This window comes from Ranitomeya variabilis, chromosome 1 (assembly GCF_051348905.1).
Source record: "Ranitomeya variabilis isolate aRanVar5 chromosome 1, aRanVar5.hap1, whole genome shotgun sequence".
Taxonomy (NCBI): domain Eukaryota; kingdom Metazoa; phylum Chordata; class Amphibia; order Anura; family Dendrobatidae; genus Ranitomeya; species Ranitomeya variabilis.
In genome coordinates, this window is record NC_135232.1 from 128,599,857 (window position 1) to 128,671,945 (window position 72,089).

The window sequence follows — 72,089 nt, forward strand, 5'->3', positions numbered from 1 at the left end:
TAACATGTCTATCCATCCTATGATTTCCATAATTTCTTATGTAATGTTATGCAATTTCATTGTTGAGGAATGTAGTTATTTAAATGAATCCAGGAATGGGGGCGGCAAGAAATGCCAAGAACTTTACAAAGAAGTGATAAGTGCCTGTGTATTTCAAGAATTTGCCTTGATTCACACAAAACATTATATTGGGCTTTTTGTGGCATTTTAAGGGTATGTGCACACGTTGCGGATTTGGCTGCGGATCTGCAGCAGTTTTCCATGCGGTGTACAGTACCATGTAAACCTATGGAAAACAAAATCCGCAGTGAACATGCTGCTGGAAATTCCACGCAGAAACGCTGCGGTTTATTTTCCGCAGCATGTCAATTTTTTGTGTGGATTCCGCAGCGTTTTACACCTATTCCTTTATAGGAATCCGCAGGTGTAAAAACGCAGGTGAAATCTGCACAAAATCTGCACTAAATCTGCGGTAAATCCGTGGTGAATCCGTAGGTAAAACGCAGGGCGTTTTACCTGTGGATTCTGCAGAATCCGCGTGGAAAAATCCGCAATGGAATCTGCAACGTGTGCACATAGCCTAAATATTTAGCAAAAAAAAAATTAGCTATGGTGTTTTTGAGGTTTGTGAGATATTTATTTTTTTTAATGCAAAATGCTACAAATGTAACAAAATAAATTTCCTCATCAAAAAAGTTTGCAAGCAGTGTTATTCCATTTTAAATGTATGCCTTTTTTTGCAAAAGCATGTAAGAAACTGTAGATCATTTTTGTTAAAGAGTTTCTACAACATTGTTACAAATATGAATAATTCAATTTTAAGAGTATTTCTATTCTTTTGACATATCTTTAATATTTTTTTCTGGTTATTATTTTTTATTTTTCCTTATGCATTGAAAGTTTGGTTTGTACTATTTATAATAGAACAGTACAGTTGCAAAATGGATTCTAAATTTACTTTTGTTTTTATTTTGCCTTTTATTTCTTTACACACTGACAGTGAAAGGATAATGTGGCTACTAAACAAGACTAATAATGCCCTACAAAATCTGAACAATATACACTATTTTTCAATAATAATGCACTTCTTCATCTGGCCACAAGAGGGCATTCACTACTTGTTCTTGCCAGACCTGAAATCCATCAGCATTGACATGTAACAAATTTTGCAGTCTTAGCATAATTTCATGATATTTTTGTAGTGTTGCTGGAGGAGAAAAATGAACAGTCTAACAAATACTGATGATATCTTTACAGTTATTAAGATTTCCAATACATGGTATACTAGATGAATGAGCATATCACCAATATCCGAGTAGCCATATAATTATATCTGCTATTTTGCATACCATTATTTACAAGTGAAAAATGCAACAACTGCGTTATGTATTTTGTGATTTCTCTGTTACAGCTGATTCTGTCATTTATATAGTAGCTAGTGATCATTAGGATGTTTGGTCGGGTTTTGTTTGCACTAATTTAAACAAAATTTAAGTATAAAAATTTGAAATCCAATATTCTTTGCGTAGGAGACATGGCCGTGCTTATATACACACTAGATGGTGGCCTGATTCTAACGCATCGGGTATTCTAGCATATGTATGTGTGTATGTATATAGCAGCCACATAGTATATAGCACAGGCCACGTAGTATATAGGAGCCATGTAGTATATAGCAGACACGCAATCTATAACACAGCCACGTAGTATATAACACAGCCCACATAATATACAACACAGCCACGTAGTATATAACACAGCCCACGTAATATATAACGCAGCCCACGCAGTATATAACACAGCCACGTAGTATATAACTCAGCCCACGTAATATATAAGACAGCCACGTAGTATATAACACAGCCCACGTAATATATAGCACAGCCACATAGCATATAACACAGCCCACGTAATATATAACACAGCCCACGCAGTATATAACACTGCCCACGTAGTATGTAACACTGCCCACGTAGTATATAGCAGCCACGCAGTATATAACACAGCCCATGTAGTATATAGCACAGTCACATAGTATATAACACTGCCCACGTAATATATAACACAGCCACGTAGCATATAACACAGCCCACGTAATATATAACACAGCCCACGCAGTATATAACACTGCCCACGTAGTATGTAACACTGGCACGTAGTATGTAGCAGCCACGCAGTATATAACACAGCCCATGTAGTATATAGCAGTGTGGCCACCATATCCCTGTTAAAAAAATAATTAAAATAAAAAAAAATAGTTATATACTCACCCACCGGTGTCCAGCGAAGCTGTCCCAATGCGCGCGATGCTGCCGCCAGCTTCTGTTCCCAGCGATGCATTGCGAAATTTTGCAATGCATCTCTGGGAATGGAAGCTGGAGGCAGCCGCGCACGCATCGGCGGATGACAGAAGGTGAGAATAGCAGGTTTTTTAATTACTTTTAACATTAGATCTTTTTACTATTGATGCTGCATAGGCAGCATCAATAGTAAAAGGTTGGTCACACAGGGTTAATGGCAGCGTTAACGGAGTGCGTTACCTGCAGCATAACGCGGTCTGTTAACGCTGCCATTAACCCTGTGTCAGCGCTGACTGGAGGGGATTATGGAGCGGGCGCCGGGCACTGACTGGATGGAAGTAGGGAGGGACTAATTCTCAGCCGGACTGTGCCCGTCGCTGATTGGTCACGGCCTGGTGGCCACGACCAATCAGCAACGCGGGATTTCCATTACTGACTGAAAGACAGAAAGACAGACAGACAGAAAGACAGACGGAAGTACCCCTTAGACAATTATATAGTAGATTGTGCTAAGTTCATGTTTCCTTTGCAAAATGGATCCGGGGCCATACTGATGCAAAACGGAGTCCCATTGATTATGCAGGACATGATGCATAGAGAACTTTTCTAGAAGAGAAAAAAAGAAGTATGCAAAGAACAAAGGATCATCTTTGAGATTAAATAAAGAAATATTTATTGACAAATAAGCAAAAAAGGCAAAAATAACAATAGCAATAGTCGACTAGATGTAATGAAGTACTGGTGTACTATCCCCTGGATATACAAGACAGGCACAGCAAAACACAACATTAAATAAATTGCCTAGCTCAAAGTTAGCAAGATAAATGGGCACAGATAAAATAAATAACCGACTTCAATAGTAAATCTTCTAAGAACAAGAACACGCGTTCTTGTCAATGAAGGTCTTCTCCAAAACGCGCATCGGGGTTTTGGCGCCACACAGCACCCCACATCACCCGCCCTGTTATGTTGAACATTAAGTGATCTTTATATGTGCATGATGATCAATATAGATTAATAGCCTTCTATGCAGCGCAGTTTTTTTTCTTTTTTTTTTCTGTGGGTTCCTTCATTGTTTGGATTGTTGCAATAGCTGCATGGCCACAATTGTATAATTCTTATTTTTTATTGACCTGCACCATCAATATCCCTGAATCTACTCTAGTTTTCTATCAATACACATACTATATATGCTGCTCATTAACAGTTTTTTGTCCCCATACACTCATGGTTACAATGTATGAATGTACCTTAATTTGATAGACTATATGAAATAGATTATATAACATGATTTTCTCACAATATAGATTTGGCATGTACATACATGCTAAATTATTTGGGCTCAATAACTATAGACATTCTAAGCTATTGAGTCTGCCTAATATTAATGTGGGACTTACAGATGCTTTTCCCAAAATTAGAATATCATCAAAAAGTTACCGTAATTTATTTTAGTTCTTCAATGCAAAAAGTGAATCTCATATATTATATAGTGTTATTACAGAGTGATCTATTTCAATGTTTATTTCTATTTCTGTTAATGTTAATGATTATGGCTTACAGCCAATGAAAACCCCAAAGTTATTATCTCATTAGTAAATTAGAATACTTTAGAACACCAGCTTGAAAATATGATTTTAACATCTGAAATGTTGGCCTATTGAAATGTTTGTTCAGTAAATGCACTCAATACTTGGTTAGGGATCCTTTTGCATCAATTACTGCCTCAATGCGGCGTGGCATGGAGGCGATCAGCATGTGGCACTGCTGAGGTGTTATGGAAGCCCAGGTGGCTTTGATAGCAGCCTTCAGCTCATCTGCATTGTTGGGTCTGGTGTCTCTCATCTTCCTCATGACAATACCCCATAGATTCTCTATGGGGTTAAGGTCAGGTGAGTTTTCTGACCAATCAAGCACAGTGATACTGTTGTTTTTAAACCAGGTATTGGCACTTTTGGCAGTGTGGACAGGTGTCAAGTCCTGCTGGAGAATATTTCCATCTCCATAAAGCTTGTCGGCAGAGGGAATCATGAACTGCTCTAAAATTTCCTGGTAGACAGCTGCGCTGACTTTGATCTTGATAAAACACAGTGGACTTACACCAGCAGATGACATAGCTCCCCAAACCATCACTGATTGTGGAAACTTCACACTATTCCTTGGAAATCAATGTCCCATAGTCTGGAGGAAGAGTGGGGAGGCACACGATCCAAGCTGCTTGGGGTCTAGTGTGAAGTTTCCACAATCAGTGATGGTTTGAGGAGCCATGTCATCTGCTGGTGTAAGTCCACTGTGTTTTATCAAGACCAAAGTCAGTGCAGCCATCTACCAGGAAATTTTAGAACACTTCATGCTTCCCTCTGTTGAAAGGTCCTTTTTAACATATAGAAATGTAATAGAAAAAAATGTTATTTCTCATTTATCAGATCAATTCCAACATGACTGCTACAGTGCCTTGTGAATGGTTAAAATTGGTGGGAAGATGGATGGAGCCAAATACAGGACCATTCTTGAAGAAAACCTGTTGGAGTCTGCAAAAGACCTGACACTGGGACCGAGATTTGTCTTCCAACAAGACAATGATCCCAAACATAAAGCAAAATCTACGATGAAATAATTCACAAATAAATGCTTTGTGCAAAAAGAAAAAAACTGAAAACCTCATGTTCAGTATATAAATTTTTGCCTAGCGGCTTTAGATCAACGTATGATTTTGGGATGTGCGGTTCATGCTCTTTTTTTTCTTTTTCCACAAAGCATGTACTTGTCTTTTTTTGGACCAGCACTCCTCCCATTTGGCACAGGTGATTTTAATTAGCAGGAGACTGCAAAGTAAGGGGTCTAGCCCATTTTGGCTCTCACTGAAGAGCTGGAGGAAGGTAAGTTTAAATGCTCCTTTTCATTTTGGTGCTGGTGCTGTGTGGCGGCCATTGTTGCTGTGGCTTTGTGCTGGTGGGGCGGCGCGGTCTGGAGTCATGGGGGCTCAGTCTCGCAGCATGGGTGCTGTGGGGCAACAGGCTGTCCACACTGCTGGTGCATGGCTGCTGTGGCGGTGGTCGCCGCATGGCTCCGCTCCGTTAGGGCGGTAGGACCCACTACGAGGTTTGCAGTGAAGTGGCAGTGGGCTTCATACAGTCTGATCAGAATGTTAAACTGAAAACCTCATGTTCAGTATATAAATTTTTGCCTAGTGGCTTTAGATCAACGTATGATTTTGGGATGTGCGGTTCATGCTTTTTTTCTTTTTGTACAAAGCATTCACAAATAAATGTATCCAGGTGTTAGAATGGCCAAGTAAAAGTCCAGACCTCAATCCAATCGAGAATCTGTGGAAAGAGCTGAAAACTGCTGTTCACAAACAATCTCCATCAAACCTCACTGAGCTCGAGCTGTTTGCCAAGGAAGAATGGGCAAGAATTTCAGTCTCTCGATGTACAAAACTGATAGAGACATACCCCAAGTGACTTGCAGCTGTAATTGCAGCAAAAGGTGGCGCAACAAAGTATTAAGTTAAAGGGGCCGAATAATATTGCTCGCCCCACTATTCAGTTTTTGAATTTCCACAAAAATTTAAAATAGCCAATGAATTTCGTTCAACTTCAGAATTGTGTTCCACTTGTTGTTGATTCTTCACCAAAAATTTACATTTGGTATCTTTATGTTTGAAGCATGACATGTGGGAAAATGTTGAAAAGTTCCAGGGCAGAAGCAAAACATTAGAATCTTGGACCAGGAGGAACAGGTCCAAGTGGAGGAGCAGTTGGACGTGGTGTCAGTGGCGGACACTGACAGCTTTGGGCCCCTGTGCAAGAAATGTGTCTGGGCCCCCCTCCCTGCCCAGCATCATACCTCCCAAGTTTTAAAGATGAGAAAGAGGGAAAAAGTGTGCTGCTCTGGCCACACCCATTCATAACTAGTCACACCCATATCCACATCCCAACCACATAATTATAAACAAAAAAATATGGCCACACAGTGCTCCATACTGTATATTGGCTGCACATGATGCTCCATACTGTATATTGACCGCACATGATGCTCTATACTTATGATAAATTAGAACAGAGCCACATATATGTCCAATCACGGACAGAACAAACTCCCATACAATATGGGGGCTGGCGTCCTCCACACATACACCACGGCTATTATGGGTAAGGTGCAGTCATGGACTTTGTGTTTATATTTATCTTGAATGGGTCCCCTAGACGGTATCCAGTGTTCTTCCACTGATCACTAATACTAATAGTGCCTGTACTAAAAGAGTGAACCTGCATCCTTGAGCTGGATTATATTGGTGGTGTGTGGGGTATCTTTTTACCCGTATCCATGTTAGACCTAGGTTTTATTATCTGCTGAATATGTACTGATAGTTTAATACAATTGTTGTCATTTAATAAATATCTACCTTTTATTAACTATAAGTGACAGCTGTTTGACTCCTTTCTTCGCATATTTAAATGATGCTCCATACTGTATAATGACAGCACATGATGCTTCATACTGTATATTGACCGCACATGATGCTCCATACTGTATAATTGCCGCACATGATGCTCCATACTGTATAATGGCCGCACATGATGCTCCATAGTGTTTAAAAGTTTAAAATGGGGCCCCAAATGCTAGCATATTGCACATCATACAGAAGCATTTCGGTTGTATTTACCTGCGCTGATCTCAGGCCGCTAAACGAGTGTGATCGACAATACTGAAGTCATGGACGCTTGTTTCCCTGCCTCTTTCCACCATCTGAGAAAGAATGAAGGGGACAGAACGATCACTAATAGATCACTACAGATCACCATACAGCATCATGTTATCAGCAGCATATCTACAGTTTACACCGGCGATGTGCTGCTGAGAACAAGGATTTTTATTCCAGCATAAACAATCCAATCACCCAATGAATATGCAGCATTTTGCTTGTTTAGTATAATACACCCCATAGTCCTCCATATAGTATTATACACTTCCCATAGTCCTCCATATAGTATTATACACTTCCCATAGTCCTCCATATAGTATACAGCACTGACTACAGTAGTATACAGCACTGACCACAGTAGTGTACAGCAGAGCCCACAGTAGTGTACAGCAGAGCCCACAGTAGTGTACAGCACAGGCCACAGTAGTGTACAGCAGAGCCCACAGTAGTGTACAGCACAGGCCACAGTAGTGCACAGCAGAGCCCATAGTAGTGTACAGCAGAGCCCACAGTAGTGTACAGCAGAGCCCACAGTAGTGTACAGCACAGGCCACAGTAGTGCACAGCAGAACCCACAGTAGTGTACAGCAGAGCCCACAGTAGTGTACAGCAGAGCCCACAGTAGTGTACAGCACAGGCCACAGTAGTGTACAGCAGAGCCCACAGTAGTATACAGCAGAGCCCACAGTAGTATACAGCAGAGCCCACAGTAGTATACAGCAGAGCCCACAGTAACAGCACAGGGCTCAGTAGTATACAGCAGAGCCCACAGTAGTATACAGCAGAGCCCACAGTAGTATACAGCAGAGCCCACAGTAACAGCACAGGGCTCAGTAGTATACAGTACTGCCCACAGTAGTATACAGCAGAGCCCACAGTAGTATACAGCAGAGCCCACAGTAGTATACAGCAGAGCCCACAGTAACAGCAGAGGGCTCAGTAGTATACAGCACTGCCCACAGTAGTATACAGCAGAGCCCACAGTAGTATAAAGCACAGCCCACAGTAACAGCACAGGGCTCAGTAGTATACAGCACTGCCCACAGTAGTATACAGCAGAACCCACAATAGTATACAGCATGCTCATCCCCCCTTCCCTCCCCTCCCCACCTCTTCTCTCCTCTCCTCTCCTCTCCTCTCCTGAGAATGGCCCCACAGTCCAGTAAAAGAAAACAAAAAAACACAAGCTCCTCACCTCTCCACACGTGCCCGCGCTGCTCCCTGCTCCTGTGTCAGTGGCTGCCGCTGCTCTGCCTGGGACACAGTGAGTGCGCGCGCACCCGCTGTGTCAGAGGCAGAGCGGGGAATGATGGGAGAGGGGGCGTCGTCAGGTGACGCTCTCTCCTCCATCATTGCATTGAACTGTACCGGCAGACGCCGGTATAGTTCAATGCGGCGGGGGAGTCGGCGCTGGCGGCAGGCGGGCCCCCCTGCCTCACAGGGGCACCATAGCAGCTGCGTGACTTGCCGCTAGCTGGGGGCCCCTGGGGGCCCCAGGCAGCTGCCTGGTCTGCCTGCCCCTAACGCCGGCCCTGCCTGCTAGGGCCCCCCTCCACCTCCGGGCCCCGGTGCGGCTGCACCGGTTGAACCGGCGGTAGGTCCGCCCCTGCGTGGTGTTATAGGGTGAAAAGGCAGGGCAGCATGGTGGTTGAGTGCTGGGTTCAAATCAAATCAAACCAAGGACAAATTTGCGAGGAGTTTGTATGTTCTCCCCTTACTTGCATGTGTTTCCTTCCACACTCCAAACACATACTGATGGGGAAATCAGATTGTGAGTACCAATAGGAACAGTGCCGATAATGTCTGTAAAGCTCTGTTGAATTAATGGTGCTATAAAACTGAGTAAAATAAAGAGTCAAGGGTGGAGTAATCTAACACTTTTTGTGTTTTTGCATTTATTCATTTTTTTTAATTTTTTAATTGTTTTTTTATTTTTTTTTATGGAACTGACTTTAAAGAATCTAGAATTGACAAAGCTAAAACTAGTAATCTATAACCAGGAGGCATAGGTCCAAGTGGAGGAAGAGTTGGACATGGTGGTATAGGTGGAAGAGTCAAGGAAGGAGTAATCCAGCACTGTTTTTTTTATTGTATTTTTTTTTCTTTTCTTTTTTTTTTTTTTTTCTTTGGTTATGGAACTGGCTTAAAACAATCTATAATTTACAAAAGTTAAACTAGCCATCTAAAATCACAAAGTGAAGAGGCAAAGGAAGAGTAATCCAAAATTAATTATAAAGGTTTTTTTGTGTGTATTTTTTTAATGCAACTGACTTAAAACAACCTAATAATAATAATCTTTATATAGCACTATCATATTCAGCAGCGCTTTACAGTTTGCACACATTATCATCACTGTCCCTGTTGGGGCTCACAATCTAAACTCCCTATCAGTATGTCTTTGCAGTGTGGGAGGAAACCCACACAAACACGGGGAGAACATACAAACTCCTTGCAGATGTTGTTCTTGGTGGGATTTGAACCAAGGACTCCAGCGTTGCAAGGTTGCAGTGCTATCCACTGAGCCACCGTGCAACCTAGACTTAATATTTTGTTTTCTTTTTTGTCCAAGCGGAGGAAGAGGTGAACATTGTGGTATAGGTGGAAGAGGCGGAGAAGGAGGTAGCCAACACAGTTGTTTGAGTTTGTATTTGGGAAGGAGGCACCCAAATGAGACAAATGGCAAATAGAGTTGAATATTAGCTATGCACGGATGGTATAATTGTCTAGTCATCCAAAGGTATAGACAAGTTCTGTGGGATCCACGCCTGGTTCATTTTAAGGAATTTTAGGTTCTCCAAGTTGGATATGGACAGATATACCTGTCTGTGATCACATCACCTGCCTTGCTAAACAAGCATTCCAACATGACACTATGACACTTGCCACAGGGCAGGGCAGCACCTCCAAGGCATAAAGGGAAAGCTCAAGCCATGTGTCTGACCCAGATGTAAAATGGGGCAACCCATCTGTTAGTACGTGGAGATGTGTGGACCCGTACTCTTCTACCATGTCGTTGTAATGCTGGTTCCTGTTAATACTGACCCTATTACATAGTAGTGCTGTATGTTGTGGTGTGCTCATAAAGTCTTGCCACATTTTGGTAATGCTAACCCTAAATTCTGAGGTGCTGGCAGTATCGCAACTGTGTGGGTGACTTCCGCCTCTACCTTGTTCTTCCACTGAGCCCCCATTTATGCATTTTGTGCTCCTGTACAAGTGATGGAAGTATTGATGGTAATGCAGCGCCCCAGAGTCCTGGTCGTTGCAGTACTGATGCTCCACCGCTAAGGGGGGCTATGGTACGTCTGATGGCACTGAAGGAGTTCACCTGACCAGGTATCACAGACACCAATACACTTCACAGTCTGGCCTCCAGGTGGAGCTAAGGGTGCTATGTATTAGGCCACTCCTCACAATCTGGTAAAACTGGGGGTTAGATAGGAAGTTAGTCAGAAGCTGACTGGGTTGGAATCAGGCAACATCCTGTGGCAGAGGGTGTTGCACGGGAAGATTCCGGGGGGTCCCTGTCAGGGGTGGGATCCTGACAGAGGCCTAGGGAACAGAAAGAACGTTATGGGACCGCGCCTGCACTTCATTGCGGCGGTACCCCAAGAAAGGACAAGAAGCGAGGTTTATTGTGCTGGGTGAGAAACGAGATCAACGCAACAAGGAGAAATACCAGTAGGAGTCGTGCTGTAAGATGAGGCAACATCCTACTGAGGCGCGTAGCCGCTGGCCGGAAACGCCGAGGAAGTATTGAGCTCCAGGCCTTACTTCAAACCTACGGCAGGACAGTCAGTTCTAGGCAGGCTGTCTCACCCAAAATCACCTAAGCAGACACAGGGGGCAACATTTGGAGAGGGGCGACTCTAGGGTCCCAGAAGAGCTCCGAGCCAACCCGTCATACGGGTGCGTCCTAGCCATATCATCTGGGGGACGGAGAAGAACATCATAATCGAGTTGTGAGGGAACTTCAGAAACAGACACAACAGTTGTGAGGACTATCCCGTAAGCACAGCAGGGAAGGACTACAACACACAAGCGCTAGAAGGTAGGCACAGATTTCCACCTGCAAAGGGAACTCTGGAGGTGCCATCGGACCGACCGGACTCAGGTAGCCCGGTTAACCGTATTCCGGACTGAGGATCCTGAAGCCTTCAGTAAAGAGGTAAAGAGACTGCAACCTGGTGTCCTCATTATTCACCGCGACCTACACCTCACCACAACATCATCACATTCTCAACTTTCACTGGACGCCCCTCAGCAGGGTCACGGACCGGGCCTAGCCACTGTGACAACCCCAGGACTGAGAAGCAGAGTCCCGGTACCGGGTGCTCCTTGGCCCTGCGGCAGTGGGGGCGCTCCAGTAACTCTTCCTTGTATTGGTGATCCAGCAGGGTAGTCACCCAGTAATCTACACTGGTAGCAAAACGGGCAACTTGGCGGTCATTGTGCAGGCACTGCAGCATGTATTGGCTCATGTGTGCCAGGCTGCCCAGAGGCAATGACAAGCTGTCCTCGATGGGAGGTGTATTTTTGGGGTACTCTGTATCCCCACATGCACACTCCATTAGTGCCCATGAGCTGATATGAGTGCCACCCTGCTCTGAACATGATTGTTTCTACTTCACCTCATCATCATCATCCAAACTAGAAGAGTTTATCCAGCGAGCGTTGGAGGAACAGTAGTAGACCTTTTTGCAAAAAACTTTTAATAAATCAAAACGTTACATATAAAGACAAATAATTCACCCCTCATCCCCCTAAAACTACGCGTTTCACCGGATGCCTTTATCAAGTCATCATCATCCTCCCAAACTGTCCCCTGGCAGTTGGGTACTTGGCCACTGCCAGGACAGTAACCATCCTCCAAGCCATGGTGGACGACAGACCTTATAACAGATTGAATTAGCCCTGCTCCTCCTACTCCTCTTCCTCCATTTCCACCACCTCATCCATCATGGACTGAATTATTCTATTCAGTGGGAATATTAGTGGTATAGTAACGCTGATGATGGTGTTATCAGCCCTGGCCATATGGGTGAAATATTCAAAGCAGCGCATGGTGGCACACAAGTCCCCCATAAAGGCCCACTCATTGGTGGTTATGTAGTGTTGTTCTGCAGAGTAACTCAGCCGTGCGTGGTGCAGCTGAAACTCCACTATTGCATGTTGCTGCTCGCATATTCTCTCCAGCATATGCGAGGTGGAGATCCACTTTGTTGGTACGTCGCAAATCAGCCAGTAAGCAGGAAGGCACAAGTGACGATGCAACGAGACAGGCAAGCAGCAGTAGGGTTAGAATACTGAAAGTGCGCACACACTGCCCGCACATTCAGCAGCAGCTCCGACATGTGTGGGTAGCTTTTCAGGAAGCTCTCCACCACCAACTTGAGCACTTGCGCTTGGCAAGGGATGTGCATTTTCTATCGGAGCACCTAGCATCTCTGGCATAGCCAGGTTCCTATTGGAACTCCTGATGAACCTTATGGACGGGGAAACGCGTCGAGGTGAGATCTCCTACATGGGATAAGTTCCCCCCTCGTCTTTTATTCCTTCCATTTGTGGTGTATACCTTATTTGTGGTTATCTTGTACACTAGGTTACACTTCCTATTGTTGGGCTTTGCATTTATTGCCCTTCAATGTGCTTTTGTTCTCTTGGACAATATACCTGTGGTTCCTTTAAATAGGGGGACATACTATCTGTAAAATATATTCTAAGTGTATCATTTTTCAGTATACCTTTGGGTTGCATTCCTGGTTATATATAAAAACATTTAAGACTAATTTCTTCATATGGCTTCATTACTCTGAATCTATCTATAATTCATCTCTTTCAAAGGCTATATGTTTTCCCACCTGTTTTAGTACAGGGCTTGTTAAGGAAAGATTGGGACAGTCGTCGCTAAGTGGGGGGCGTCAAATTATTGTTCTTTTTAGGGTGCCAACCTCCACAGTCAGGTAGTGGTCATATAGGGTATAACCAGGGACCCTTAGGTTACTTGTTTGTGAGTATTAGTCTATGTATTTATACTTATCTTGTTTTTTAACACATTTTTGTCTAGCACATTGGGTGGTGTTTTTTTAATGAATATTCATGCTACATATGTTACACAAATATTATTTTTCCCTAGTCTTAAGATGCTTTCTTTTTGTATCGTGCATCAAACCAGCTAGGCTCACCACTGCTACGATATTTCGCCCATTATTGCACACTACCAGGCCGGGTTTGAGGTTCACCGGCACCAACCTTCTGTCTGCTGTTTGATCCCATTCCACAGCGCCTGCGCAATTTAGGATTTGTCCCCCAAACACATGAGTTTCTGAATAGCCTGCTTTCATTTCCTCTTGGATGTGCTGAAGTTGGGGTCAAGGTCTTACTGTTACCGGATGAGAAGGCAGTGGAGGAGGCATGGCAGGATAAGGAGGCAACCTGAACATCCAGCAATCCTCCATGGTGGTAGGACATGGGCTACAATGCCTTCTGCCTCTGTTCCAGCTACCACTATATTTACCCAATGGGCAATTAGGGAGATATAACATCCCTGGCCGCGCTTACTGGTCCACATATAGTTGGTTTTGTAGACCTTGCTACTGATTGCATTGAACAGTGCACCCTTGATTTGATCAACAACATGTTTGTGTAGGACAGGGATGACCCACTTGGAAACATAGTGGCAGCTATAAACAATGTACTAACGGACAGACACTGCCATCAGTTTTTTAAAACTGTCCATCTCCATCAGCCACAAGGGCAGCATTTCAAAGGCCAGAAATTTTAAAATGCTGTCATTCAGGACCATGGATTTTGGATGGCTAGAGGGGTATTTCTTCTTTCTCTCGAGAGTTTGAGGTATGGAAAGCTAAACACTTCTATGGGATGGTGGAGATGCTAGGTGACACTAGTGGTGGTTGTGATGCTGTCACATCCTCTCCTTGCAAGAAGGCAGTTGGCCCTGTTGATTGTGAGTGGGAGGAAGAGGCTGAGATCACAAAAGAAGAGAGATCAGGAGGAGGCTTAGATCTGTCATGATTTTTAAGGTGTGTACTCCACTGCACCTCGTGCTTAGAATTCAGATACTTCTCCTTATTCAAGTTATGTTCAGGTTCAAAACACTTATTTCTCGCTTCAGGGTCTGATGGCACAGCGTGCAAACTTCCTGTATCTTGTCGGCAGCACATTCCCTGAAGAAATACCATGCCAGGAGCTTTTTTAAGCTGTCTATGATGTGCTAATTTAAGAAGTGCAGTGGGTAGCAGCAGCTGATGTACTGGCTAGGGGCCGCCCGCTATGCCTTTGCACCCTGCTTCCTCTTTTGCTGTGCTGCTGTGGCAGTGTGGCCATCTTCTCTTCCTCCAAACTGCACACATAACTAGAATGACCTCTGCTCCATGTGGGGTCTAGGACCTCATCATCCAACTCATTATCTTCAACAGACTTCTCAACTCTGCACTCCTTGCCAGTGTGCACACTGCGGAAAGACGCTGCAGTTGGCAACTGAGTTTCATCGTCATCTGACATGTCCTGTGATGGTCCACTGGCCGTGTGCACTAGCCCTCCCACATACTTATCTTCCAACATAGCAACTGGTTGGGCATCAGTGCACTCAGTCTTTTCCAATTCTGAGACAGGGTCAGGTAGAAGGACTACGGAACCACCAGTCATCAAAAAGCAGAAGAGAGTGCTGCATGACTTGGGGCTCAAACTTCTTGGCTGATTTGCCGGGTGGGGGGTCAGGTGGAAGCCAGATGACCATGGTCCTCAGGTGCCAACTGTGCATTTTCTGTAGTAGACATAATGAAAGATATTGTGAAGGAACTGGAGCCACTCTCAGCCATCCAATCTAACATCTTTTCAATATGTTGAGGCCTGACCATTTGTGCAGCGATATTCGGGCCTAGGAAAGGACGCATAACGTTCTGTCTCCTGCGTGCACCAGAGGAAGGTCTTGTATTTGGGCACCTAGGAGGTGCAGAATGACGCCCTCTCCCTACATCAGCTATACCAGCAAAACCATGTCCACATCCCCTAATTTATGCTCTCCTCATTTTTGGAAGTGTTTTTTCTAACCACTACTTTCAAAGACATTGCGGAAGAATAGATTTATTTATTACTAACAGTACAGGAAAACACATAGCGGTCCTGAAAAATGATTTCTTTGGCCTACTAATGGCAAAAAGATGGCTGATGCCAATTTTTATTTGTAACTCTACTAGAAAACACACAGCTGTCCTGAAAAATTGTTTAGTTGGTCTAGAAATGGCAACGAGATGGCTTATGCCAAATATTTATTTCCCAGACTACTAAAAAAAATGTACACCTATTACAAGCCTAAATTCAAGGCACTTCCATTAATAAACAAATCCATCATATAGAGACAAGGAAGCTTGTGCCAATTAAAAAACAATTATATTTTATTAATTAAGAAAGCGTTAAAAACCTGTAGAAAAATAAATAAATGCACAATTTAAAATTTATATGAAGAAAAAAATCTTTTTTCTTTCTTCACTTTTTCTTATTTAGCCTTTGCTGTTTGAATAATCAGATTCTACTCACACATTTTTAGTACAATCGATTGTCTATCACTATTTAATTATTATTTAATTTAATATTTAATATTTTTATATAATATCTTTATATATTATTGAGTATAATGTAAATTTCACTTAAGCTTTTACACAGCAAAATAGAGAAAAAGTTTCATTCAACTTAATTTATGTCCATAACAATAGGTTTGCACATTTATTCTTCCAATATAAATACCAGCACAGCAGAGCACTTAACACTTTATATGCACGTATAGTGTATTTGTCTGCTACAACCTCCTGTTACGGCGCCTTTGTTTCCACACCGCCCCAGTAGCAGCCTCTTTCAGCGGTGAGCGCTCGCTTGAACTTCCAGCTTTGGGTTTCTGTGGAGACGCGTCTGTGCTGTGGCTGACTCCGCCCCCTGTCTTGACGCGTTGGACGGGGGGGGGGGTGGATTAGGGGCACGTGATGCTGACTGGCGATGATGTCACACCCGGCTTGTTGATGCGAGTGACATTACAAACCGCTGCCACTACTGATTAAACATGCTATATAAACAACCACGTGCCCACCCATTCATACAATTATCCCCCAGGACGAAGCATCACACGAAACGCGCGTCGGGACTCTACGCTGCTCTGCACTGCCAGATAATATACCAATGCCTAATTCTATGCACTAGAGACACTTTGTTGCACTTTGCACTTATTTAGCCCTATAGCACCCATTGCTTTATATAGGAGAGTTTATTGCCTACCTGACCATTTGGCCATATTTGACTATTGTGCCCTGTTGTGAATTTACTTTTTGCTCCCTCTAGTGGTTACTAGTTTTTTTGACTCTGGTTTTTCTGTCATTCCTTTTATCCGCACCTGGGTCGTTAGTTAAGGGTGTTGCTATTTAAGCTCCCTGGACCTTCAGTTCTATGCCTGGCAACGTAGTTATCAGAGCTAGTCTGCTGTGCTCTTGTCTACTGATCCTGGTTCCAGTTATATCAGCTAAGTCCGCTTTTTGCTTTTTGCTATTTTGTTTTGGTTTTGTATTTTTGTCCAGCTTGTTCCAAATATATATCCTGACCTTTGCTGGAAGCTCTAGGGGGCTGGTGTTCTCCCCCCGGACCGTTAGACGGTTCGGGGGTTCTTGAATTTCCAGTGTGGATTTTGATAGGGTTTTTGTTGACCATATAAGTTACCTTTCTTTATTCTGCTATCAGTAAGCGGGCCTCTCTGTGCTAAACCTGGTTCATTTCTGTGTTTGTCATTTCCTCTTACCTCACCGTTATTATTTGTGGGGGGCTTCTATCCAGCTTTGGGGTCCCCTTCTCTGGAGGCAAGAAAGGTCTTTTGTTTTCCTCTACTAGGGGTAGCTAGATTCTCCGGCTGGAGTGTGTCATCTAGAATCAACGTAGGAATGATCCCCGGCTACTTCTAGTGTTGGCGTTAGGAGTAGATATATGGTCAACCCAGCTACCACTGCCCTATGAGCTGGATTTTTGTATTCTGCAGACTTCCACGTTCCTCTGAGACCCTCGCCATTGGGGTCATAACAGTTTGCCAGGCCAGTATTAAATGTTTAATGCATTGCAGAAGAGGGATTATAAGAAAGAAGATTCTGAGTTTTTTTTTTTTTTTCTTCTTCCCCTTTACCTCAGAGTGGCTATGCTTGCTGCAGACATGAATGTCCAGACCTTGATTACAAGTGTGGACCAGCTGGCTACTCGTGTGCAGGGCATACAAGACTATGTTATCAGTAATCCTAGGTCAGAACCTAAAATACCGATTCCTGAACTGTTTTCCGGAGACAGGTTTAAGTTTAGGAATTTTGTGAATAATTGTAAATTGTTTTTGTCCCTGAGACCCTGTTCATCTGGAGACTCTGCTCAGCAAGTAAAATTGTTATTTCGTTCTTACGGGGCGACCCTCAGGATTGGGCTTTTTCGCTGGCGCCAGGAGATCCGGCATTGGCTGATATTAATGCGTTTTTTCTGGCGCTCGGTTTACTTTATGAGGAACCCAATCTTGAGATTCAGGCAGAAAAGGCCTTGCTGGCTATGTCTCAGGGGCAGGACGAGGCTGAAGTGTACTGCCAAAAATTTCGGAAATGGTCCGTGCTGACACATTGGAACGAGTGTGCACTGGCCGCTAATTTTAGAAATGGCCTTTCTGAAGCCATTAAGAATGTTATGGTGGGTTTTCCTATTCCCACAGGTCTGAATGATACTATGGCACTGGCTATTCAAATTGACCGGCGGTTGCGGGAGCGCAAAACCGCAAATTCCCTCATGGTGTTGTCTGAACAGACACCTAATTCGGTGCAATGTGATAGAAAAATCGCAAATTCCCTCATGATGTTGTCTGAACAGACACCTGATTTAATGCAATGTGATAGAATCCTGACTAGAAATGAGCGGAAAATTCATAGATGCCGGAATGGCTTGTGCTACTACTGTGGTGATTCTACACATATTATCTCAGCATGCTCTAAACGTATAGCTAAGGTTGTTAGTCCTGTCACCGTTGGTAATTTGCAACCTAAATTTATTCTGTCTGTAACTTTGATTTGCTCACTGTCGTCTTTTCCTGTCATGGCGTTTGTAGATTCAGGTGCTGCCCTGAGTCTTATGGATCTGTCATTTGCTAAGCACTGTGGTTTTACTCTTGAACCATTAGAAAATCCTATTCCTCTTAGGGGTATTGATGCTACGCCATTGGCAGCAAATAAACCGCAGTATTGGACACAGGTTACCATGTGCATGACTCCTGAACACCGCGAGGTGATACGTTTCCTGGTTTTACATAAAATGCATGATTTGGTTGTTTTAGGGCTGCCATGGTTACAGACCCATAATCCAGTCCTGGACTGGAAGGCTATGTCAGTCTCAAGTTGGGGCTGTCGTGGTATTCATGGGGATTCCCTGCCTGTGTCTATTGCTTCTTCTACGCCTTCGGAAGTTCCGGAGTATTTGTCTGATTATCAGGATGTCTTCAGTGAGTCTGAGTCCAGTGCACTGCCTCCTCATAGGGACTGTGACTGTGCTATAGATTTGATCCCAGGCAGTAAATTTCCTAAGGGAAGACTGTTTAATCTGTCGGTACCTGAACATACCGCTATGCGTTCATATATCAAGGAGTCTCTAGAGAAAGGACATATTCGTCCGTCTTCTTCCCCTCTTGGTGCGGGATTCTTTTTTGTGGCAAAAAAGGACGGATCTCTGAGACCTTGTATTGATTATCGGCTTTTAAATAAGATCACTGTCAAATTTCAGTATCCTTTACCGCTGTTGTCTGACTTGTTTGCCCGGATTAAAGGTGCCAAGTGGTTCACCAAGATAGATCTTCGTGGTGCGTACAACCTTGTGCGCATTAAGCAAGGTGATGAATGGAAAACCGCATTCAATACGCCCGAAGGTCATTTTGAGTACTTGGTGATGCCTTTTGGGCTCTCCAATGCGCCTTCAGTTTTTCAGTCCTTTATGCATGACATTTTCCGGAAGTATCTGGATAAATTTTTGATTGTTTATCTGGATGATATTTTGGTTTTTTCTGATAATTGGGATTCGCATGTGGAGCAGGTCAGGTTGGTCTTTAAAATTTTGCGTGAAAATTCTTTGTTTGTCAAGGGCTCAAAGTGTCTCTTTGGTGTACAGAAGGTTCCCTTTTTGGGGTTCATTTTTTCCCCTTCTGCTGTGGAGATGGACCCAGTCAAGGTCCGAGCTATTCTTGATTGGACTCAGCCCTCGTCAGTTAAGAGTCTACAGAAGTTCTTGGGTTTCGCTAACTTCTACCGTCGTTTTATCGCTAATTTTTCTAGCATTGTGAAACCTTTGACGGATATGACCAAGAAGGGCTCCGATGTAGCTAACTGGGCTCCTGCTGCCGTGGAGGCTTTCCAGGAGTTGAAACGCCGGTTTACTTCGGCGCCTGTTTTGTGCCAGCCCGATGTCTCACTTCCCTTTCAGGTTGAGGTGGATGCTTCAGAGATTGGAGCAGGGGCCGTTTTGTCGCAGAGAGGCCCTGGTTGCTCTGTTATGAAACCTTGTGCCTTTTTCTCTAGGAAGTTTTCGCCTGCCGAGCGAAATTATGATGTGGGCAATCGGGAGTTGTTGGCCATGAAATGGGCATTTGAGGAGTGGCGTCATTGGCTCGAGGGTGCTAAGCATCGTGTGGTGGTCTTGACTGATCACAAAAATCTGATGTATCTCGAGTCTGCTAAACGCCTTAATCCGAGACAGGCCCGCTGGTCATTGTTTTTCTCCCGCTTTGATTTTGTTGTCTCGTATTTACCAGGTTCAAAGAATGTGAAGGCCGATGCTCTTTCTAGGAGCTTTGTGCCTGATGCTCCTGGAGTCGCTGATCCTGTTGGTATTCTTAAAGATGGAGTTATCTTGTCAGCTATTTCTCCGGATCTGTGACGTGTGTTGCAGAGATTTCAGGCTGATAGGCCTGAGTCTTGTCCACCTGACAGACTGTTTGTCCCGGATAAGTGGACCAGCAGAGTCATTTCCGAGGTTCATTCCTCGGTGTTGGCAGGTCACCCGGGAATTTTTGGCACCAGAGATCTGGTGGCCAGGTCCTTTTGGTGGCCTTCCTTGTCAAGGGATGTGCGGTCATTTGTGCAGTCCTGTGGGACTTGTGCTCGAGCTAAGCCTTGCTGTTCTCGTGCCAGCGGTTTGCTCTTGCCCTTGCCTGTCCCGAAGAGACCTTGGACACATATCTCCATGGATTTCATTTCTGATCTTCCGCTATCCCAGGGCATGTCCGTTATCTGGGTGATATGTGATCGCTTCTCAAAGATGGTCCATTTGGTTCCTTTGCCTAAGCTGCCTTCCTCTTCCGATCTGGTTCCTGTGTTTTTCCAGAACGTGGTTCGTTTGCACGGCATCCCTGAGAATATTGTGTCAGACAGAGGATCCCAGTTCGTTTCCAGATTCTGGCGATCCTTTTGTAGTAGGATGGGCATTGATTTGTCGTTTTCGTCTGCTTTCCATCCTCAGACTAATGGACAGACGGAGCGAACCAATCAGACTTTGGAGGCTTATTTGAGGTGTTTTGTCTCTGCTGATCAGGACGATTGGGTGACATTCTTGCCGTTGGCTGAGTTTGCCCTTAATAATCGGGCTAGTTCCGCCACCTTGGTTTCGCCTTTTTTCTGCAACTCTGGTTTCCATCCTCGCTTTTCTTCGGGTCATGTGGAGCCTTCTGACTGTCCTGGGGTGGATTCTGTGGTGGATAGGTTGCAGCGGATCTGGAATCATGTGGTGGACAACTTGAAGTTGTCACAGGAGAGGGCTCAGCGCTTTGCCAACCGCCGCCGCGGTGTGGGTCCCCGACTACGCGTTGGGGATTTGGTATGGCTTTCTTCCCGCTTTGTTCCTATGAAGGTCTCCTCTCCCAAATTTAAACCTCGTTTTATTGGGCCTTACAAGATATTGGAAATCCTTAATCCTGTATCTTTTCGTCTGGATCTTCCTGTGTCGTTTGCTATTCACAATGTACTTCATAGGTCCTTGTTGCGGCGGTACATTGTGCCTATAGTTCCTTCTGCTGAGCCTCCTGCTCCGGTGTTGGTTGAGGGCGAGTTGGAGTACGTGGTGGAGAAGATCTTGGATTCTCGCCTCTCCAGGCGGAGGCTTCAGTACCTGGTCAAGTGGAAGGGCTATGGTCAGGAGGATAATTCCTGGGTGGTCGCCTCTGATGTTCATGCGGCCGATTTAGTTCGTGCCTTTCATGCCGCTCATCCTGATCGCCCTGGTGGTCGTGGTGAGGGTTCGGTGACCCCTCACTAAGGGGGGGGTACTGTTGTGAATTTACTTTTTGCTCCCTCTAGTGGTTACTAGTTTTTTTGACTCTGGTTTTTCTGTCATTCCTTTTATCCGCACCTGGGTCGTTAGTTAAGGGTGTTGCTATTTAAGCTCCCTGGACCTTCAGTTCTATGCCTGGCAACGTAGTTATCAGAGCTAGTCTGCTGTGCTCTTGTCTACTGATCCTGGTTCCAGTTATATCAGCTAAGTCCGCTTTTTGCTTTTTGCTATTTTGTTTTGGTTTTGTATTTTTGTCCAGCTTGTTCCAAATATATATCCTGACCTTTGCTGGAAGCTCTAGGGGGCTGGTGTTCTCCCCCCGGACCGTTAGACGGTTCGGGGGTTCTTGAATTTCCAGTGTGGATTTTGATAGGGTTTTTGTTGACCATATAAGTTACCTTTCTTTATTCTGCTATCAGTAAGCGGGCCTCTCTGTGCTAAACCTGGTTCATTTCTGTGTTTGTCATTTCCTCTTACCTCACCGTTATTATTTGTGGGGGGCTTCTATCCAGCTTTGGGGTCCCCTTCTCTGGAGGCAAGAAAGGTCTTTTGTTTTCCTCTACTAGGGGTAGCTAGATTCTCCGGCTGGAGCGTGTCATCTAGAATCAACGTAGGAATGATCCCCGGCTACTTCTAGTGTTGGCGTTAGGAGTAGATATATGGTCAACCCAGCTACCACTGCCCTATGAGCTGGATTTTTGTATTCTGCAGACTTCCACGTTCCTCTGAGACCCTCGCCATTGGGGTCATAACAGTGCCCTATATGAATACATATTACTTTAACCACTACTGGGTTTGCTATAAATAGTTTACTTCCAATTGTGGGTATCTGACCTTTAAAATAATTTTTTGTGTTTTTTTGCCTCTATTGCTAGTTCATGTTAACAATTCCTATACTTCAATATTTATGCTCATGAACGTTTTGGGTCTTTTTTTAAAAATATTTCTTTATTTTTTAAGACTTTGGTGTTTGTAATTTCTTACTGCATTGTAAGCATATACCATTATTGTTATAAGTGTATGCATTTATGTCATTGGATGCTATTGTATACCACTTGGTCTTTTTTACTCATAGGCCCTGGTGTATTTAAGTGCAGGCAGCATATTCTGCTTATGTATCTCCATTGATTGATTTATTTTTCTATAGGTTTTTAACACTTTCTTGATCAATAAAATCTAGTTGTTTTTTAATTGGCACAAGCTTCCTTGCCTCAAAAAAAAATGGTCCAGAAAAATTATTTCTTTGCCCTATAGATGGCAACAAGATGGCTGATGCCAATTATATATTTACCAGACTACTATAAAACACACACTCAGGGCCGCCATCAGGGCATGACAGGCATCACTGCTGTATGGGGCCCGGAGATGAGGAGCAAAAAGGGGGGCCCGCCGCCCGAGCACGCTGACAACCCGGTCCGCGCTCTGCTCGGGCCCCCTCTGACATTTTATTCATGCTGCTGCAGCTGCTGTGCTGCCATTGAGCCAATTAACTACCTGTGGGCTGGCGTCTCCGCGTCTGGCGTGTGTAAATGCAGGCTAAATGAGCGCTGTAGCTTTAAGGGGCCCGGTGCATCATGGGCGTGTGACATCACACGCTGCCCTGCTCCACTTCCTCATTCCAGAGCAGAGCAGCGTGTGGTGTGCCACGTGCCTGCTGCGGACGGCGGTGGAGCAGACGGCGGAGCAGAAGAGGCAGGCCGGTGGCAGCAGGGGACCACCGCACGATGAGAGGACTGAGGACGTGCAGGATGCTGGAGCTGCTCTGCAGACCGGACCAGACGAGTGGAGCCGGCGGCGGGCGAGCAGGGTTAGTACCGTCCGTCCAGACTCCGGATGCAAACAGGGCCCGGGGGTGAGGGCCTGGGGGTGAGGGCCCGGGGGTGGGGGCCCAGGGGGGGGTTATTTGCTGCCTGCCTGCACGGGGGTCTGATTCAAACAGGGCCCGGGGGCCCCCACCCCCGGGCCCTGTTTGAAGCAGACCCCCATGCAGGCAGGCAGCAAATAAACCCCCCCGGGCCCTGTTTGAATCAGACCCCCCGTGCAGGCAGGCAGCAAATAAACCCCCCAGGGCCCCCACCCCCAGGCCCTGTTTGAATCAGACTCCCCGTGCAGGCAGGCAGCAAATAAACCCCCCCGGGCCCCCACCCCCGGGCCCTGTTTGAATCAGACCCCCCATGCAGGCAGGCAGCAAATAAACCCCCCCCGGGCCCCCACCCCCGGGCCCTGTTTGAATCAGACCCCCCATGCAGGCAGGCAGCAAATAAACCCCCCCCGGGCCCCCACCCCCGGGCCCTGTTTGAATCAGACCCCCCATGCAGGCAGGCAGCAAATAAACCCCCCCCCCGGGCCCTGTTTGAATCAGACCCCCCGTGCAGGCAGGCAGCAAATAAACCCCCCCGGGCCCCCACCCCCGGGCCCTGTTTGAATCAGACCCCCCGTGCAGGCAGGCAGCAAATAAACACCCCCGGGCCCTCACCCCTGGGCCCTGTTTGAATCCGACCCGTGGTGCAGGCTGAGGCAGGCAGCAAATAAACCCCCCCCACCCCCGGGCCCTGTTTGGGGGGGTTTATTTGCTGCCTGCCTGCACGGGGGGGGGGGGGGTCGGATTCAAACAGGGCCCGGGGGTGGGGAGGTTTGTTTGCTGCCTGCCTGCATGGATTCAAACAGGGCCCGGGGGGGGGGGGGGGGGGGGTTGGTTTGCTGCCTGCATGGATTCAATGAGGGGGGGGTTTGTTTGCTGCACATTCCAACAAGGCACAGGTGGAGGTGGTACACATATAAAGTATCCTTGCGTCCGTATCTTTGTGTCCTTGCTGGACACGGGGGCAGAGATGCTGGACACGGGGGCAGAGATGCTGGACACGGGGGCAGAGATGCTGGACACGGGGGCAGAGATGCTGGACACGGGGGCAGAGATGCTGGACACGGGGGCAGAGATGCTGGACACGGGGGCTATGAATGATGCTGGACACGGGGGCTATGAATGATGCTGGACACGTGGGCTATGAATGATGCTGGACACGGGGGCTATGAATGATGCTGGACACGGGGGGCTATGAATGATGCTGGACACGTGGGGCTATGAGTGATGCTGGACACGGGGGCTATGAATGATGCTGGACACGGGGGCTATGAATGATGCTGGACACGGGGGCTATGAATGATGCTGGACACGGGGGCTATGAATGATGCTGGACACGGGGGCTATGAATGATGCTGGACACGTGGGCTATGAATGATGCTGGACACGTGGGCTATGAATGATGCTGGACACGGGGGCTATGAATGATGCTGGACACGGGGGCTATGAATGATGCTGGACACGGGGGCTATGAGTGATGCTGGACACGGGGGCTATGAGTGATGCTGGACACGGGGGCTATGAATGATGCTGGACACGGGGGCTATGAATGATGCTGGACACGGGGGCTATGAATGATGCTGGACACGGGGGCTATGAATGATGCTGGACACGGGGGCTATGAATGATGCTGGACACGGGGGCTATGAATGATGCTGGACACGGGGGCTATGAATGATGCTGGACACGGGGGCTATGAATGATGCTGGACACGGGGGCTATGAATGATGCTGGACACGGGGGCTATGAATGATGCTGGACACGGGGGGCTATGAATGATGCTGGACACGGGGGGCTATGAATGATGCTGGACACGGGGGCTATGAATGATGCTGGACACGGGCAGAATGGAGATATGGGGTATGATGAAAGACATGGGGGCATAACTGGAGACAGATGGGGCATGATTGGAGACACTGGGGGCAGAATTGGAGACAGATCGTGCAGGATCATGGGGCAGGATGGATATGATGGAGACAGATGGGGCAGGATGGGGAGATCATATGGTGCAGAAAGGATACTCATGAGGGCAGGATGGGAGAACATATGGCTGACGCCAGGAATGAGACACACGGGGCCAGGATGGCGAATATTATTACCATAGGGACTAATTAAGGGATATTATTACTGCAGTGATGTATTTATTTTTTGAGGACACTGTTTTAAATGAGGGGGCGGTCCTGTTACTGTGTAGAGTGACACTATGTCGCCTCTTTTTCTTTATGCTGTGTAATGTAGAAGTTGGGAAAAATTAAGTAATGTGTTCTACAAGCGGAGCTCGAGATAACTCTGTTATTTCCTGCAGAGACGAGTCCTGGCTGGAAGACATGATGGCGGTCTGTGCTGGATGAAAGATGAAGGACTTCACCTAGAGACGTCACTGGTAAGTCAGTGTTACCTGTACACTGACACTATACACTGTATACTATGTACAGAGCTCCTGTGTATAATTTCACTAGTGATCACTGTATTATCTGTACACAGACACTGCATACTAAGTACAGCTCTCCTGTGTATAATGGCACTTAGGCCGGGGTCACACTGGTGCGAGATACGGCCGAGTCTCGCTGGTTAAAAGCAAGCTGTGGCACCTGCACTCCGCAGCGGAGAATGCAGCTGCATAGCAATACATGGAGCTGCACGCTCCGCTCCGGAGTGCCGGTGCCACAGCTTGCTTTTAACCAGCGAGACTCGGCCGTATCTCGCACCAGTGTGTCTCCGGCCTTATGGTGATAGTGTGGTGCTTTTTTTTTATTACTGATCAGAATTGTAGTATTCAGTCACTATGTGGTGGTAATATGTGGTCTGGACATGGTGTTGCGGTATTTGTCCCTTGTATGTGATATTATTCGATCACTGTGGTGGTAATATGCGGTCTGGTCATGGTGTAGCGGTATTTGTTCTTTGTATGTGATATTATTCGATCACTGTGGTGGTAATATGTCATCTGGTCATGGTGTAGCGGTATTTGTTCTTTGTATGTGATATTATTCGATCACTGTGGTGGTAATATGCGGTCTGGTCATGGTGTAGCGGTATTTGTTCTTTGTATGTGATATTATTCGATCACTGTGGTGGTAATATGTCATCTGGTCATGGTGTAGCGGTATTTGTTTTTTATGTGATATTATTGGTCATTTTAAAAATTGAAAAATAAATAAAAATATACCTAAATTGTTTTGCATATTTTAACAAATATTTAATAGGTTACAGCAGAGTAGGGCCTCACCAAAAGAGTCTACCGTGTTATGGTGGCGGCTTACAAAATCTTTTGGCCAAAACAAAAGCTGCCGGCTATATGTGTAATCTGGTGATGGGAACTGTTAGGGTATGTGTCCACGTTAAGTAAACGCTGCGTGTTTGACGGTGCGTGGGGCCACAGCGTCAAACACGCAGCGTCCAGATGTTCCAGCATAGTGAAGGGGATTTTATGAAATCCCGTCTCCACTAAGCGTGGTAACACGCACCCGGCGGCCCTGCGACTCCGGACATACGGCGCTTCTTTTAAGATCGCAGCATGTCCGTGTTCCTTGCGGCAGCTGCGCCGCCGCAAGCTATAACACAGGGCCCTATGTGTGGGGTGCGATGATCCCGGATGTGTGCAATGAACACATCCGGCATCATCGCGTCACAGTAGGGGGCGGGGCTTAGCGCCGAGCGGGTTTGCCGCTCCGACGCAGCAACCGCCGGCCATCCTGAAGGTGGACACGTACCCTCAATGTGTGATTGGTGAGAAGTGGAGTTTTTCCAAGAGAGAGCGGTGGGACTGTGGACAGTTCGAGGGGTGGAGTGTGGAGGCGGGGCTGGGGTGGAGCCTGGGCGGAGTCTCAAGGGGGCCCCGAAAATGTTGCCAGTATGGGGCCCCAAAATTTCTAGTGGCAGCCCTGCACACACTGGTCCAGAAAAATAATTTCTTTGCCCTACAAATGGCAACAAAACAGCTGATACCAATTATTTATTTTCCAGACTACTAGAAACTTGCACAGTACTCGCACAGTGCAGAATTCACACAGCGAATTAAAGGCTAGTATTACCACAGATGGAGTTGCGTACACACAGCGGCTTTTTGGGGCAGTATTCCCATAGGTGTGGGCAGCAGAGTGCACACAGCAGCTTAAAGGCACAGTACTCCCACAGGCAGGGAGTGCAGAGTATGCACAGCAGCTTAAAGGCACAGTACTCCCATAGTCAAGGGGCAGAGTACAGACAGTGGATTTAAGGGACAGTTCTCCCACAGGTAGAGGGTGCAGAGTACACGCAGCAGCTTAGAGGCACAGTTCACCTACCGGCCGGGGGGCAAAATATACACAGTGGCTTAAAGGCACAGTACTCCTTCAGCCAGAAAGTACAGAGTACACACAGTAGCTTAAAGATACAGTACTCCCACAGGTGGAGGTTGCAGAGTACACACACAGTGGCATAAAGGCACAGTGGTCCAACAGGCAGGGTGCAGAGTACACACAGCAGCTTAAAGGCACAGTACTCCCACAGGTGGGAGTTGCAGAGTACACTCAGTGGCTTAAAGGCACAGTACCCCACAGGTGGGGGCAGAGTACACACTACACCTTAAAGACACAGTACTCCTACAGGCATATGGTGCAGAGTACAAACAGCATCTTAAAGGCACAGTACTCCCACAGGCAGAGGGGGAGAGTACACACTGCACCTTGAAGACACAGTACTCTTACTGGTACACACAGCAGCTCTTTGGCACAGTACTCCCACAGATTTGGGTTGCAGAGTACACACAGCGGCTTTTTTGCAGAGTGCACAGTCAGAATCTGTCCCTCACTCCAGCTGCCTCCTATTCCTTTCATTGCATGACTATTACATTGTGGGCCCACACGTCCATCATTAGACTGCCAAATACTTCCTTCATCTCATTCTCTAAAACTTTTCTTCAATTTTTTTTAAGAGCAAGTTTTATTTCATTTTTTTTTAAATTAAGGCCAGTTGCATTTGGCATATTTTTTGTTTTCTTCATATGCTAGTAAAAACATAGAATTCCTTTCTCCAACTTGCTCAAGATGATTTTCTTATTAAGTTTACATCACCCAGATAATAAAATGATGGCTGCAATTATTTCCCTTAGCAGTAGCCTAATAAATGACTCCAACATGTAAGTCCTTCAAAGTGATGTCTGTATTCCAGTCATTTATTCAATATGCAACGTTTTCTGCCAAAAGATACACTTACAACATCACAGCTATGTTTTTACTGAGACGTACTTATCAAACAACCAGTGTCCATCTAATTTATATACATCTATGCCGCTTGTTTCAGTTTTTTTAGGTTGCTCCTCATTATAAATTCTGCTTTTTCTTCTGACAGGATTTTCGGCATCATCTTGCTTAGACTTTGACTATAGAAATTAATATGTTCCTTCTAAATGTGGTCACCAGGGCTTATTGAAAGCTATTTATTACATCAAAAGAAAATTACTACATTGACAGATTGATGTATATTAGCACCTTCCAAAATATTTTATTATCCAATCTGACTTGGTGTACTTGTACTACTTTAGAGGGTGTCCAAGCCTTCTAATTTATTTAGGGGGCAATCAGAAGAATTTCAACTCTGAAGATGCTGGTTGTGTATATATAGTAGTACTAGATGGTGGCCCGATTCTAACGCATCGGGTATTCTAGAATATGCATGTCCATGTAGTATATTGCCCAGTCACGTAGCATATTGCCCAGTGACGTAGTATATTGCCCTGCCACATAGTATATTGCCCAGCCACGTAGTATATTGCCCAGTCACGTAGCATATTGCCCAGTGACATAGTATATTGCCCTGCCACATAGTATATTGCCCAGCCACGTAGTATATTGCCCAGTGACGTAGTATATTGCCCTGCCACGTAGTATATTGCCCTGCCACGTAGTATATTGCCCAGTTACGTAATATATTGCCCAGTTAAATAGTATACAGCACAGAGCCACGTAGTATATTGCACAGCGACGTAGTATACAACACAGAGCCACATAGTATATTGCCCAGCCACGTAGTATATTGGCCAGTCACGTAGTATATTGCCCAGCTACGTAGTATATTGCCCAGCCACATATGTCACAGGTTAAAAAATAAAAAATAAACATATACTCACCTTCCGAGGGTACCCTTGTAGTTCTGTCGCCTGTGTGTGGTGTAGGCGGCAGCTTCCGGTCCCAGGGTGTGATGACGTTGCGGTCACATGACCGTGACGTCATGGCAGGTGTTTCTCGCGCAGGCGCGCAGGACCTGTGATGACGTCACGGTCACATGACCATGACGTCATGGCAGGTCCTTGTCGCATACCATCCTTAGCACCGGAACCTGCTGCTTAAATGAAGCGGTCACCAGAGCGTCACGAGGAGCGGGAAAGGCGGCGGAAGGTGAGTATATAATGATTTTTTATTTTTTTTATTATTTTTAACATTAGATGTTTTTACTATTGAGGCTGCATAGGCAGCATCAATAGTAAAAACTTGGTCACACAGGGTTAATAGCGGCGGTAACGGAGTGAGTTACCCGGGGCATAACGCGGTCCGTTACCGCTGGCATTAACCCTGTGTGAGCCGTGACTGCGGGGAGTATGGAGCGGGCGCCGGGCACTGACTGCAGGGGAGTAGGGAGGGACTAATCGGACTGTGGCCGTCGCTGATTGGTCGCGGCAGCCAGGACAGGCAGCTGGCGAGACCAATCAGCGACTTGGATTCCATGACAGACAGAGGCCGCGACCAATGAATATCCATGACAGAAAGACAGACAGACAGACAGAAGGACAGACAGAAAGACGGAAGTGACTCTTAGACAATTATATAGTAGATACAGTATATAGGACCAACTGATGTCATTCTACAGTATGATGCATGGATAGGCTTCCAAGCTATTTAGCATTGGAGACACACTTAGAAAAGATTAAAAAACAAATACAAATAATGTATGCTGATGCCAAATACAGGTGCATCTCACAAAATTAGAATATCATCAGAAAGTTAATTTATTTCTGTTCTTCAATACAAAAAGTGAAACTCCTATATTATATAGAGTCATTACAGAGTGATCTATTTCAAGTGTTTATTTCTGTTAATGTTGATGATTATGGCTTACAGCCAATGAAATCCCCAAAAGTCATTATCTCAGTAAACTAGAATACTATATAACACTAGCTTAAAAAAATGATTTTAAAATCCGCAATGCTGGCCTACTGAAAAGTGTATTCAATAAATGCACTCAATACTAGGTCGGGGCTCCTTTGACATCAACTACTACATCAATGCGGTGTGGCATTGAGGCGATCAGCCTGTGGCACTGCTGAGGTGTTATGGAAGCCCAGATTGCTTTAATAGCAGCCTTCAGCTCGTCTGCATTGTTGGGTCTGGTGTCTCTCATCCTCCTCTTGACCCCATACATTCTCTATGTGGTTAAGGTCAGGCGAGTTTGCTGACCAATCAAACACAGTGATACTGTTGTTTTTAAACCAGGTATTAGACCTTTTGGCAGTGTGGACAGGTGCCAAGTCCTGCTGGAGAATGAAATTTCCATCTCCAAAAGCTTGTCGGCGGAGGGAAGCATGAAGTGCTCTAAAATTTCCTGGTAGATGGCTGCACTGACCATCACTGATTGTGGAAACTTCACACCTGACCTCAAGCAGCTTGGATTGTGTGCCTCTCCACTCTTCCTCCAGAAACTGGGACCCTGATCTCCACATATGGGGTATGCTGAGGAGAAATTTCACAACACATTTTGGGGGTCCATTTTTTTCCCTGTTACCCTTGAAAAAAAAAAAAATTGGGTCTAAATAACATTTTTGGTAAAAAAGGTAAATGTTCATTTTTTACTTTCACATTTCATTAGTTCCTGTGAAGAACCTGAAGGGATAATAAACTGTTTGAATGTAGTTTTGAGCACCTTGAGCGGTGCAGTTTTTAGAATGGTGTCATTTTTGGTTATTTTCTGTCATATAGGTGTTAGGACTTGCGGAACGCACCGAGTAAATAGCGAGATGTTATCAGGTGAGTTCGCAGTCCGGGGTCCACCGTGCAGGAGAGAACCTGCTGCTAGCAAATGGCAGCGCTATATGGCGGTGGAAGCGAACTCTGTTAAGTCACAGGGCCGCGGTACCGCACAAAGAGCGCAAGCAAGGAGTCACCGAGCTCAGTCCCAAGATTCGGGATTTGAGTTTGTCTAGACTACTTGCGCTCGACACCACTACTGGGTATAAGAGATTAACTGAAATAATATTTTGAGCACAAGAGTGCGAGCTGTGCCGTACTGGCGGACGCCACCAACCACCCAAGCTTGGGCTAAGAAAGCGCTCTAATGGCACGTGGCGCCATACTGGCGGTCACAGCAGTAGATACTGTTGTGTGTAATAGTGCTGACAGTTCAGCCGGGCGCTAGATAGCAGCCATACACCATACGTGAACAGTCATACAATAGGGATGGGATATTTAAGAACGACTTGTACTCATCAACACACACATATATACAAATGTACACTAGCGCATGGCCGTGCGGTCATGCAAACCTTTTATAGCTGAAGCATGTACAGGACCTTCCCAAAAGGACCAATGGGAGGCTGCCACAGAAGTTGAGCACCTTCAGGACCTTTCTGGAGGACCAATGGGACCTGCTGCAGTATCTGAGCATGTGACCCTCGATCTCCAATGGGAGTTCTTGCCCTGGGCATGCTCAGAAGAGGAAAAGCAGGACTTCGTCCCAAAAGCGTCTGCTCGCCGCTGCCCAGCACTGGCTTCAATGGCAGAAGCTGGAAAAGCAGCAGTAACCCTTTGCACAGAGTGAGACTGAGCAAGACGCTGGGACAGACGTCTCTGCTGAGCAGACTCCACTGTGGCTGGAGAAGCATGGGAGACCGCAGCAGAGATGGCCCGAGATTCCCCCTGTGCAGAGGCAGGAACTCAACCCCCAACAATAGGCTCCTCAAAGTCACTTCAAATGTTATGTGGTTGCTAAAAAATTGGTTTTGTAAATTTTGTTGGAAAAATGAGATCGCTGGTCAACTTTTAACCCTTCTAACTTCCTAACAAAAAAATTATATTTAAAAAATTGTGATGATGTGAAGTTGACTTGTGGGAAATGTTATTCATTAACTATTTTGTGTGACGTAACTCACTGATTTAAGGACATAAAAATTAAAATGTTAAAATTTGTACATTTTCCAAATTTCACTAAATTTCCGATTTTGATTCCGAGTCATATCGAATAAATATTATCACTATCATGAAGTACAATATGTCACGAAAAAACAATCTTAGGCTGCCGTCACACTAGCAGTATTTGGTCAGTATTTTACATCAGTATTTGTAAGCCAAAACCAGGAGTGGGTGATAAATGCAGAAGTGGTGCATATGTTTCGATTATACTTTTCCTCTGTTTGTTCCACTCCTGGTTTTGGCTTACAAATACCGTATTTTCTGGTGTATAAGACGACTGGGCGTATAAGATGACCCCCAACTTTTCCATATAAAATATGGATTTTGGGATATACCCCCGGTATAAGACATCGGTCATCTTATTCGCCCAGTCATCTTATACGGCGTGTGCGGTGTAGATGGTTCCCAGGGTCTGGAGGAGAGGAGACTCTCCTTCAGGCCCTGGGATCCATATTCATGTAAAAAAAAGAATAAAAATAAAAAATATTTTATATACTTACCCTCCGATGGCCCCCGGCTCTCAGCGGTGCAAGCGGCGGCCTCCGTTCCTGAGGATGCAGTGAGTGAAGGACCTTTGATGATGTCGCGGTCACGCGACCAGTCACGCAACCGCGACGTCATCGAAGGTCCTTCACTCGCTGCATCCTTAGGAACAGAGGCTGCCGCTTGCACTGCTGAGAGCCGCGGGCCATCGGAGGGTAAGTATATCCCATATTTTTTATTTTTATTCTTTTTTTTTACGTGAATATGGATCCCAGGGCCTGAAGGTGAGTCTCCTCTCCCCCAGATCCTGGGAACATACAGGACCGCTGCCTGCACACGCCGTACCCGGCGTATAAGACGACCCCCGACTTTTGAGATGATTTTCAGGGGTTAAAAAGTCGTCTTATACACCGGAAAATACGGTACTGATGAAAAATACTGACCAAATACTGCTCGTATGATGGCAGCCTTATTATCAATGGGATCCATTGAAGCATTAAAGAGTTATTACCACATAAATTGACAATGGTCAGAATTGTAAAATGTGGCCTGGTCATGATGGTGAAAGCAGACTTGGGGGGTGAATGGGTGAAAGGCAATGAAGTTTCAATGAAAGGGACTGTTTTTCTTGGCTACTATTATAGCTCATCTCCAGTCATGTGAATGAGGTCGTGCTGTCATACCTCGCACAGCCCGTACACCATTTTAATTTCTTTACACATAATTTATTGATGCCTTCATAACGGTGAGGCTCTTATACTAATGTCATCTTGCAGATCCTCCTCTTCTAGCTGTAAACACATGAAATCCTAAGATGGCACAATATAACATTCTCTTCATGTTTGCCAAGTGCTTGAATCTTGACAAATTATACCCAGTGTTTCTGACTGAAATCCAAGGCAGCTCTAATGTAAATGAATGCAATAAATACTGCCCATTTCCTTATGGTACCTCTACTTATGGCAGGTGGCTGTATCGTAAACGTGCCGCTTTTTACGGCTTGGATACCCAAATGAATAAATGCAGCGTCATGAGGGAACCTGAATGTACAAGTAAACTGGTATAAATAATTACACTCTGAAAAGAATTGCCAGCAAACAGAAAATGTGATTTACATGAATTATGTCAAGAGGAAAAGATCTATAAAACCACCAGAGTCAAAAGTACAAGCTCGACCTAACTTCCTATAAAGGAACCGCATCGTTGCTTTATTTTCTCTTGATTTTTAAATGTCTAAATCATGAATATTTTCTACTTTTGTATAAGGAAGGAAATACTTGTCACAACTCATTAGTGTAAGTCTGGCATAAAATCAGGGCTTGACTCTAAAGTGAAATCTGTCTGAGACAGTTCTCTGCAAATTATGTAGCCATCACTCCAGGGTTTATTAAGGGCTGATTTCAATTAATATCATGACATGGTCAAGTGAGAGCGGGGGAAATTAGGGGGCACTCCAAGACATAGCAGAAATATCATGGCAAAGAGCAGTAGAATACGATAGCCATTTTTAGACTGTCACATTTCACTTTGAAATTGCACATTTATTTCATTTTAATATTCTTCTGAAAGTAAATGCACAACTTTAAATATCATGTCATCCTTAGGGCCAAAATCCTATGCTGATTCATTTCTTCATTCATCTTTAGAACAGTTGCAGCATAGAATAAAAGTTAAATGATAAACACTTGGCTGCCCAATGCTGCCACTAGAGGGAGCCTAGGAGTTAAATGCATACTGGATATATATATTAACCCCTTTCTCGATATAGCATACTGTATATTGGTACATCCTATGTCTGGTGCCATGGAGCTGAGTTTTTTCTAAACATAGCAGACACTGGCTATGCTATACAGCCAGAATCTACCTCTAAAAGCCACAATCGGAACTAACCTTCAATGTACACCAGTTATATGCTGCTGTTCATTTCCCATTGACTCACCCCCTCCCCATGATGTGATCACAAGTTGCCAATGGGTTGCATGGCATCCAGAGACTGCCATGGCTTTTATGGTGGTAGTCCCGTATAGTCCAGCCATAGATAGGCATCATAGGAGATAAGTAAAAAAAAATTTTAAATATAGAAATTTGAATCACTCTCTTTTCCCTGCATAAAAATAAAGAACTAAAAAATAAACGTATTTTGCATCCATGTGCTGTTCATGAAAATATAAAGTTAACTTTTTAGCGACCTATGACATATTTTTTCGTTACTAATAAAAGTATGAAGCTGACTCAGGAGCTGAGACTACTTCATAGGCTGGGGTCAGACTAGCGCATGACATCTGATGCTCTGCTGCGAGCGGGAGGCGAGTGTCATGCGTCTGTGCTCTGAGGCTCTCGCACAGAAAGGATTGGAGCACAGCTGTGGAGGAGGTGGAGAAATTAATTTCTCCATCTTCTCCATTGCCGGGGTCAGCGTATAACGCACATCACTCGAATGATATCCGAATGATGTACGTTGTCTCACTCGCACCCATAGGCTTATATGGGTGCGAGTGAGCTGAGATTAAAAACGGTGATGGGAGCTGCCCCATAGATGAATACTGGTCTGAGTGCTATGCGATGTTTTATCGCATAGCACTAATCCGTATTCATCGCTAGTGTGACCCCGGCCTAACCATGTAGACGCTGTCTGTATTACAGAGATCAGGGCCGTATTTGCCACTAGGCACTCGAGGGCACGTGCCTAGGGCGGCGACATTGCGGGGGGCGGCACCTGAGCAAGGTTTTTTTTTTTTTTTCCTAAGTCCCAGGTCACAAGCGACCTCCCGCCCCGCCCCGCCCCCCCACCTCCCGCCCCCCGCCCTCCTTGAAAACAATACTCACAACTCACACCGGGCAGGTAGGAGGGGGGCGCGGAGAGCAGGTGCACTATCCAGCCAGTAAGTGTCTTCTCGCGCCGCAGCTTGGAGCAGTCGTGGGCGGCCGCCTCCCCCTAAGGTGGAAGCCGACGCTCGCATCTTCATGGACGAGTTCAACGGCTCCTCTGCCCCGAGGCTGACGCCGGAGAAATCGTATGGTATCTGCCTGTAACTGTACCATCCTGATTGGATACACATTGTCGTGGTGAGATGGCTTTTCATATTTTCAAATTAAAAAATGTGTGACTGATTAACCTATTTTTTATATGTGAAACTTTTTACTTACTGTAAGAAAGCATTTGTCTGTTAGTGGCCACATTGTGTATGTACACCTATGTATTACACTTACCAGGAGTGGTAACCTATATTTTTTGTTTTGCTTCAGTTTCTTGAATTCTGTACATTTGGGCTGTAGCCCCCTACTTGGTCTGTGCACCTTATATAATCACAGGTGTAAAACCCAGTGAAATTCAGGTCTAGATTTGTCCCAGTCTATTTGGAGTTCTGCTGACACATAGCGAGCTGAGTTACTAATGTAGGGACCTTCCCGATTGGGTACACCTTGTCATCATGGAATGGCTTTCACGCTTTTTTGACCCCAAAAATGTTAACTGAGTACCATATGTATTTCTTACATGTGAAACTATTTTTTTTATTTATTGTAGGCTTTGTATAATTTGTTTCTCTTTTACATTATACTTGTCGGTTAATGGCCACAGTTTACTAAAAAAGAAAAATTGAAATATCAATGGTCATAAGTATTCAGACCCTTCGTTTAGTATTCAGTAGAAGCACCCTTTTGAGCTAGTACAGCCATGAGTCTTCTTGGGAATGATGCAACAAGTTTTTCACACCTGGATTTGGGGATCCTCCGCTATTCTTCCTTGCAGATCCTCTCCAGTTCTGTCAGGTTGGATGGTGAACGTTGGTGGACAGCCATTTTCAGGTCTCTCCAGAGATGCTCACTTGGGTTTAGGTCAGGGCTCTGGAGTCAAGAATGGTCACAGAGTTGTTCTGAAGCCACTCCTTTGTTATTTTAGCTGTGTGCTAAGGGTCATTCACTTGTTGAAAGGTGAACCTTTGGAGAAGTCTGAGGTTTAGAGCACTCAGGAAGAAGTTTTCATACAGGATATCTCTATACTTGGCTGCATTCATGTTTCCTTCAATGGCAACCAGTCGTTCTGTCCCTGCAGCTGAAAAACACCCCAAAAGCATGATGCTGCAACCATCATGTTTCACTGTTGGGATTGTATTGGGCAGGTGATGAGCAGCACCTGGTTTTCTCCACACATACCGCTTAGAATTATCACCAAAAAGGTCTATCTTCATCTCATCAGACCAGAGAATGTTATTTCTCATAGTCTGGGAGTCCTTCATGTATGTTTTAGCAAACTCTATGAGGGCTTTCATATGTCTTGCACTGAGGAGAGGCTTCTGTTGGGCCACTCTGCCATAACGGCCTGACTGATGGAGGGCTGCAGTGATAGTTGACTTTGTGTAAATTTCTCCCATCTCCCTACTGCATCCCTGGAGCTCAGCCACAGTGATCTTGGGGTTCTTCTTTACCTCTCTCACCAAGGCTCTTCTCCCATGATTGATCAGTTTGGCTGAACAGCCAGGTCTAGGAACAGTTCTGGTGATCCCAAACTTCTTCCATTTAAGGATTATGGAGGCCACTGTGCTCTTAGGAACCTTGAGTACTGCAGAAATTATTTTGTAACCTTGGCCAGATCTGTGCCTTGCCACAATTCTGTCTCTGAGCTTCTTGGCCAGTTCCTTTGATCTCATGATTTTCGTTGGGTCTGACATGCACTGTGAGCTGTGACGTCTTATATAGACAGGTGTGTGCTTTTCCAAATCAAGTCCTATCAGTTTAATTAAACTCAGCTGGATTCCAATGAAGGAGTAGAACCATCTCAAGGAGAATCACAAGTAGGGATGAGCGAGTAGTGAAATATTCGGACTCACTATACTCGTAACGAGTAGGTCTAAATACTCGGGTATTCGTGACGAGTAGCGAGTCCAATGCAAGTCAATGGGAAATGCGAGTAATTTTATCCTGGATCCTACAAAGCGGTCTGGGGGCCTGAGGAAAAGGCTGAAAGGGGTGCATGATTGTTTAAAAGCAGGCGGTAAAAAGCTGTGAGTAGGTTAACGCAGGAAGAAGCCACCCATCATCATCACAAGGGGTTCACAATTCTAAAGTTTGGACTTCTGTCCTTGTTGTTCCACTGCCACTGCACAATGTGCAGGCACAGGGTCTTCAAAAAATTAGCCCTAGGCGCTGTATCATGGTTGACGCAGGAAGGAAGCCTCAAGATCCAGACAATTATGAAACTAGACTACTAGCATGGTAGTTCCAGTGCCCAGTGTGCAGGCATATACATAGTGTTTCCAAAAATTAGCCAAAGGGGCATGATACCATTGTTGATGCAGGAAGGAGGTCTCATCACAATTGCCTCAGATGGTAAATATTAATGAATGGAACATTGTTTTTAGCTTCTTGACCATGAGGTACATGTGACAGAAAAAGGAGTAGGATACACATGTAAGGCCGGAGTCACACTAGAGCATAATACTGACGAGTGCTATGTGATAAAAAATCATACAGCACTCGGACCAATGATAATCTATGGGGCAGCTCCCATCATCTGTTTTTTTTTTACTGTATTATACGTGCGAGAGTAATTGCAGCAAGCTGCGATTTGCACCATATTACGGCCGAGACTTGCCAAAGAAAGTCTATGGGTGCGAGAACAACTCACACCACACGGACCATCAGTGTGACTTGTGAGAAAAATGCACCGGTGTCCTTTAGAAAAGCCGGCAATTCAGTGCGGTGTACAGTAAAATCACACTGACAGCTTACAATAGAATAGATAAAATAAATGTGTACACATAGTATATGCATATATTTTTATATATATATATATATATATATATATATATATATATATATATATATATGTCATTGACACGCATTATATTTCATAGAGAGTTAGGTAGCAGAATAGCTGATAATTCATTGTCGGGTTCTGTAAAATCATTGCAGAAACCAACAGAATATGACACATGGTTTACAAACAGCACTTAGCCTCTCTCTTCCCATTGCCCTGTAGAGGTGGCATATGGGATAATAAGGGGTTAATGTCACCTTGCTATTGTAAGGTGACATTAAGCCTGGTTAATAATGGAGAGGTGTCAATAAGACACCTATTCGTTATTAATCCAATAGTATGAATGGGTTAAAAAATAAACACACATTAAGAATAAAGTATTTTAATGAAATAATTAAACACACAGGTTTACCATCTTTATTACACTCTCAATCCAAGCGAAGCCCTCATTCTTCTGTAAAACAAAATCCAAAATAAAAAAGCAACAATATCCCATACCTGTCCGCTGTACAGTCAAGTCCCACGCTGCAATCCATCTCAAGGGGTTAAATAGTTTACAACCAGGAGTGGTACTAATGCTACTTCCCTGACTGTAAACCACTTCTCCCCGCCTGACCGGACATGAACGCATTAGCTTCACGCCCCCTGAAGAAGTGTGGACGAAACGCGCGTCGGGGACGAGGGACGTGGCACTCATCTTACACATTGTAAGCATTGCTCTATTCCTTTCTATTATTTTGGCAACATAGGGCTGATAGCCTCTTGCAGTTAAGGGCTCCATATGGTAGTCCATGGGAGTATTTATTGTAACATGAGGAATCTGCTATAATTGACCATGGGCTTATTATATGCCTTATTTGATTGTGGTCTATTATTACCATAACCTATGAGATTCAGAGTAACTCTTAATTAATTAAAAAAGGAAATTTGTTGCTAATCTTTTGGATTTATTGTGAATACTCTGTGTGTTTAATGAGATCAGTAGCCTTATAGTCCCTCATATCTGAGGTCTTTGGTGGACAAGTTTAGATTGTAGTGTACATCTTAAATTATTCAATAAAAAATGATTTTATTATGAATTAGGAATATTGTGCTTTTTCTGTTCACTTCCTGCGGGACTTGATGGTGTAACGGACGGAATTATATGTAATGACAGCACATAATTATTGCTGGATCTTTTGGTTGATTAAGTATAATCTTTTAAAGTGGAAAAAGAAAAAGAAAGAATAAAATAATATGGTTGCATAAATATGCACACTCTTACATTTATGACAGTATATAAGACTTCGGTCTTGATGAGGGGGCATGCTGGAGATGGACGAGTGGCGTACCTCTGTGTGCACAATGCATGCAAGTCCCTGCTGAAGTAAGGTTGGTGGAATGGCTACCACTGTGATTTATCATGAATTTGATTAGTGGAGGTTGCTATGCTCCCATCCTGCTTCATCTCCACATATTTTTGTCAGTTCTATGAGAAAATACCAGTCACGCCTACATTTTGCAACTTCTAAAGCTTTTAAACCAGAATTCTTGCTTGAAAGGTTAAATGAATCGCTGTCTTAGTCTTAATGCTGCCACCACGATGCTTAATTGTGGTTATGGTGTTCTTTAGGTGATGTGCATTATTGGCTTTTTGCCAAACAGGACAGACATATGAAGAATATGGGAGATTGTTATCAAATGCGGTATGCAATAAGCACATGCCAGAAATGTCTGCACCTCTTTGACATAGGATTTTTTATAGTCTCCTGGACCAATTTTCGTCTTGTCTTTTCAGCAATTTTTGAGTCGTTAAAAGTGTATGTGTGATAAATCCTGAAAAAGTCTTTGGTCAAGTACGAGGAAAAATGTCTCAGTCCTGAACTAGTTAAGCTTAGGAGAGTACAGAAAAGGAAGATAGTTGATACAGACCAATCCTTTAGAGGAGGTCACTGATGGATTCACTATTAACACATTCTGAAGTTTGCCGTGTACATAAACATAAAGGCTTTGGGAGCTAAACTGTTCAAAATTTAAGTGAAAACATACAGCAAAATGCAAGAATGTAAGAATAAAAATTTGTTCATATCCTTTAAATATGTCATCTTGATGTAGGCAAAGAAACCATGAATGTAATGAGGTATCACTTAGATTACTGGGTGCAGACGTTTTCGCATCAGAGTTCTTAGATTCAGCATGAAGCAGAGCTGAGAAAGCTGACCCCACCCACACCAGGCTCCGTATGAACATTGTCTATTAACAGTGAGCTGCTTATTGCAGGAGGGGGCGGAGTTGGATCAGCAAGTGCGTGGCGGCTAGTCCGAGCAGTGATAACCACTAGGTGATAAAACTTTCACTAAAAGTAAACTGCATACAGCTTATAAGTGACACATCATCCAGTGAAAAAATAATTGCTCATGTGAACTGAACTATGGAATAGCCTTGGTCCTAGGACTGGCTGTCAGCTGTCTGATTTTTTATGGTCAGCACTTAGACCGACAGTGCGCTCGTGTGAACCTGCCCTTAGTGCATAGATATGGTGTATGGTTGGTGATATATCGATCCAGCCACTACTTTGTATAGATCTGCAGAATTATTTAGTATATATCTCATAGAACTGGTATAAATTGTGTGCCAACAAGGACTTTTGAAAAGGACTGTTTTACAATAATTTAGAATTGATTTGTCAGCACATGACATATCCATGTTTAATAAAATATATCTCATGTCTTATTAACTGAATATACTATACATTGTTCATAGGGAACCGAGCTTCATTCATGCAGAAATAACAATGGCAATAGAAAAAGTGATTAAAATAGCATCTCCTACCAAGGATTACTATGAACACTTCTGCTCTAATCCATGAAAACAAGGCGCTATATTTTTTCTACAGATGCAATAAATTTATCACACCAGTTAATCCCCCTCCCCCACTTTCAGAAATACCTTTTAATATAATTTCTGACAATTATAATTGGATTTTTATTACCTGCAGCCTAGAAGGCAGCAGCTTATTATTTCCTTTGTTATGCTGACTTTTGCTGTTTTCGCTCATTAATTATTATTTCCTTTATACCGCGAAACAAAAAATACAAAAATTTACATTGGCAACAAATTGTATATTCATGAAAATTCGTACAATTGTAATTAACTCCACCATATTTTCGGCTCACGACGTCTCCTTTAGTTTCATAGGGCATATGTGCTGGATGTGTCGCAGAACAAAGAACGAGGCAACATTTTTGCTATTAATATATGCAGAATAATTGGTAAAAAAAAAATAAAAGAAGACGAGGGAGCGATCTGTACATACTGTAAAATAAACATGGTATGTTTGCGAAGAAAACGGCATAATCTCGAGTGCTATATGTTTTCTCACGTAGATAGATGTCGAACGATTTGCCGTGTAATTGAATGCAAACATCATTAGCCCTTTATTTTTTTTATTTCATTTTTTTTTAAGACGTTCGAAAAACCCTTTGAAATAATAGAATGAAAAAAATGTGACATTTGTTAAGAATTTGGCACGAGGTGTTTGTGGGATAATTTGCCTTTCAGTATGAGCAACATTCAAAGTAGACGCTGCGTCTTCATGTTTTAGAAGCGTACAATCAGCAGTAATTTGGCCGTCCTCGCGCGGCGGCGCTTTGTATCGATGGATTGCTGCCAGGCTGGGATACACTGTATGTTATCAAGATGCTATCGTCAAATAATATGGAACAATTACATCATTTAATTCTTGCAATTAAATTGCAGTCTGGAGAGCATAAGGCGTGGTGTTACATAGGAGAGGTGCGAAAACAAATTCAGCGATCAATCACGCAGACAGCAATGCGACAATCCTCATTTACATAAACATGTATCCACGGAAACGACATACACAAAGGTAAAAGGGAAAAAAAAAAAGAGAGCGAGAAAGAGAGAGAAAAAGGCCTATTTTACATGGTGTGCATAGAATATTTGACAGTTAGGACTGGAAGCATCATCGGTGTGGGCACAGCTTGTTGCCATGGTTACACGTCTCCCTACTGGCAGTGCGGAGATTGGCAGGGATGGATTGTGACAAGGAGCCGCCCCTGTACTGCAACATTGGCAGCTTTTTTTTTTTCCCTCTCCTTTCTTCTTTCTGAACTGAACGTTTCTCTGTCCTTCTTTTTAAGATAATGGCAGACACATTTCATGTTATCTGTAAATGCTGATTTATCTGTAATGATGGATGATATTCGCAGCCCCACCGTCACGGCACGTTCTATATTGCCATTTTAATTCATGCATATACATTAAAAAAAAAAACAGCAAAGGCTTCCATTGTCTTTGCAGATCTAGATATGAACAGTGCACATATAGATACTGTATAGCGTCTGTCAATAATTCCGCTGAAAATGAGGCAAGGCCTGCCAAGGTAAAGCGATTTTTTCTCTATAGCCAATGCACATGGTATACAATGGGGAAAATAAGTATTTGATACACTGCCGATTTTGCCAGCTTTCCCACCTACGAAGAATGGAGAGATCTGTAATTTTTATTGTAATGAGTGGAGAGTAGGAGGGATTCTTAAGAAAAACTAACAGGTCTGTGAGGGACAGAATTCTTGCTGGTTGGTAGGTGATCAAATACTTATTTCATGCAATAAAATGCAAATTAATTATTTAAAAATGTGATTTTTCTGGTTTTTATTTTTAGATTCTGTCTCTCACACTTAAATTCGACCTACAAAAAAAAAATTACAGACCTCTCCATTTTTGTAGGTGGGAAAAATTGCAAAATCGGTAGTGTATCAAATATTTATTTTCCCCGCTGTATATCAGAGGTTTAACACCTTTAAGTCTTTGCTGTCGTTTGGTCAGAGTTGTATTAAAGTAATGAACTGGTCTAGTACTCACACGCTCCGGGTCCTGCGCTAGCTCTGCTGCTGCGCCGGTCTCTGCTGTAGTCATCATGATGTCAAGACTGGTGGCGCCAAAACACAAACATCACTGCTGCAGCCAATCACTGAGCTCAGCAGCTTTTATTATGTAGATGGCATGTGCCGCTGCGCTCAGAGATTGGCTGCAGTGGTAATGTGTGCGGTAGACATGATGTCATCAGTTAAACACCTAAATCTATTAAACAAAAAACTTTTAGGGCTTGTACACATAGTTTGTTTTTGCATTGGAAAAAACGTAGCATTTTACAGTAACTGCAAAGCAAATAAGATTTCTGAAATTTCATGCACAGGCTGCTTTTTTTTACTTTTAACCATCAAAGCAGGTTTTTTTGTTTCAAATCTGCAGCATTTGATTTTGTTTCCGCGCTTTTGCAAATGTTTATCATCCATTTAAATTAATAGGATAAAAACACAAGTAAAAATACATGAAAAATGCATGCAAAAAGGCGTAAAAAAAAATCAAATCCAAATTCACTTTTTTAAACAAGTGTTTTTTCTGCCAATACTCTGTTTTTACTGCAGAAAAATCTGCTGCAATCATGCAATGTGTGCACATAGCTTTAAGTTTACAACAATGGGTAGAATGAAAACCAAAACTGTGCATTTCCGCAATAAAAATTAGCATATGAATTTAAAAATAAAACATGTAAATGAGATTAAAGGGTATTCCCATCTCCAAGATCCTATCCCAATATGTAGTAGGTGTTATAATAATAATAGCAAATACCTCCAATTAGAAGTGTAGAATGTAGTATAGTTCTCCTAATTTGCTATGTAGTTTACCCCATGTGTAAGGCATTGCAGTAGCTTATGTATTAATTACGATTGTGACACTCATGTAGTGAGGTGGTTAGTGGTAACATCCATGGATATCTAAGCTACTGCATTGCCCTGCACATGGGGTAAGCAATAAAGCCATCAGAAGAACTATACTACATTTCTAATTGGAGGCATTTGCTAATATTATTATTGTTATAACTGCTACATATTGCGATAGGATCTTGGAGATGAGAATAACTCTTTAATGTAAAACCCATTGACTTTGCTTGTAAATTCCTCATCAATGCAAAATTTCATCAGCAATTGTGTCAGAAACTGAAGGCAAATCAGCTGTGAAACAATGCAAATTGTAGGGTAATAGTAAAAAATACATTACTCACTTGGTCCTCTACTGGTCTCTGTGCGATCCTACCAGGTTTTATAGAGATTGACAGGGGACCATACAAAGGAACCATAAAAGTACCGTGGAAGGTAACTATCATGTGGTTTCATTCAATCACACTTTTGGAAGTTTTTTTTCAGGGTTACAGATTTTGCTGCGCATCCACAGGAAACCCTCAATAAATAAGGTTTGTTCTAAGGGCCCTATTTGGCGTTCAAGCTGCCCTAGGCAGTTTAAAGGGCCGCGCCCCCTGCTGGTAAGTTAGACTAGCGGTATACACACACAATGTCTTTTGGCTCTGTAATAACTCGCTTGAATTAATGCTAAGTAACTGCTAAAAAGAATGAACATCTGCTCTACAGTGCAAAAACAACTTGTGTGCATATGTTTAGTCTCTTGAGTTTCTTTTCTCTTCAGGTTTCCAAATATGACAAGCTGTTAAAAGAATTGAGCAGCCATACAATTTAAATTCTAAAACTGGCGCCAGAAGATGTTGATAAAAATGACAGAAAAGTAGCAGGAAAAGACACTTTGGGACAAAATTCACCGGGGTATATTCAAGAGTCTTGCGCCTGATTAACTCTCTGGCTTCGCAAATGCCTAAAGAGATCATGTGAACATACCCTATATAAAATAGTGAAGGCACCCATACACATTCGATGAAAATTTTTCAAACCATCCGAAATTGATGGCTTTGGCTACAGACTAATGTGTATGGCTGCCTTTGACTGATGGTTATCAAAGGAGATAAGGATCCCATGTCTCCGAATTCTGACTGTAGATCCTTTTGTTCTCTAACAGATACGCCACCAATAGAGATGTCTGGCAACAGCTCTCTCATAGAGAATGTAGGAGTATTTAGCAGAGCAAAATCAGCAGCTGTCTAAAATATATGGGGGCTTTAGTCAAACACTTGATTGGCCTATACATAAGGCATCATTCTGATGGCTGTATTTTCAGCCCAACATACTGACCCTATAATGATCTAGTATCAAGTCGAATAAGTTAAAGATGACTACATCTACATGACTACATCTCCAGAACCATCATCAATACATGATTGCATCACCAGAACAACTTCCAGTGCAGGTTACATCCCCAGAACCACCATCAGTATATGATTACACCTGAACCACCAACGGTACACAAATATATTACCAGAACCACCATCTAGTCTATAATTGTCTAAGGGTTTTTCTGTCTGTCCTGGAAATCCCGCGTCTCTGATTGGTCGAGGCCGCCTGGGCCTCGACCAATCAGCGACGGGCACAGTATCGACGTAGATGTCATAATGGTTGCCATGGTGACGATGATGTCATAAAGGTTGCCTCGACCAATCAGCGACGGGCACAGTCTGCCGTGAATTCTGGAATCATCATTGTCCATATACTACGGGGACATGCATATTCTAGAATACCCGATGCGTTAGAATCGGGCCACAATCTTCTGGAATCATCATTGTCCTCCACTGCTGTCAAGTGCCGCCATTTTGTTGTCTAAGGGTCTAATTGTCTGTCTGTCTCGGAAATCCCACCTTGCTGATTGGTCAAGGCCAGCCAGCCTCGACCAATCAGCGACGGGCACAGTCGCTGATCATCATTGTCCTCCACTGCTGTCAAGTGCCGCCATTGTGTAGGGTGCGTGCCTGCATCTCCAGTGAAATGTGTTAGGGCTAGCGGAATGCACCAAATGGATATAGAGACTTTATTATAATATATGCGTTCGCAGCCCGGGGTCCACCGTGCAGGAGAACCTGCTGCTAGCAAATGGCAGAACTAAATGGCGGTATGAGCTACCTCTGTTACTTCACAGAGTAGCCGTGAACTCAAAGCACTGTGCCCTGTTTAACTTCACAGTAGCACAGGCTAACTACCCAAACAGAGAGCAGTCAGTGGTCATGCATGCACACAAAACTCCTCGCCGGAGGTGCCAGCATGCTAGGGCCTTACTTCAGCCAGGTCCCTGAATACTCAAACACACAAACTCCTTGCCGGAGGTACCAGCATTCTAGGGGCTTATTTCAGCCGGGTCCCTGAACACAATCATACGTGACCACACTGCCGTGCGGCCATGCGAGCCTTAAATAGTTGCAGCACGTACAGGACCTTCCTAGAAGGACCAATGAGAGGCTGCCACAGAGCGTGAGCACCTACAGGACCTTCCTGAAGGACCAATGGCCTTAGCTGCAGTGTCTGATCATGTGACCCTCGATCTCCACTGAGAGATCTTACTCTGGGCATGCTCAGAATGAGAAAAGCAGGACTTAGTCCCAGAAGCATCTGCTTGCCGCTGACCAGCACTGACTTCAATGGCAGAAGCAGGAAAAGCAGCAGTAACTCTCTGTTCAGAGTCAGACTGAGCGAGACGCTGGGACCGACGTCTCCACTGAGCAGGCTCCACTGCGGCAGGAGAAGAATGGGAGACCGCAGCGGAGATGGCCCGAGATTCCCCCTGTGCAGAGGCGGGAACTCGACCCCAAACATTACCCCCCCTAGGGCCCCCCTCCTTGGGCCTCGCTACGTTCGAAGGCAGCAATGAGCTGCGGAGCCAGAATGTGCTCAGCAGGCTCCCAGGACCTATCCTCAGGACCGTAACACTTCCAGTCCACCAAATAAAATTTTTTGCCACGTACCACCTTGCACCCCAAAATAGCGTTCACCTCGTAATCGTCCGTAGACGAACCCGATGTCCCGGCAGATGACTCAGAAAACCGGGACATGTATACGGGCTTAAGGAGGGACACATGAAAGGTGTCGGTAATACCTAGGCGTGGAGGAAGGGCTAGACGGTAGACCACATGGTTAACCTGTTCGAGGACCTTGAAGGGACCCAGGTAGTGAGGTGCAAACTTAGTGGACTCAACACGCAGCCTGATGTTACGGGCGGAGAGCCACACTAAGTCGCCAGGAGCAAAGGTCGGAGCATGTGCATCGGCGGAGGACCTCATTCTCTCCTTGGAGGCCTGGATAGCATCCTGAGTGCGGTCCCAAATGTCTCGTGCCTCCACTGCCCAGTCTGCCACCCTGGAATCAGCAGAGGACACGGGCATAGGCACAGGAACCCGCTCATGTTGACCGTAATTAAGGAGGAAAGGAGTCTGACTGGTGGAGTCGGCTACAGCGTTGTTATGGACAAACTCAGCCCACGGTAACAAGGATGCCCAGTCATCCTGCCTGGCAGAAACAAAATGTCGTAAATAAGTAACCAGAGTCTGATTGGCCCTCTCAACCAACCCATTCGTCTCGGGATGATAAGCCGAGGAGAGATTTAACTCAATACTGAGTAGACGACAAAGCTCCCTCCAGAATCAAGACGCAAATGGAGCGCCCCCACACCGCCGCAGGGCCAAGGGGTACCCGGAGCCGGGCCTCTAGGTCTCAGTCCTGGGGTTGTCACGGTGGCTAGACCCGGTCCGTGGCCCTGTCTGTCAGTGGGGGACGTCCGGTGCAATAAGTGATGTTGTAGCGGTGCAGTTGTGGGGTGCAGGGCGCGGTAAATAACGAGGACACCAGGTTGCAGTCTCTTTACCTCTTTACTGAAGCTCTCTGGGTCCTCAGTCCAGAATACGGCTCACCAGGCTGCGCAAGTCCGGCCGGTCCAATGGCACTTCCAGAGCTCTCCTTGCAGGTGGAAATCGGTGCCTTCCTTCTAGCGCTATGTGTTGCAGTCCTTCCCTGCTGTGCTTACGGAAAGTACCCCACAACTGTTGTGTCTGTTTCTCGTGTTCCCTCACAACAACTTAATTCGCAATGATCTTCCTCGTCCCTCCAGATACTATGGTAGGAACGCACCCGTATGACGGGGAGGCTCGGAGATCTTCCGGGACTCTATCTGCGCCCCTCTCCTGTTGGTACCCCCCTTTGCCTTCCTGGGTGATGCGTGAGACAGTCCGCCTCAAGCTAACTGCCCTGCCGTAGGTCTGAGGTATGGCTTGAAACTCTTTACCTCCTCGGCGTTCCGGCCACCGGTAGTGCGCCTCAGTAAGGTGCTGCCTCTTTCAGCACAACCCTCACTGGTATCTCCTTTCGCTTGATTTCGTTTCTCACTCAGCACAATCTATCTCGCTTCTTAGTCCTTCCTTGGGCACCGCCGCTATGCTGAGCAGGCACGGTCCCTTTACGTTCTTTCCATGCCAAGCCTCTGCCAGGATCCCACCCCTGGCAGAGACCCTACAGTCTCTCCCTTCACAACACCCTCTGCCACCAGGTGTTGCTCCGTTCAATCCCGTCAGCGTTCTCCCTAACTTCCTGCCTGACCCCCAGTTTACCCACTATGGTGGGGAGTGGCCTAATGAATAGCACCCTTAGCTCCCCCCGGAGGCCCAGCTGTGAAATGTATTGGTGACTGTGATACCTGCTCAGAGAACTCCTTCCGTGCCATCGAACGCAGCATGGCCCCCCTTAGTGGCTGAACCATGCTACTGCAACGACCAGGACTCTGGGGCGCTGCACTCCCCCCTGGTTAAACACAGTACTCCGGGACTGGGAAGAAAAACAACAATACAGGTTAGCAAAAAGATATACAATTTTGTTGAGTGCAAATAACAATAAGTATACTTAAGTAGGCTTCCCTTTATGGGAGGTGAGGACACTTGTAACGTTACAAACATAATTAACCTTATAATTTACAGAGTATAAATAACTTCTGTTACCCAACCGGGTATTCTATTTAGTGCAATTTTTGAAATAATAACTTAACATTGCCTTTAAGAAACCCACACTCTTAGTCTATCAAAGGCCTTCCTATAATCACATTATAAGGCATTTCAACTTTACATTCTCCTTCTTGTGAACCTGCAGGACCGCCTGTCCCTACGGCACCAGACCTACTGCCTCTCCTTTCTTCTACAGGACCGCCCTGTTCAGCCAGGGCCTACTGCCTTTCGCTACTATACACAGTATAGACATAACATTCCTTTCGGTTGAAGAACTCTGAGCCAGCTCTACTCGGCCCCTTTAAGGACTCACTCTCTAACCCCTACGGGTTCACTCTCTGTCCTTAGCAATAAAGTAACTTTTCAATGGGGACGCAGGGTTTACCTTCTATCCTCACCCTCATTATTACTTCTCTTACTTTCAACTATGCAGACCTCTACTTCTACCCCTACGGGCTCTCTGCATCTTTCCTGTCTTCAAAACATTATTCAAATTTCACATTTTAACAAATTCAACACATATAACTCGGCATGTAAAACAGTTACATTTTCTTTTCAAGGCATCATTACCACATTACTGTTCTGTAACAGTATCGCTTTCAAGTACAATTCTTCACATCCCCTTTAAGAGGGGACCAGATCTCTCTGAGGTAGCTCGTCTTCTCAGCCTACCAGTCTCATGCAAAGTTCCGGTCCGGTATCTTCACAAAGTGTCTTTAACTAGGACCAGTAGGAACGGTTTCTTCGCAAAGTGTCTTTTGACTAAAACCAGTAGGGAGCACCTTTAAGAAAGTGCAAACTATTTACAAGGGAAAGTTTGAATCATGCGCAGTTCATGATTTCTGCAGTTCTCTTTTTTAAAACTGTATAAACTTCAGGAAAACAACAGTGACCCCGGATCAACAAAGGGGTCACCTTTAACCCTAGATGGGTTTAGCAGCAAACAGGAACAGTTAAAGGAATGAACAGTTAACTATTTACATTTTCATGGTATCGAGGTTTATTCTCCTTCCGGTGGCTTTGGTTCCTGGACCCCGGTCACTACAGCGCCAGTGTCCTCGGTTCGAACATGCAGATGGACTCGACTGGCCAACTCCGGGGCTGCCACTAGGCGTACCGTCGCGATAGTGACAAGTTCAGGCGCTCCCGGGACCAGATCTGGGGCTGCAGGTGCCGCAGGCCCAGACATACACCGCCGAACATTTCGTGCATACCACCCGAGTGGGTTCAAGTGGCGGCTGTAGGTCACTGGATCCCCCTTTTGTAACGGTTCTCCACTTCGGCCACAACAGGGAGCCCTCACGTTACAGTGCGCAACGAAAACATCAGTATCCAGTCCCGGCTCGTGTATGAGGCCCCACCCCCTTTTTACATGGTAGGCCAACACAGTGCCCCGCCTTACCGCGTCTCTGTCATCCCATGCCGGGGGGGGTTGTTGTACTTTCGTTGGGCCCATCGACTCAGCTCCTTTCCGTCCTTTCCACTGCAGAATCAAGCACTGTCTATATTGTTCCCATGTAAGCACCGCAAGAGTGGACCCGTTCTCCCGGGATCCATCTGCTCTAAACCAGGGGGTGTCCCACCGAAGAACTACTCCATCTAAGCTCACATCCACAGGCTCCCCCACTCCAGTCGACAGCGGTGGCACCATCCTCCCCAGGTCATCGGGGGATAGCACCATTAGCCCTGCCGAGATAAGTCGCTCCCTACTGCGATAGAGGTGGGTCATGGAAGTGGGCTCGCGGAGGGGAGCAGGGACGTCGGCCATACCTGCGCCTAATATGGTTCCATCGGTGTCGCTCCGGTCCGTTAACGAGGACGCTGGAATTTGCTGCAGCCCGAACCGGGGCTCCTCCAATGGGATGCTCGGATTCGGCCCCGCTGGCCGTGGTTCCCCCTCCTCTAACTCCGAGGTCGGGATTGGTGGACGTAACTCCGCTGTCGGGTCCGCAGGCTTCCGGTCCATCTCCGGTGAAGAAGGGCAGGCCGGAACTGCTTCTTCCTCGCTCAGGCACTCGCCGTTCATCATCGCTGCCTGATAGTCGGTGGCAGTGCATGCACCTAGCTCCGCCATTTCTCCGAGGTCGGGCTTCTCCGTCACCCGCTTCCCGCCGTTGCATATCAAGGGGTGTTTCTCTTCTGCTTTGGGGCAGGTCATTCCTCTGCAGCCAGAAGTGCAGGGGGCGGTAGCCATTTCTCGCGCCACACTGGGAGTCTCCGCCCATAACACACCCTCCTTCTCCTGGGGTGTAGCAATGGCGGCGCCTTTTGGCGGGAACTTCTGGCGGCCAATGGCGCAGCACAATCTTGCAATAAAGTACAGTAAATCACAGTCTCTAGGCACACATGACCTGATTCTTCAGGCTTAAGTAGATCCTGTTCGTGACGCCAAGTTGGAGCGCCCCCACACCGCCGCAGGGCCGAGGGGTACCCGGAGCCGGGCCTCTAGGTCTCAGTCCTGGGGTTGTCACGGTGGCTAGACCCGGTCCGTGGCCCTGTCTGTCAGTGGGGGACGTCCGGTGCAATAAGTGATGTTGTAGCGGTGCAGTTGTGGGGTGCAGGGCGCGGTAAATAACGAGGACACCAGGTTGCAGTCTCTTTACCTCTTTACTGAAGCTCTCTGGGTCCTCAGTCCAGAATACGGCTCACCAGGCTGCGCAAGTCCGGCCGGTCCAATGGCACTTCCAGAGCTCTCCTTGCAGGTGGAAATCGGTGCCTTCCTTCTAGCGCTATGTGTTGCAGTCCTTCCCTGCTGTGCTTACGGAAAGTACCCCACAACTGTTGTGTCTGTTTCTCGTGTTCCCTCACAACAACTTAATTCGCAATGATCTTCCTCGTCCCTCCAGATACTATGGTAGGAACGCACCCGTATGACGGGGAGGCTCGGAGATCTTCCGGGACTCTATCTGCGCCCCTCTCCTGTTGGTACCCCCCTTTGCCTTCCTGGGTGATGCGTGAGACAGTCCGCCTCAAGCTAACTGCCCTGCCGTAGGTCTGAGGTATGGCTTGAAACTCTTTACCTCCTCGGCGTTCCGGCCACCGGTAGTGCGCCTCAGTAAGGTGCTGCCTCTTTCAGCACAACCCTCACTGGTATCTCCTTTCGCTTGATTTCGTTTCTCACTCAGCACAATTTATCTCGCTTCTTAGTCCTTCCTTGGGCACCGCCGCTATGCTGAGCAGGCACGGTCCCTTTACGTTCTTTCCATGCCAAGCCTCTGCCAGGATCCCACCCCTGGCAGAGACCCTACAGTCTCTCCCTTCACAACACCCTCTGCCACCAGGTGTTGCTCCGTTCAATCCCGTCAGCGTTCTCCCTAACTTCCTGCCTGACCCCCAGTTTACCCACTATGGTGGGGAGTGGCCTAATGAATAGCACCCTTAGCTCCCCCCGGAGGCCCAGCTGTGAAATGTATTGGTGACTGTGATACCTGCTCAGAGAACTCCTTCCGTGCCATCGAACGCAGCATGGCCCCCCTTAGTGGCTGAACCATGCTACTGCAACGACCAGGACTCTGGGGCGCTGCACAAACTGGGGACCCCGGTCACTGACCAGAACCACCATCTATATATATAATTGTCTAAGGGTTTTTCTGTCTGTCCTGGAAATCCCGCGTCTCTGATTGGTCGAGGCCGCCAGGCCTCGACCAATCAGCGACGGGCACAGTATCGACGTAGATGTCATAATGGTTGCTATGGCGACGATGATGTCATAAAGGTTGCCTTGACCAATCAGCGAAGGGCACAGTCTGCCGCAAATTCCGGAATCATCATTGTCCATATACTACGGGGACATGCATATTCTAGAATACCCGATGCATTAGAATTGGGCCACAATCTTGTCAGTACATAAATGCATCACCTAAAGCACAATCAGTACCCAAATACATTACCTGAAGCACTATTATTACATTAACACATCACCAGAGCCACCCTCAGTACATGTATTAAGGCACCAGGACCACCAGCAGCACATAAATTCAGCGGAAGAACTACCATTCGTGCACAAATACAGTACCAAGCTTAGTACAGCAATCAACTACAATGAAAGTGCAGTCCCCAGTATATACAATTGTAGCTCACGAAACTGTAACTCCCAGCATTTCCTTAACAATAAGAAGATATTGGTAGTTTTTGTTACCAGACCTGAGATCATACAGGAAACACAGTACTGATTAGACACAGGCATAGCGCAATTAAACATATAAAGAAAAACATAACTTTTTGGATATATCTTATATGTTTTAGACCCATTCATTTTGGGCAGATTGGTGTGAATCTGGGTCTGCCACTGACTGCTCAACAGACCTCTTAGAAGTGCACAGCTCAGGAAACAGGACTATGACTACTACTACATCCACTTTGTGCTGTGTACACTCTTCTGAGATGCTCATTTCAAACTGTTCTTTGGAGCGATTGGTTGGGGATCTCAGGAAAAATGCCCCTACAATCTGCACAGAATTAATGGTCCTAAGACATGAAAAATCTTCCAAAAGTTTAGCTACTCTTTAATGTTCATTTACCCTGTGGCAAACAATCAGAAACCAAATATTGGCCTTTCTAAACAGACTGTCATTCAATGCATGAGCAATATGCTAGTTTATGGAGTGAAATTATTCTAACACTTGCTTAATGTGAGGATTCTTCAGTGCGAGCAATGTGAGGTTGCACAAGTTTGTGTCACACAAAGTGAGTGCAGGCTTTTGTAAAAAAAAACCTGGACAACCCCTATAAATATTATCATACTCTGCAGCACATTATACTGTGTAAACTTATGCTGCCTAGAACAATGTTATTCTTATGCACACAAGACCATCATATTACCGATTGTTCTGCGTACATGAAAGTGCAATCCCAACCTGTTTAAACAGGCTATGAAACAACTGCCTGTTGGCTTCATATAGCAGATTGGTGGTTGTTTAAAGGCAGAATTTGACCAATGTAAATGCACTCTTACATCTAGGTATCTTATAGGTGACATCTCCTCTGATTAGATCTCTTCTCATCCTTTCTTCTTCATCTGGTCCTGATGCCAGGATGACTTTCACAATGAGAGCTCCGCTCTGCAGATTTCCCTTTTTTTGGTCCTCTGCAGCACATCCCAACACTGTGTCCTTAATACTAATAGCTTCATTATAATGCTTCTGCATAAAAATAACCAGCCATGGTATTTGCTAAATAATAATTGCCTCTATTTGCTCTCTGCACAAAAAATGACCTCCATATTGTCAATATTATGTTACATAATGTCCACACTGTCCCCTCCCATAAAATATTACCCTATTTCCCTTATACCTTACCATCCCCCCTTTCATATTATGACCACCACAATACTGTATGTCCTGGTGAACTACAACCATCACACTGTCTTCCCTTAGAAGTTATACCCACCACACCATCCTCCTTTTTGAACTATGACCTCTATATTGTTCCCCCATGCTGACATCACTATACCTCCAATCAATATTTAACCCCCTCTTCAAACTGTATCCCCACTCCATATTGAGCCCCCGGTTTACACTGTCCCCCCACTCCATAATGAGACTCTTTTTTACAATGCCCTTCCCAATTCTTCTTACTGACCATCACTTTTTCATAGACATACTAGTCTGCCTTTTCTTCATTCACAGACTCCCCATACTGACCCAACTCCTTAGAGAGCCCCTGCATATTGCCCCATCTCTACACAGAGCCGCGCATACTGCTCCACCTCCATACTGAGTCCCCCCATACTGCCCTATAACCATACAGAGTCCTCGATACTCTTATCTCTTTACTGAGCCACACCTGTACTGCCCCATCTCCACACAGAGTCCACCCATAATGTCCCATCTCCACACATGTGTCCCAACACTGACCTGTTTCAGTTTAGAGGTTTGCTATCATGGCCCCTCTCCATAACGAGTCCTCCTATATTGTCTGATGCCTGTTTGTGGTGTATTTCTACCTCTCTATTCATCTCAATTTTGAAAAGTCTGCAACCCATCTTCAAACTAAATTGACATGCTGCGGATTTAATATTACAACAAGGTTCTGAATAGGAATTTTTTACGTTATATAGATGAGATTTGTAAAATCTTATACACTTTTTCTCTACTTTACTATAGTGTGAATATTCAGCTCGCAACTCCAAAAACGAGCAATGCTCAGGAGCACTGACATAGCTGACGACCAAGTAAACTTAGTGAAGACAAAAGACGTATCATGACTACTTTCTTTCAAAATTGAAAGATGTCCAGAAATGTCATTAAATCAGAACTTACAGCAACCTGTAGGACCAGCTGCACACATCTAAGTCTTGCCAGAAGTTAAACAATTGTAGCCAAAAGTTATATCTTCGACATACAAGCAAGGCCAAGCAACTCAAGTATGCATGGAAACATAGGAAGTGAGGCACAGAAAAATGCTCTTGTCAAAATTTATAATATTTGGCTGTAGCAAAAGGTAGTTTATTCACTGGAAAGCTGGAGAGCAGTGCAATAATGAGTGTCTTGCAAGTTTGGGGCTGAATTTCATCAAATGGAGATGTGAATCTGGTCAAGATTAAAGAGGTTGTCCACTACTTTATCATTGATGTCCTATACTTGGGATAGGTCATCAATGTCTGATTGGTTGGGGTCTGACACTTGTCACCCTGCCGATCAGCTATTCTCGGCGTTGGCGGTGGCATGGCAGAAGTGCTCCATTGTGGAGCTACTCCATGTTCTGATAGTTGCCACAGCCGGGTACTCCACATCCACATCCTATTGATTTTAATAGGAAGTGAATGTGCAGTACTCAGCTGTGGCTACTAGTTGAAAGCCGAGCAGCTCCACAATTGAGCATTTTCTGCCAGCGACCGCCGAACAGCTGATACTCGGGTGTGCTGGGTCTTGGACCCCAACCAATCAGATATTGATGACCTAACCCAAAGATAGGTCATCAATGATAAAATAGTGGACAACCTCCCTAATGGTGTCCTTGGTGCTGAGAAATGTAAGCAGACACTTATCCATCATACAATACCATCAGAAAGGCATCTGATTGGCTCCAAATTTATTCTGCAGCAAGACAGTAACCTCAAGCATGCAGCCAATGTCATTAAAGGGGTATTCTCAAGGTACTAAATTGCTTTAATTAATAATGAAAATAAGTAAGTTTGCAATTCAATTGCAGTTTCTTCTGCTGTTACTTTCCTGTAATGAAAACTTTATTTTGCATTGTGTACAGCTAGTTTCCATGTTGCTTGACCACCAGTGTATGCCCAGACTCTAGATGAGTGTGCAGTATAGTTACATTCTAGGATAGGAACTAACTCCTATAATCCCAGTTAGCCCTCTCCAGACTATTAATTTCTATTCTCAAGTTAGCTGCTTAACTCCCTTCCTCTCCTTCTCAGTTCCTGACAAACTGCCCTTATCAGTATATCTAGAGCAGGTGAAATAAGTATTCAACATGTCAACAATTTTCTAAGTAAATATATATCTAAAGGTGCTCTTCACATGAAATTCTCACCAGATGTAGGCAACAACCCATCAAATCCACATAGGTAAATAAATCAAATCATAGATTTCCATAAATTAAAATATGTGTAGAAATAGTTCAGGGAAAAAGTATTGAACACACCAACTCAAATGTGTTTAATACTTTGTACAAAGCCTTTGTTGCTGATTACAGCTTCAAGATACCTCCTGTATGGAGAAACTAGTCATATGCATTGCTCATATGTGATGCTGGCCCATTCTTGCATACAGGCACGCTACAAATCTTTAAGGTTCCGTAGGCTCCTTGTATGAACTCTGAACTTTAGTTCCTTCTATAAATTGTCTACTACATTCAGGTCAAGTGATTGGATGGGCCATTTTTGCAGCTTAAGGGCTGTGGTGAAACGCTACCTGAGTGGGTTGGGGGACACTCGCTTGGCACGGGATTTAATCACTCAGGCACAATTTCTCCACTTAAACAGTCTAATCCGGTTTATTAAACATCATAAACCGGGATATGCACAGTTCATTATATACAATGATGCACATGTTACGACAACCAGTCTGTTCAACGTATTTGGCATATATAGAGTCCCCTTTTCCGGGGTTACCTTTCAGGAGCTCCACTCCTCATGCTGACTCCATGTCAGCCCTGGCTTTGCCAGCACAGAAGCCATCCCAGGCTCTGTAGGTCCATGGTCTCTCAGGTGCTTCCAGGAATACTCCACTCACAGGAGCTTCCAACACAGACCACCAGGTCCACTGTCTCTCAGGTGCTTCCAGGAAGACTCCACTCACAGGAGCTTCCAACACAGACCACCAGGTCCATGGTCCCTCAGGTGCTTCCAAGAAGACTCCACTCACAGGAGCTTCCAACACCAGACCATCAGGACTCACACTCTCACTTGGTGCTTGCAGGACTCCAGTCCATCCCAGGACAATCCAACACATTGAGCATTCAGGTCCACAGTCTTTCTAAGTGCTTCCAGGATGTCTCCACTCCCAGGAGACTCCAACACAGACCTGACCTTGCACATGGACCACACAGATCCATACACTCTGACACATGTGACCAGACCTCAGTCACATTATATGGTTGTAACCACTCCCATGGGTGGGAGTTGTGTGTGTGTGGCTAGTTTGACCCGCCTATCTCTCATAATTAGTCCTGACAGCATCCCTTTACAATTATACAAACAACACATTTACTTATGGGACTACAGGTCCCAGAACATCCTTACTTCAGGCTGACAGCACAGAGTATCTTCCTCTGCGACACACATACTGGCCATTTACAACTCTGCCGGTCACTAATTCACAATTATTATGCCTCCAGGTGCATCCCAAAGTGCACACACAGCACCCCTGGTAACATGGGTCACCGCACCACAGGGCTCATACTTGCGCGAGACTCGGATGAGTCTCGCACGGCAATACCCGACACTGCACCTGGCACAGAGGAGCGGAGTGTGCAGCTGCATGTATTCCTATGTGGCCGCACGCTCCGATCTGAGTGCCGGCAGCAGCGCTGGGTATTAACAAGCGAGACTCATCCGAGTCTCGCGCAAGTGAGTATGAGCCCTTATTTTCTTTCTCTGAAACCAATTGAGAGTTTCCTTGGTTGTGTGTTTGGGATCATTGTTTTTAACAAGAATGTCTCAGTGCATTTGCCAATTCATCCTTCCTTCAATTACATGAAGTTTGTTAAAAAAAGACCCACACCATGATGTTCCTACCTCCAAACTTCACTGTTAGTATGACTTTTTAATGTGGTATGTAATATGTCATCCGAAGAGTACAATTTTGGTCAATTCTGACCAGACTATAATCTCCCAGTATGTGCCAGGCCTGTCTAAATGTTATTGAGTAACCTTTAAAAGAGCTTGAACATGCTTTTTCTTCAGCAGTGGAGTCTTTGGTGGTGAGCGTACATACAGGCCATAGAGGTTGAGTGCATTACTGATTGTTTTTCTTTGAAGTAATTATACGTGCTGATTACAGGTAATTCAGTAGCTCTCCACATGTGGTCCTTGGTTCTTAGACAACTCTTCTGAGAATTTTTTTCATTCTTCTGTCTGAAATCTTGGCAAAGTTCCTGCTCGTGTCCCGTTTATGGTGAAATAATGTTCTTTCCACTTTTGGATTATGGCCCTAACAGTGCTCACTGGAAACTTCAGTCATTCAAAAATGTTGATCTCAATGCCATCAGTGTTTTGCAATAATAAGGTTGCAAAGAAATTTAGACAGCTGACTGGTTTTACCCATCGTGAGATGTTTCTTGTGCGGCACCTTGGTAATGAGACACCTTTATATAGGCCATCAGTTGAACCAGTTAATATTATTTTCACTAAGTGGCAGGATTGCTTTTTAATTACTGATAGATTTCAGCTCATGTCGTGACTTTCCATGGCTTTTTGCACCTTTATTTCTTCATGTGTTCTATACTTTCCTACTATGTCACTTCTCATTATTGCACATAACGTAATTTATGGACATCTATGGTTTGCTACTTTGCCTTACTTATTTCACCAGCTGTAAGTAGCAGTATTTGTACAGCCTGAAGATATATTATAAGGGTGTTACATCGATAAAACATTTAATGTTCAAAAGGAAGAAAAGAATGTAATACACATCTGTATATAATATGAAATATATTTTATTGAAAACGAAAAAAAATCAATACTACATGAAACAATTCAAATCCAAAAAAAATCCACAACACTTACACTCAATTATAAATATGCATGTAGAAGACATACAAAAATAATAAATAAATCCCATACACAGATATAGATGACAATTAGGGATGAGCGAACGTGCTAGGCGATACTCGGATATCACTCGAGTATCTGGGTGCTCAGATATGCTCAGTATTTGGCGAGCATTGGCTGGTGACAGGACTTGAAGCTCAAATCCCCACCCCGCCAATTACACAGCCAATAAACATGCAGGGATTGCCTGCTAGTCACAGTAATTTCGTAGCCATCTTGGTAGTTGCATTACTGTGATTTGGTTGGCTGTATTATCTCATCAAAGGTTATGGAAGAACAAGCGCCACTGTGGTTGACACACTGACGTCATTGCACAGCTCAGGAACAGTTCATATGGGAGGGAGAGAGTTGTTGTCCAGGCCTGTGTGTGCACAGTATAACGAATCAGCGTCCTCTAGTGTTTATACTGGTGCTGATACTGAACCATCATACTAACAGCCATTCTAAGGGCTAATCTTGTGCTTTTTAGTAATGAGGGAGCACTAAAATGCTCGGGTGCTCGCTGCTTGGGTCAAGCAAATTGAAATGCTCAGGTGCTCGACCCGACCAACAAGCCCAATGTAAATGTATTGGAAACCCCAGCATTTTTGCCGCGACACCCCCCGGGGGTCTTTTAAGGGTCTAAAAACGTTGGAAATCGATGGCAACAGTGCTCAAATGACATGGGAACATCATGGGGATCGCCCCTGGAAGTACCATTCTATGATTCTAAGATTCTCTTGACTCTCAGGTCCCAGCTATGAACAATGTTGTCAGAGTCTTACGCCACTTTTCCAGGCGCACAATAAAACATACAAAAACAAAACCAAAATTGATTTTCCTTGGAAATATGTTAAGGAACATCCTTTCCAAGGTAATGATTTGTATATAAGGCAAAATAAATAACCCCCCCAAAAAAATGTTCCTCCACCACTTGGGCTATGTTCACACGTAGCGCTTTTGAACTTTAGCATTGCTTTCAACCAAGACAAATGCATTCACTGGGAAATGCCATTTTAACATTATACAACATTTTCTGGCCATGTGGTGTGTGACACATCATCAGACTCATCCTGTTTCATTTATGAAGGAGGAACTGTTGAAGAAGGAGGGCCATCAAGTGGACTTTAATATTCTTAAAGGAACAACAGTTGGCCCTCAATATTCTTAGAGAGCCATCAGCCGGCTATGCTTTATTGTTCCCATTATTAAACAGTGGGTCTCCTATACTGTTATTGCATATGCATTGAATGCAAGGCCTGCCAAAAATTTGGATGCACATCAATAAACGATTGAACAGTTGTCCTGGATGGCCACATGAAACTAAAGTTCCCATTATTATAAATTTGGTAGTCCCATACTGTTTGCCAATGCATTTAATGCAAGGCCTGGCCTGCCCCAAAGTTTACCGCACCCAAAAACCCTTTGAACAGACGTCCTGGATGGCCACATGAAACCAAAATTCCCATTATTATGATTTTTGTACTCCTAGAAAGTTTGCCCATGAAGTGAATGCAAGGCCTGCTCCAAATTTGGATGCACCCCAATAACACAAAAAACAGACGTCCTGTATGCCCACATGAAACCAAAGTTCCCATTATTATGTTTTTTTACTACCAGAAAGTTTGCCCATGAAGTGAATGTAATGTCTGCTCCAAATTTGGAAGCATCCCAATAGCCCAAAAAACAGATGTCCTGTATGCCCACATGAAACCAAAGTTCCCATTATTATGCTTTTTTTTACGACTAGAAAATTTGCCCATGAAGTGAATGCAAGACCTGCTCCAAATTTGGACGCACCCCAATAACACAAAAAACAGACGTCCTGGATGGCCACATGAAACCAAAGTTCCCATTATTATGATTTTTTTTACTCCAAGAAAGTTTGCCCATGAACTGAATGCAAGGCCTGCTCCAAATTTGGAAGCATCACAATAACCCATTGAACAGACGTCCTGAATGGCCACATGAAACCAAAGTTCCCAATATTATAAATTTGATAGTCCCATACTGTTTGTCAGTGCATTTAATGGTAGGTCAGGCCTGCCCCAAAGTTTAATGCACCCCAAAAACCCTTTGAACAGATGTCCTGGATGCCCACATGAAACCAAAGTTCCCATTATTATGATTTTTATACTCCCATAAAGTTTGCCCATGAAGTGAATGCAAGGCCTCCTCCAAATTTGGAAGCACCCCAATAGCCCAAAAAACAGATGTCCTGTATGCCCACATGAAACCAAAGTTCCCATTATTATGATTTTTGTACTCCCATACAGTTTGACTATGCATTTAATGCAAGACATGCCCTGCCCCAAAGTTAAACACACCCCAGAAACCCTTTGAGCAGACTTCCTGGATGGCCACCTGAAAGCATTGTTCCCATTATTTGTAATTTGGTATTCCCATACTGTTTGGCTAAGCAGTGAATTGCTCAGCCAGAAGAACCTTCATTGGAGAATGTCAGTGTTGAGGATGAAGAACCGGCAGTGGAGCATTGCAGTGTTGAGGCTGAACACCCAACAGTGGAGCATTGCAGCGTTGAGCTCGAAGAACCTGCATTGTAGTATTGCACTGTTGAGGCTGAATACCTGGCAGTGGAGAATTGCAGTGTTGAGGCTGAAGAACCTGCAGTGGAGAATTGCAGTGTTGAGGGTGAAGACCCGGCAGTGGAGAATGTCAGTGTTGAGGCTGGAAAATCTGCAGTGGATAATTTCAGTGTTGAGACTGAAGAATCTGCATTGGTGAATTGCAGTGGTGAGCCTGAAGAACTAGCAGTGGAGAATTTCAGTGTTGAGGCTGAACACCTGGCAGTGGAGCATTGCAGTTTTGAGGATGAAGAGCTGGCAGTGGAGTATTGCAGTGTTGAGCCTGAAGAACCTGCTTTGTAGAATTGCAGTTTTGAGGCTGAATCCCTGGCAGTGGAGTATTGCAGTGCTGAGGATGAAGAACTGCCAGTGGAGAATTGCATTGTCGAAGCTGACCAACCAACAAAGATCAAATTATTTGGAAATAGGTTTCCCATACTGTTTGCCTATACAGTGAATGCAAGGCCTGCCCCAAATTTGGGCACACCCCAATAACCCTTGGAACAATTGTGGAGGAGGGCCTCCTAAAAATCTGTTCCCAAACAGGGAACAAAAGAGCGGGTCTCCTATACTTGTAATGCCAATACAGTAAGTGTATGTGCTGATAAACATTTCCCCATGGCAGCTATACATCAACATACTGTTTAAAAATTCAGTTGACGGGCATCATAAACACCTTTTAGAAGACTAATGTGTGTGTTGCATCACAGACCATGGTCACCCTGGTGATCTAGTGGTGGTGGATAGGGTTGAGCGACTTTTATTTTTATAGGATTGGGTCGGGTTTCACGAAACCCGACTTTCTCAAAAGTTGGGTCGAGTGAAATCGGCCGATCCTATAAAAAAGTCGGGGTCGGGGTCGGCCGAAACACGAAACCCAATGCAGTGCAATGGGATACTATGGTTCCCAGGGTCTGAAGGAGAGGAAACTCTCCTTCAGGCCCTGGGATCCATATTTAAGTGTAAAATAAAGAATCAAAATAAAAAATATTGATATACTCACCCTCGGACGCGCCCTGGTACTAACTGGCAGCCTTCCTTCCTAAGAATGAGCGCGTGAATGACCTGCGGTGACGTCACAGCTTGTGATTGGTCGCATGAGCGGTCACATGGGCAGCCGCGACCAATCACAAGCCGTGACGTCATCTAAGGCCCTTCACGCGCTCATTCTTAGGAAGGAAGGCTGCCGGAAAGAAGCCGAGGGTGAGTATATTCCTATTAGGTATATACTCACCCTCGGACGCGCCCTGCTTCTTTCCGGCAGCCTTCCTTCTTAAGAATGAGCGCGTGAAGGGCCTTAGATGACGTCACGGCTTGTGATTGGTCGTGTGAGCGGTCACATGGGCGGCCGCGACCAATCACAAGCCGTGACGTCATCTAAGGCCCTTCACGTGCTCATTCTTAAGAAGGAAGGCTGCCGGAAAGAAGCAGGGCGCGTCCGAGGGTGAGTATATACCTAATAGGAATATACTCACCCTCGGCTTCTTTCCGGCAGCCTTCCTTCCTAAGAATGAGCGCGTGAAGGGCCTTAGATGATGTCACGGCTTGTGATTGGTCGCGGCCGCCCATGTGACCGCTCAGGCGACCAATCACAAGCCGCGACGTCACCGCAGGTCATTCACGCGCTCATTCTTAGGAAGGAAGGCTGCCAGTTAGTACCAGGGCGCGTCCGAGGGTGAGTATATCAATATTTTTTATTTTGATTCTATATTTTACACTTAAATATGGATTCCGATACCGATTTCCAATATCGCAAACATATCGGAACTCGGTATCGGAATTCCGATACCAGATTCAGAAGATCGCCGACCTCATGGCCGACCCCACACAGGGGTCGGGTTGGGTTTCATGAAACCCAACTTTGCCAAAAGTCGTCGACTTCTGAAATTGGCCGACCTGTTTCGCTCAACCCTAGTTGTGGATGATGAGGATGAGGAGAAGGAGGAGGACAACAGCAAATAGGCCAAATCAGGAAGCGTATACACATGTCTGTGTGTTTGTGAAGAGGTGCACGGCAATAGACCTCCCCAAAAAAGACACTGGATTTGAGTTTATGTTATGCTGCTATCATTCGGTGGTGTTGAGAAGTCTGACCAATCCAGGCCTTGTTCATTTTTATAAGAGTCAGCCTGTCAGCATTTTCAGTTGACAGGCGGATGCGCTAATCAGTTATAATTCCACCAGTGGAATTAAATACCCGCTCTGACAAAACGCTAGTGGCAGGGCAGGCCAGGACCTCCAAGGCGTAGAGAGCCAGTTCATGCTACGTCTCCAGCTTGGATACCCAATAATTTTAAGGCACAGAGGAATCACGGAGGATGTTAGTACGGTCAGCAACTTCCAAAACTTTGCACTCCTTGTGAGAATACCCCATGCCCCAGGACCTGTGCGATGGGAGTGTCTGAGAAAACTCTTCCAGAACTTTGCCAGTGTTCCCCCACCTCTGCTGTATTGGAGTTGTGTATCACCTGTACTCCATGGTTTTCTAACGAACTGTCATCTCTGCTGCTAGCGTTTTCAGACAGTCCGCATGGGCTCTAGGCTCAGGACATTAGCGGCTGCCACGTAACGGTATTTGACTTAAAGGAGAGAGCCCAGCCATCCACAGCATCAGGCCAGAAAAGCAGAGGCCAGTACAGCATTAAGAAAGAAGACAGTACACGGGCACAGTTTGCCCTAGAATGTGTCAGCTTATAACTTGGGCAGATGTCCTCAGTACCGGGGCAAAACGGTGGCTGGAGCAGAACCCAGAAGCAATAAGCTGGGAGCAGGACAGTGTTGGGACTCCACAGAGCACAATACTGAAGGGCAGGTAGCTCGTCAGGTGGCAACTAGCTTTGGAGGTGGAAACTCATTTTTCTGATGCGAAGCAGACTGAGCAAGGCCTAAAAGTGGCAGAGCTGAATTGGGAGGACACTGAGGACCCGTGCGGCACAGTCCGACCTGGGTATGTGTTATGTGAAAGGAAGGAAGGTGCAGGGAGAGAAAAGGAAATCGGTAATGCTGTTTTTGATATAATTGCTGTGAAGAGTCTGGATGTGCTATGTAAAGCTTGCAGTAAAGTTGTTGGTTTGAAAGTTGAAAAGGACTGTGTCTCAATCTTTGTTGCATCCACTGATGGAAACCTGCAGCGAAGCAGAGGTGACCCTGATGGTGCAGAGAATGGAAACACAGGCACACAAAGTAATGGACAATGTTTTCATGTATTGGGAGACCAGGGCACTGATGTACCAGAGTGTATGGCCATGACCACGGCCCTGGTCCAAACCCTTACATTATTACCCTGTATGGTTCCTTGCTCCATCTCATCATGCTCTGCCTGCATTGCATCCTCTTTGATTGTGAGCAGAGAGCGTTTCAGAACACAGAGAAGTGGGATGGTGATGCTAATTATGGCATCATCGCCGCTCACCATCTAGGTGTAGTCCTCAAAGTTTTGGAGGATGGTAAATATGTCAGACATCCATGTCCACTCCTGATGTCTTATGTGTGGAGTCTGAACTTAATACCAACAAACTTGTTGATGCTGGTAGTCAACAACTGCCCTCTCCAGCTCACAAATCCTTTCCAACATCTGCTGCGTAGAGTTCCAACACGTGAAAACATCACACAACAGTCAGTGAGCTGGAAGCTGCAAACACTGCTGAAGCGCGGCAAGGGCGGTTGAAGCTGTAACTGACTTTCTAAAATGGTCAGGCAACTTACTTTCACAAGCAGAGCCAGCAGCTCCGGGTAGCTTTTGAGAAACTGTTGAACAACGAGGTTAAGCACATGGGGAAGGCATGGTACGTGTGTGAGCTCGCCTCGCCTCAGAGCCGCCACCAGGTTCCGGTCATTGTCACACATGACAATGCCTAGCTCTAGGGTCAGCGGTGTCAGCCACAGATCTGCATGCTCTTTCAGAGCTGTCCACAACTCTTCAGCATTGTGCGGTTTGTCACCTAAGCATATTAGCTTCAGCACAGCCTGTTGCCGCTTGGCTGAGGCAGTGCTGCAGTGCTTCCAGCTTGTGAGTGATGTGGTCATTTCGGAGAGGGAGGCTGAAAAGGAAGAGGAGGAGGTGCAGGAGCTGTAGACTGTAGGCAATCCTCGATGTCGGGAGGACATGTTCCATCCCAAGGTCCGACTGGGTCCCAGCTTCCACCATGTTAACCCAGTTTGCCGTCAGTGAGATGTACCATCTCTGCCCAGAAGCACTTGTCCATGTGTCCGTGGTTAGGTGGACTTTCCCTGTAATAGCATTGTTGACGGCACGGCTAATGTTGTGGGACATGTGCTTGTGTAATGCGGGTATGGCACGCCGGGAGATATAGTGGCGGCTGGGGACCGAGAACCTTGGGACGGCTGCCACCATCAGGTTGAGGAAAGCTTCCATCTCAACAAGTCTAAAAGGCAACATTTCGAGCACAAGCAGATGAGAAATGTGTGAATTTAGTATTGTAGCCTGTGTTGCATTGGCAGCGTATTTCCACTTGCATTCCAAGGACTGCAGTATGGACAACTGAATGCTGCACTGGGACAAGGACATGGACGTGCTTGATGATGGTACTAGTTGAGTGTGTGCAACGACTGGTGCAGGGCAGGAGGCATCACCATGGACAGGGGATTGGCTTACACACACAACAGTGGAAAAAGCAGTGGTGTCACCCGCAGACATTGTTCCTGGACCTGGGGTTCAGCCCACAAAGTCGGGTGTTTTGCTGCCATGTGCCTGATCATGCTGTGGTGGTCAGGCTGGTAATTTTGCTACCCCTTCTGATGCTGGCATGGCAGATGGTGCAAATGGCCTTTTTGAGGTTATCGGCAGAGTCTTTAAAAAACAACCAGACTCGTGAAGACCTAAAACTTATATTGGCATCTTCCGTCATGTTGGTGTTATGAGGAGCAGTTGTCCGTCTTCTGTCTGTGGCCAACACAATGCTTCTTCCTGCCTGTTGGGGTGCTATGCCTCGCTCTGCATGTCCTCTTGCCAGGTTGGGTTAGTTACTATATCATCCACCACCTCCTCTTCTACTTCCGCACCCTGGTCCTCCTCCTGACTTTTGGGTTATTGTGTCTCATCATCGTCCACCTCTTGTGACACGTTCCCACTGTCACCTTCATGTGAACGTGGCTGCTCAAATATTTGGGCATCGTTACATGCGATCTCCTCTTGCCCCGCTTCAAGTGCATCGGGAGAGAGGCCTGAATCTCTAAATGGAAAAGTGAGCAGCTCTTCGAAGTGTCCAAGTGTGGGATCAGTTGTCTCACAGCAATCGGCATTGTGGGAGGAAGGAGGATCAGGGTGGGTAACATGCGGTCCACACTCACGGCTACTCAGTCTTGACCGTGTGGAAGACAGGGTGGTGGTGGTGGTGGTGGAAAAGTGACTGGAAGCATTATCCACTATCCAACCAACAACCTTTTGACACTGCTCTGGGTTCAATAGTAGTGTGTTGCTGCGGTGCACTAGTAATTGTGACAGGGTGTTTGTTGTGGCCCAATTTCAGCTTGCCCACTTCCTCGGCCTTGCCCTATGCATGCATCATCACATCCATTTCCCCGCCCTTGGCATGTGCCTTGCCCATTTTAAATGGACTACAATATTTTGCACGTTCACTACAAATGCCTGACTTTGGAACGAACTTATATGTGATCCGTGTGCCAGAAAACCACAGTTTGAAATATCTGGCCTGTAGGGAGCACCTTTTTTTTAAGCAAACTGGTGTCAATAACTAGACTAAGACACAGAAAAAACAGTTCAATGGAGCACAAAAATGCCCCAATTTTTAGCCTACAGATAGGTGAGGCGTGTGACGGAGATACCAGACTTTAAATTATCTGGCCTGTATTTTTATTTTATAGCAAAACTGTGTGAATAAGTAGGCTAAAACACAGCAAAAAAAATCAATGTAGCCCTCAAATGGCACAATTTTTAGCCCACAAATAGATGAGGCGTGTGACGAAGATACCAGACTTTAAATTATCTGGCCTGCATTTTTATTTTATAGCAAAACTATGTGAATAAGTAGGCTAAAACAGAGCAAAAAAAAATCAATGGAGCCCTCTGATGGCACAATTTTTAGCCCACAGATGGATGAGGCGTGTGACAAAGATACTCCACTTTAAATTATCTGGCCTGTATTTTTTTTTAACAGCAAAAGAGTGTGAATAACGAAGCTAGCACACAGCAAAAAAAGTGTTACCAGACTTTAAATTAGCTGGCCTGTATTTTATTTTTTTTAACAGTAAAATTGTGTCAATAAGAAGGCTAAGACACAGCACAAAAAAAATTAAACGGAGGGCTGAAATGACACTATTTTCAGTGCAATGATATGTGATGCCTGTGACGCAGATACCCCACTTTAAAATATCTGGAATATTTTTTTTTTTCGCAGCAAAATAGTGTTAATAACTGGACTAACACACGACAAAAAAAATCAATGGATCCCTGAAATAGCACAATTTTGAGCACAATGATAGGCAATCCTTGTGGCGGACAAAACACAGTGTAAAATATTTGCCCTGGAAATAAATTCTGGATCGAATTAGTAATTCATATATTGGAAAGTGTCTAGTGGGCGATAAGGCGACAAAAATAGCAGGATCACATGAGACTCCTAAGGAAGCGAACGGAGGAATATTGGAGCCAGGCCAACCTGGTGCAACAACAGAGGTGGCAGGAGCCTGTGGTTGGGAATCGGCAGCTTTCTCGGAACCACAAGGCACGAACCCAGGGTACAGCCTTCACCGCTGGAATTCTTGCGGACTGCAGATGGGATATTCAGGATCCATTGACTGGTGAGCAGATTACAGGGACTAGGCTGGTCGGAAGAGAGGAGTCAAGCCTGGACTAGGGCTGGAGACATGCTAGCAGGCTCGTTATCCGCAAAGTACTGAGAGTTAGCATTCCGGGGGAAGTCATTACATATGACCAGCAGTGGAGATGGAGGTCCTTTGAAGAGTTTTGGAATCATCATCACATCTTATTCAACCAGCGTGCATAGAGACTGAACCCTTGTCTTGAATGTTGTAACAGCAGTCGGCTAGTGAAAGGGTCACATTCCTCAAAATGGAGGGTCGACATTGCTGGTATGTGGTGGTTGTAATCCGAGAAGGAAGGGAGCAGGGGGAACTCGTCTTGCAAAATGAACAGGCCTGGGAGAGGCTCTTTTAGGCAGCTTGAGACAGAGCTACCAGCCCCAAAAGATTGGACTGCCCTTGGGGTTCCCCACCTCCCATGCATGAGCAGGCAATAGTGCAGGTGACACAAGGTGCTTTCACCCAATTTTACATGTTGGGGGCTCTGGCACTATGCAAAGCTGAGTCACTTAAAGCCCAGACACCCGGGAATCAAGCTCCAGGGAGCAGGTGGAGGCAGCACCCACAGCCTCCCAAGGAAGATGAAGAAGAAGCAGACAAAGCCTTTATGAGTGTAGGAGTACATCAAGGACACTTTCTATATATTTGAATGAAGTCAGCCAGTCATTGCCTTTCAGGGATCTTTGGATGTCTGGATGACCCTCCTTATAATTTTTTCCTGACTTTGCACTTTGTGCAAAGCCTTTATGAGTGTAGGAGTACATCAACTACACTTTTCAAATATTTGAATGAAGTTCTCCAGTTGTTGCCTTTCAGGTGTCTATAGATGACTGGATGACCCTCCTAATTATTTCCCAGCTTTGAACATAGTGCAAAGCCTTTATGAGTGTAGAAGTGCCACAACTACACTTTCTTAATTTTTTATGAGGAAATCCATTTAGTGCCTTCAAGCATATTGCACTACTGCTGGCACCCCTGCATGGTGTCCCCCTTCTCTCTCCATGCATGGATGCCAGCTTAATGCCCTGTCTCTGGCATGGTCCTCGGCATGCTCCTTCTTACTGGTATGTGCGTATAGAGAGCTGGGAGGTATCTTGTATAAAAAGCACCCTCCCCTATTGGGAGGTGCATGAGAAACCTCTATAGTTTATTGTTACATGTGTTGGTATGTGCAACTGTATGTTGCCAGGTCCCATCCCTAGTTCATAAAAGTTATTCCTTTATCCTGTGTCCTGTTAGTCCAGTATAGGTTGTCATTGTTTCCTGTGACTGCTTTGGATGTGTTCGTTTCCTTAAACTGCGTCTGATGTATCTGTACCTTGTGGCCGCATCAGCTGTTCCTGAACTGTACATATGTGTCTGAACAAGTGGCCATCCTGTCTGCACAATTGGAACCTGTCCAAAGTGGCAGTCCATATTGCTGGATGCCTGAAGAGGCTCCAGTGAACACCAAGGTAGATGTTTAGCTACGCTCCTCCAGGGTACAAACCACTTTTGCCACATGCGTGCCTAACAAAGGGTTTATGGCTGACCCTCCTTATAATTTTTTTTGTTTTGCACTGTGTGAAGAGCCTTTGAGTGTCGGAGTACCACAACTACACTTTGTTCTCGATATTTGAGTGAGGCACTACAGTTAGTGCCTTCAAGGGTGGTTGTAATTTTTGGCAGTCTATGCACTTAGTGCATAGCCTTTATGAATCTAGGCGTACCGCTACATGACAGTTTGAACAGAATGTGTATGAGGCCCTCTTTTATGTCTAAGAGATGGTGTATCAGAGGCCCTCTTCCATCAAATTTTTGGAAGTTACACTGAATATCCAATTTTCAATAAAATTTTCAATTTTGTTCTACTTAGATTATTTTGTAAAAATATTTTTTACATTTTGCCTTATATATAAGACATTATACAGAATAGAATGTTTCTTAACATTTTTTTCCTGTAAACCCCAATTTATCTTTGATTTTGAATGTTTTATTGTCAGTCCTTAAAGTGGAGGAGTAAAAGTGTGACACCATTGTTCTACGCAGCGATCTGGGAGTCAGAGAAGCTTCCAGGGGTCTTCCCCTTGCTGTTCTCCTTCCACTCTGCACTTTTTCCATCCATTTCAACATTTTAACTGCCCCCAGACCTCCTTATAGGGTCTGCTGGAAAAATGCTCGGCTTTCCCCTTGACTCCCATTATGCTCATTACTCGAAACGAGCATCCGAGCATTAGTTTTAGAGCATTTCTAGTGACAATAAATTCAGATGTAAATCCTAAATATATGAGAGATGCAGAGGATATTAAACAAGGTGCAATATGTGCTAATATTGGAGTGCAAACATTAAAGTTAATAAAATGTGAATACCAATTTATATAAATATGAAAGAGCATACAGAAACAATGCATAAATAAATTAAGGCACATAAATCACAATATGTAGCCCATAAATAAAGAAATATAGTATAACTGGTTAAAGATAAACTTAATCCCACTAAGGACAACATCTGCAAGGAGTTTGTGTGTTCTCCCCGTGTTTGCGTGGGTTTCCTCCGGGTTCTCCGGTTTCCTCCCACATTCCAAAAAAACCATACTGATAGGGAATTTAGATTGTGAGCCCCATCGGGGACAGCAATGATAATGTGTGCAAACTGTAAAGCGCTGCGGAATATGTTAGCACTATAGAAAAAATAAAGATTATTATTATTAACAGCTATAAAATACAGTTATGACCAAAAGTGTTTGCACCCTTGGAATTGTTCCAGAAAATGAAGTAGTTCTCCTAGATAATTATTCCAATTACTGATACAATACAACAAAATGTGGAAAAAAGACAAATTGTGCATAATTTCACACAAAACCCCAAAATTGGGCTGGACAAAATTGTTGCCACCCTCAAGTTAAATTTTGGTTGCACACCTTTTGGAATAAATAACTGCAATCAATAGCATCCTATAAGCATCAACAAGTTTCTTACACCTCTCAACTGGAATTCTTGACTGCTCTTCTTTTGGAAACTGCCCCAGGTCTCTCATATTTGAAAGGTGCCTTCTCCCAACAGAAATTTAAAGATTTCTCCACAGATGTTCAATGTGATTTAGAACTGGGCTCATTACTTTCCACTCCAGAATTCTCTAGCACTTTCTTTTTATCCATTCCTGGGTGCTTCTTGAAGTATGTTTGGG